Source organism: Apium graveolens, chromosome 6 (genome assembly GCF_009905375.1).
Source record: "Apium graveolens cultivar Ventura chromosome 6, ASM990537v1, whole genome shotgun sequence".
Lineage (NCBI taxonomy): Eukaryota > Viridiplantae > Streptophyta > Magnoliopsida > Apiales > Apiaceae > Apium > Apium graveolens.
In genome coordinates, this window is record NC_133652.1 from 298,724,602 (window position 1) to 298,791,593 (window position 66,992).

Below are 66,992 nucleotides of genomic sequence, written 5' to 3' on the forward strand. Positions count from 1 at the left end.
GACCAAGAATCATCCCTTTGAACTGATCATTGGTGATGCATCATCTAAAGTGCAAACAAGAAAAGCTACTCAAGATGAATGTCTGTATAGTAGTTTTCTGTCTCAGGAGGAACCTAAGTGTAACACCCCCTTCTTAAAATAGAAGGGAAATATTACTTAAAATCCAAAACCTGCAAACAGAGCACTAATATATTTCTAACAATAATTAAACAGTCTAAAATCTCAAAAAAAAATAATATTAAATCTTCAAAATATCTAAACCAAAAATATAAATGCTGAAATCTCTAATAAGAAATTAAGTCTAAATAATGATAGAAGTCTGAAATCCTAAAAACGAAATAAAGGGTAGCTCTCCATCACACAGCCCCAAAAGTCCCCCTAAGTACCTGCCAGAAGAAGAATACGGCATGAGCCAAATGCCCAGTACGGATTGGAATAAATTTATAAAACATAAAACAAGATGAACATTTGACAGTTTAATATAAAACAGCAAGTTTAAATAAAACAGGCTGAAACAACGAGGGCTAAGATATTTCATACCGAGAGCAAAACAAATAACAAATACACACATCATAGGGTACCTAATGTGTGCAACAAACCAGTTAACGAGTACGGCATATACAACGTCACTGTCGAATCAAATCACAAATCAAACTCTGGGTGCACCCACGTATCCTGAAACAAATATCACAATGGCCAAAGCTCTCCTCCTGAGCTATCAAAAGGATACGCCATGACCAATCACACTGCCATGGAAGTGTCATGCCAATGGTGCCGCAATGACATGGCTGTAGTACCCCTACAGCTGGTTAACTCGGTATACCCTATTTCACTCTAAGGGTTCAAATAAAATAATTTTCACAATTTTAAGAATCACTTGCAGCAGATATTTCAAATATTCTAAACAGATATTTAACAAACATAATTTTAAAGCTCGCAAGATTAAATATTTAAAACTTCCAGAACAGATTTAAAATAATTTTCAGAGATCAAACGAATAAGAACGGAATGAATAAAAATATGAAGGGAAAGAATCAGATATATTTAATAATAAAAGGAGTAGCACTGAAAGAAAGGGGACGAAATCCGTACCTCATCTGATGGACCATTAAATCGGATTGTTGAAATACGATTGAAAGTGAACAACTTATACTAATTCGAATTTTAACAGCAGATAAGTTAAGGATTTGAAATAATGGTCAACTGGAGAAATAAAGTAGATTTAACAAGGATTCCAAAATGATAAGATTCATCAAAAACGCACTGATAACGAATTAGTTATGAATTTTTGAAGTTCAGGTATCACAGCAGAAATTATTCAGGAACAGATTACAAAGAAGGCAAATTTAGACAATAAAGACAATCTGATCTCACTTCGACTATAACTAGACAATGAAAGAGAATTCTCAGAGGTTTCATAATTTATAAAGATCATAATTTTATGACGAATAATGAAGAAGATATGAATTTTTGAACATGAAACAACTATGCTGATAAGTATAAACAGACCAGAATATTTGTAAGGCAATTTAGGCAATTTAAAAGATTTAAATATATAATGGGTATACCATATAATGAAAGAGAATTTCATAAGCTTTCCAGATTGATATCATGAGTAATTTTCCGACATAAGATCGATTTATAACGAATTTTAGAAGGTATGAAAAACTGTTCACGTCATAAATCTGAAGGGTCACAAAGAATGGATATTTGCACATAGTTAGAGGCTGATTCCACAAAATATGTAAACATGGAAGTTGTAGGTATCGAAACAAGCTTTCCAGAAAATCAAGAATCAATGAATTCCGTGTACAAACGAATAAGTTATGGATTTTACAACAGATACGAGATGCTGATTTTATCACATACGAATTTCAGCACAAACAAATAAGAAGATGAACATGATATGATTATGAAGAAGAAAAGATCGATTCTCGTACCTTGATCAATCGAATAACACAAGAATAAACTTCTAAGATCTTCTTGTCTTCTCAAACCCTAGCCTCTAAGAGCGGCTCCAATTAAAAAGACATAGAATAGGACATAACTTGTATATATATATATTTATAGGCCCACACGCCCACAATTAATAGAATCCTATCCCTAATCTAATTAATAATATAATTACTAATTCTATTCCAAATCAAATTGTATTAAAAATTACTATTATTACTAATTCTAATCTATTTCTAACTAATACAAATATTAAATAGATAATAATTAAAATAAAAATACGGATATTACATATATACCCCCTTAAAAAGGATTCTGTCCCCGGAATCGAACGAAACTAAAACTCGTACCTGAATCGAACAAATGCGGATATTTCTCACGAATAGATTCTTCTAATTCCCAAGTAGCCTCTCTTTCCGAATGATTTTTCCACAAAACTTTCACAAACGGAATGGTGTTCTTCCTCAAAACTCGCTCCTCTCGAGCTAAGATAGCCTCAGCTTCCTCCTCACAAGAAAGATCCTCTTTAATCTTATGTAATGGATACTGAACTACATGTAATGGATGATATTTGTAGCCCCTCAAAACCGACACATGAAACACATTATGCACATGAGATAGTTGTGGTGGCAACGCAACTCTATAAGATACTTCCCCTACTTTCTCCATAACGTCAAAAGGGCCAACATATCTCGGACTAAGCTTTCCCTTCATACCAAAACGCTTCACACCCTTACAAGGCGACACCTTTAAGAACACATGATCACCTGGCTCAAATCCCCCAAACTTCCTATGTTGGTCCGCGTAACTCTTTTGACGAGATCGAGCTTCCTTCAGACTTTCTTTAACTTTCTCTACCTTCTCATTAGTAATTCTAACTAACTCCGGCCCTTCGATGACTCTCTCACCAACCTCATCCCAACAAGATGGTGCCCTACACCTCCTACCATACAAAGCCTCAAATGGTGGCATACCAATACTCGCGGGCCAACTATTATTGTACGCAAACTCAACAAGATACAAATATTTATCCCAATCACCTGTCCACTCTAACGCGCAAGCCCTCAACATATCCTCCAATGTCTGAATCGTCCTCTCTGACTGTCCATCGGTCTGCGGATGATAAGCTGTACTGAAATTAAGCCTCGTACCCCAAGCTTGCTGGAATCCCTTCCAAAAACGCGATGTAAATCTCGTATCCCTGTCAGAAACTATCGACACCGGCACACCATGAAGTCTAACAATATCTCGCTGCAAAATCTCTGCCAACTCATGAACAGGAGTAGTCTCTTTAATAGGCAAGAAGTGAGCGGACTTAGTGAGTCTATCAACCACCACCCATATAACATCATTCTTCTTGAAAGTCCTCGGCAAATGAGTTACAAAATCCATAGTAATGTTTTCCCACTTCCAAACTGGTATATCTAGCTGTTGCAACAATCCACTAGGCCTCTGATGGTCTATCTTCACTTGTTGACATGTAAGACATTTTTCCACAAATTCTGCTATATCTCCCTTCATTCCACTCCACCAAAAGTGCTTCTTCAAATCCCTATACATCTTGGTGGAACCTGGATGAATAAAAAATGAAGAACTATGAGCCTCCTTCAAAATTTCCTCACGAATCGTCGGGTCTGCGGGCACGCACAATTTACTACCCAACCACATCACACCCTCATCATCGAAATGAAATTGTGTTTGTTTTCCACCTGCCACCTCGGATCTAATAGCTTCCAAACCTGTATCACTCTTCTGAGCTTCCTTAACCCTTGAAACAAGATTCGGTTCCACTTTCAAATTTGCAATACTACCACTTGATCCTCTAACATACAACTCAACACCCAAGCGCTCCAAATCTGAAATAAGGTGCGGCTGAGTAATGAGAGATGCAACACTCCCCAAGTTCTTCCTACTAAGAGCGTCTGCCACTACATTCGCCTTCCCCGGATGGTACTGAATATTTGCATCATAATCCTTAAGAAGTTCAAGCCACCTCCGCTGCCTCATGTTAAGCTCCTTCTGAGTAAAGATGTATTTGAGACTCTTGTGATCAGTAAAGATGTCACAAGTCTCTCCATAAAGATAGTGTCTCCAGATCTTCAAAGCAAAGACCACTGCTGCTAACTCCAAGTCATGGGTAGGATAATTCACCTCATATGGTTTAAGCTGCCTAGAAGCGTAAGAAATCACTTTCCCATGTTGCATAAGAACACACCCCAATCCTCTCTTAGAAGCATCACTATACACCTGAAAACCTCCACTCCCTGATGGCAACACAAGTATTGGAGCTGACACCAACCTCTTCTTTAACTCTTGAAAGCTCTTCTCACGATCATCATTCCACTCGAACTTAATTCCCTTCCTCATTAGCTGAGTCAATGGTAAAGCTATGGAAGAGAAACCTTCCACAAAACGCCTATAGTAGCCTGCCAAACCCAAGAAACTCCTCACCTCCGTCACATTGCTAGGTCTGGGCCAATTAGTAATAGCCTCGACTTTCGCAGGATCCAACTCAATACCCCTACCAGATACAACATGCCCCAAGAATGCCACTTCCTCCAACCAGAATTCACACTTGGAAAATTTCGCAAACAACTTCCTCTTCCTCAAAATTTCAAGTACAGTACGTAAATGCTCCTCATGCTCCTCTCTGCTCCTAGAGTATATCAAGATATCATCGATGAAAACCACCACGAATTTATCCAGATAATCATGAAAGACCCGATTCATCAAATCCATAAATACCGCTGGTGCATTCGTCAACCCAAAGGACATCACGAGAAACTCATAATGACCATAACGAGTGCGAAATGCAGTCTTCAAAACGTCTTCCTCCCTAACTCGTAACTGATGGTAACCAGATCTCAAATCTATCTTCGAAAAGTACTTCGCCCCTTATAACTGATCAAACAAGTCATCAATGCGTGGCAAAGGATACCTGTTTCTAACAGTCACCTTATTCAACTCCCTATAGTCAATGCACAATCTCATAGAACCATCCTTCTTCTTCACAAACAACACAGGAGCGCCCCATGGAGACACACTTGGTCTGATAAATCCCCTATTCAACAACTCCTGCAACTGCTCCTTCAATTCTTGCAAAGCAAAATGAAACGATAAAGAGCATAATGAAACGAAATTAAATGGAACACCCATCCTATCATCTACCCAAACTCACAGGTCAACCTAAGTAGGTTTTCTACAAGAAAGAACCTAAGCTCTGATGCCATCTCTGTAACACCCCCTTCTTAAAATAGAAGGGAAATATTACTTAAAATCCAAAACCTGCAAACAGAGCACTAATATATTTCTAACAATAATTAAACAGTCTAAAATCTCAAAAAAAATAATATTAAATCTTCAAAATATCTAAACCAAAAATATAAATGCTGAAATCTCTAATAAGAAATTAAGTCTAAATAATGATAGAAGTCTGAAATCCTAAAAACGAAATAAAGGGTAGCTCTCCATCACACAGCCCCAAAAGTCCCCCTAAGTACCTGCCAGAAGAAGAATACGGCATGAGCCAAATGCCCAGTACGGATTGGAATAAATTTATAAAACATAAAACAAGATGAACATTTGACAGTTTAATATAAAACAGCAAGTTTAAATAAAACAGGCTGAAACAACGAGGGCTAAGATATTTCATACCGAGAGCAAAACAAATAACAAATACACACATCATAGGGTACCTAATGTGTGCAACAAACCAGTTAACGAGTACGGCATATACAACGTCACTGTCGAATCAAATCACAAATCAAACTCTGGGTGCACCCACGTATCCTGAAACAAATATCACAATGGCCAAAGCTCTCCTCCTGAGCTATCAAAAGGATACGCCATGACCAATCACACTGCCATGGAAGTGTCATGCCAATGGTGCCGCAATGACATGGCTGTAGTACCCCTACAGCTGGTTAACTCGGTATACCCTATTTCACTCTAAGGGTTCAAATAAAATAATTTTCACAATTTTAAGAATCACTTGCAGCAGATATTTCAAATATTCTAAACAGATATTTAACAAACATAATTTTAAAGCTCGCAAGATTAAATATTTAAAACTTCCAGAACAGATTTAAAATAATTTTCAGAGATCAAACGAATAAGAACGGAATGAATAAAAATATGAAGGGAAAGAATCAGATATATTTAATAATAAAAGGAGTAGCACTGAAAGAAAGGGGACGAAATCCGTACCTCATCTGATGGACCATTAAATCGGATTGTTGAAATACGATTGAAAGTGAACAACTTATACTAATTCGAATTTTAACAGCAGATAAGTTAAGGATTTGAAATAATGGTCAACTGGAGAAATAAAGTAGATTTAACAAGGATTCCAAAATGATAAGATTCATCAAAAACGCACTGATAACGAATTAGTTATGAATTTTTGAAGTTCAGGTATCACAGCAGAAATTATTCAGGAACAGATTACAAAGAAGGCAAATTTAGACAATAAAGACAATCTGATCTCACTTCGACTATAACTAGACAATGAAAGAGAATTCTCAGAGGTTTCATAATTTATAAAGATCATAATTTTATGACGAATAATGAAGAAGATATGAATTTTTGAACATGAAACAACTATGCTGATAAGTATAAACAGACCAGAATATTTGTAAGGCAATTTAGGCAATTTAAAAGATTTAAATATATAATGGGTATACCATATAATGAAAGAGAATTTCATAAGCTTTCCAGATTGATATCATGAGTAATTTTCCGACATAAGATCGATTTATAACGAATTTTAGAAGGTATGAAAAACTGTTCACGTCATAAATCTGAAGGGTCACAAAGAATGGATATTTGCACATAGTTAGAGGCTGATTCCACAAAATATGTAAACATGGAAGTTGTAGGTATAGAAACAAGCTTTCCAGAAAATCAAGAATCAATGAATTCCGTGTACAAACGAATAAGTTATGGATTTTACAACAGATACGAGATGCTGATTTTATCACATACGAATTTCAGCACAAACAAATAAGAAGATGAACATGATATGATTATGAAGAAGAAAAGATCGATTCTCGTACCTTGATCAATCGAATAACACAAGAATAAACTTCTAAGATCTTCTTGTCTTCTCAAACCCTAGCCTCTAAGAGCGGCTCCAATTAAAAAGACATAGAATAGGACATAACTTGTATATATATATATTTATAGGCCCACACGCCCACAATTAATAGAATCCTATCCCTAATCTAATTAATAATATAATTACTAATTCTATTCCAAATCAAATTGTATTAAAAATTACTATTATTACTAATTCTAATCTATTTCTAACTAATACAAATATTAAATAGATAATAATTAAAATAAAAATACGGATATTACATATATACCCCCTTAAAAAGGATTCTGTCCCCGGAATCGAACGAAACTAAAACTCGTACCTGAATCGAACAAATGCGGATATTTCTCACGAATAGATTCTTCTAATTCCCAAGTAGCCTCTCTTTCCGAATGATTTTTCCACAAAACTTTCACAAACGGAATGGTGTTCTTCCTCAAAACTCGCTCCTCTCGAGCTAAGATAGCCTCAGCTTCCTCCTCACAAGAAAGATCCTCTTTAATCTTATGTAATGGATACTGAACTACATGTAATGGATGATATTTGTAGCCCCTCAAAACCGACACATGAAACACATTATGCACATGAGATAGTTGTGGTGGCAACGCAACTCTATAAGATACTTCCCCTACTTTCTCCATAACGTCAAAAGGGCCAACATATCTCGGACTAAGCTTTCCCTTCATACCAAAACGCTTCACACCCTTACAAGGCGACACCTTTAAGAACACATGATCACCTGGCTCAAATCCCCCAAACTTCCTATGTTGGTCCGCGTAACTCTTTTGACGAGATCGAGCTTCCTTCAGACTTTCTTTAACTTTCTCTACCTTCTCATTAGTAATTCTAACTAACTCCGGCCCTTCGATGACTCTCTCACCAACCTCATCCCAACAAGATGGTGCCCTACACCTCCTACCATACAAAGCCTCAAATGGTGGCATACCAATACTCGCGGGCCAACTATTATTGTACGCAAACTCAACAAGATACAAATATTTATCCCAATCACCTGTCCACTCTAACGCGCAAGCCCTCAACATATCCTCCAATGTCTGAATCGTCCTCTCTGACTGTCCATCGGTCTGCGGATGATAAGCTGTACTGAAATTAAGCCTCGTACCCCAAGCTTGCTGGAATCCCTTCCAAAAACGCGATGTAAATCTCGTATCCCTGTCAGAAACTATCGACACCGGCACACCATGAAGTCTAACAATATCTCGCTGCAAAATCTCTGCCAACTCATGAACAGGAGTAGTCTCTTTAATAGGCAAGAAGTGAGCGGACTTAGTGAGTCTATCAACCACCACCCATATAACATCATTCTTCTTGAAAGTCCTCGGCAAATGAGTTACAAAATCCATAGTAATGTTTTCCCACTTCCAAACTGGTATATCTAGCTGTTGCAACAATCCACTAGGCCTCTGATGGTCTATCTTCACTTGTTGACATGTAAGACATTTTTCCACAAATTCTGCTATATCTCCCTTCATTCCACTCCACCAAAAGTGCTTCTTCAAATCCCTATACATCTTGGTGGAACCTGGATGAATAAAAAATGAAGAACTATGAGCCTCCTTCAAAATTTCCTCACGAATCGTCGGGTCTGCGGGCACGCACAATTTACTACCCAACCACATCACACCCTCATCATCGAAATGAAATTGTGTTTGTTTTCCACCTGCCACCTCGGATCTAATAGCTTCCAAACCTGTATCACTCTTCTGAGCTTCCTTAACCCTTGAAACAAGATTCGGTTCCACTTTCAAATTTGCAATACTACCACTTGATCCTCTAACATACAACTCAACACCCAAGCGCTCCAAATCTGAAATAAGGTGCGGCTGAGTAATGAGAGATGCAACACTCCCCAAGTTCTTCCTACTAAGAGCGTCTGCCACTACATTCGCCTTCCCCGGATGGTACTGAATATTTGCATCATAATCCTTAAGAAGTTCAAGCCACCTCCGCTGCCTCATGTTAAGCTCCTTCTGAGTAAAGATGTATTTGAGACTCTTGTGATCAGTAAAGATGTCACAAGTCTCTCCATAAAGATAGTGTCTCCAGATCTTCAAAGCAAAGACCACTGCTGCTAACTCCAAGTCATGGGTAGGATAATTCACCTCATATGGTTTAAGCTGCCTAGAAGCGTAAGAAATCACTTTCCCATGTTGCATAAGAACACACCCCAATCCTCTCTTAGAAGCATCACTATACACCTGAAAACCTCCACTCCCTGATGGCAACACAAGTATTGGAGCTGACACCAACCTCTTCTTTAACTCTTGAAAGCTCTTCTCACGATCATCATTCCACTCGAACTTAATTCCCTTCCTCATTAGCTGAGTCAATGGTAAAGCTATGGAAGAGAAACCTTCCACAAAACGCCTATAGTAGCCTGCCAAACCCAAGAAACTCCTCACCTCCGTCACATTGCTAGGTCTGGGCCAATTAGTAATAGCCTCGACTTTCGCAGGATCCAACTCAATACCCCTACCAGATACAACATGCCCCAAGAATGCCACTTCCTCCAACCAGAATTCACACTTGGAAAATTTCGCAAACAACTTCCTCTTCCTCAAAATTTCAAGTACAGTACGTAAATGCTCCTCATGCTCCTCTCTGCTCCTAGAGTATATCAAGATATCATCGATGAAAACCACCACGAATTTATCCAGATAATCATGAAAGACCCGATTCATCAAATCCATAAATACCGCTGGTGCATTCGTCAACCCAAAGGACATCACGAGAAACTCATAATGACCATAACGAGTGCGAAATGCAGTCTTCGAAACGTCTTCCTCCCTAACTCGTAACTGATGGTAACCAGATCTCAAATCTATCTTCGAAAAGTACTTCGCCCCTTATAACTGATCAAACAAGTCATCAATGCATGGCAAAGGATACCTGTTTCTAACAGTCACCTTATTCAACTCCCTATAGTCAATGCACAATCTCATAGAACCATCCTTCTTCTTCACAAACAACACAGGAGCGCCCCATGGAGACACACTTGGTCTGATAAATCCCCTATTCAACAACTCCTGCAACTGCTCCTTCAATTCTTGCAAAGCAAAATGAAACGATAAAGAGCATAATGAAACGAAATTAAATGGAACACCCATCCTATCATCTACCCAAACTCACAGGTCAACCTAAGTAGGTTTTCTACAAGAAAGAACCTAAGCTCTGATGCCATCTCTGTAACACCCCCTTCTTAAAATAGAAGGGAAATATTACTTAAAATCCAAAACCTGCAAACAGAGCACTAATATATTTCTAACAATAATTAAACAGTCTAAAATCTCAAAAAAAAATAATATTAAATCTTCAAAATATCTAAACCAAAAATATAAATGCTGAAATCTCTAATAAGAAATTAAGTCTAAATAATGATAGAAGTCTGAAATCCTAAAAACGAAATAAAGGGTAGCTCTCCATCACACAGCCCCAAAAGTCCCCCTAAGTACCTGCCAGAAGAAGAATACGGCATGAGCCAAATGCCCAGTACAGATTGGAATAAATTTATAAAACATAAAACAAGATGAACATTTGACAGTTTAATATAAAACAGCAAGTTTAAATAAAACAGGCTGAAACAACGAGGGCTAAGATATTTCATACCGAGAGCAAAACAAATAACAAATACACACATCATAGGGTACCTAATGTGTGCAACAAACCAGTTAACGAGTACGGCATATACAACGTCACTGTCGAATCAAATCACAAATCAAACTCTGGGTGCACCCACGTATCCTGAAACAAATATCACAATGGCCAAAGCTCTCCTCCTGAGCTATCAAAAGGATACGCCATGACCAATCACACTGCCATGGAAGTGTCATGCCAATGGTGCCGCAATGACATGGCTGTAGTACCCCTACAGCTGGTTAACTCGGTATACCCTATTTCACTCTAAGGGTTCAAATAAAATAATTTTCACAATTTTAAGAATCACTTGCAGCAGATATTTCAAATATTCTAAACAGATATTTAACAAACATAATTTTAAAGCTCGCAAGATTAAATATTTAAAACTTCCAGAACAGATTTAAAATAATTTTCAGAGATCAAACGAATAAGAACGGAATGAATAAAAATATGAAGGGAAAGAATCAGATATATTTAATAATAAAAGGAGTAGCACTGAAAGAAAGGGGACGAAATCCGTACCTCATCTGATGGACCATTAAATCGGATTGTTGAAATACGATTGAAAGTGAACAACTTATACTAATTCGAATTTTAACAGCAGATAAGTTAAGGATTTGAAATAATAGTCAACTGGAGAAATAAAGTAGATTTAACAAGGATTCCAAAATGATAAGATTCATCAAAAACGCACTGATAACGAATTAGTTATGAATTTTTGAAGTTCAGGTATCACAGCAGAAATTATTCAGGAACAGATTACAAAGAAGGCAAATTTAGACAATAAAGACAATCTGATCTCACTTCGACTATAACTAGACAATGAAAGAGAATTCTCAGAGGTTTCATAATTTATAAAGATCATAATTTTATGACGAATAATGAAGAAGATATGAATTTTTGAACATGAAACAACTATGCTGATAAGTATAAACAGACCAGAATATTTGTAAGGCAATTTAGGCAATTTAAAAGATTTAAATATATAATGGGTATACCATATAATGAAAGAGAATTTCATAAGCTTTCCAGATTGATATCATGAGTAATTTTCCGACATAAGATCGATTTATAACGAATTTTAGAAGGTATGAAAAACTGTTCACGTCATAAATCTGAAGGGTCACAAAGAATGGATATTTGCACATAGTTAGAGGCTGATTCCACAAAATATGTAAACATGGAAGTTGTAGGTATCGAAACAAGCTTTCCAGAAAATCAAGAATCAATGAATTCCGTGTACAAACGAATAAGTTATGGATTTTACAACAGATACGAGATGCTGATTTTATCACATACGAATTTCAGCACAAACAAATAAGAAGATGAACATGATATGATTATGAAGAAGAAAAGATCGATTCTCGTACCTTGATCAATCGAATAACACAAGAATAAACTTCTAAGATCTTCTTGTCTTCTCAAACCCTAGCCTCTAAGAGCGGCTCCAATTAAAAAGACATAGAATAGGACATAACTTGTATATATATATATTTATAGGCCCACACGCCCACAATTAATAGAATCCTATCCCTAATCTAATTAATAATATAATTACTAATTCTATTCCAAATCAAATTGTATTAAAAATTACTATTATTACTAATTCTAATCTATTTCTAACTAATACAAATATTAAATAGATAATAATTAAAATAAAAATACGGATATTACATTAAGAAAGTGGAAGAAGCTCTATTGGATCCAGATTGGATATTAGCTATGCAGGAAGAGCTGAACCAATTTGAGAGAAACCAAGTATGGAAGCTGGTACCCAAACCAAAGAACAAGAGTCCTATTGACACAAAGTGGGTATTCAGAAACAAGATGGATGAAAATGGCATTATCATAAGGAATAAAGCCAGATTGGTTGCTAAAGGCTATTCTCAGCAAGAGGGAATAGATTTTGATGAAACATATGCTCCTGTTGCAAGACTTGAAGCCATCAGAATCTTTCTAGCCCATGCAGCCCATGCCAATTTCAAAGTCTATCAAATGGATGTCAAGAGTGCATTTCTAAATGGGAAATTAGAGGAAGAAGTCTATGTAAGTCAACCTCCAGGATTTGAAGATTCAAATTTTCCAGACTATGTGTATTATCTGTTGAAAGCACTCTATGGACTAAAGCAAGCACCTAGAGCCTGGTATGAAACCTTATCAAAATTTCTTTTGGAGAATCACTTCACTAGAGGTACTGTTGATAAAACTCTCTTCTTTAGGGATGTTAATGGCTCTAGTATACTTGTTCAAATTTATGTAGATGACATAATATTTGGTTCTATAGATGATAAACTTTGCAAAAAGTTTGCTAAGCTAATGCAAAGTAATTATGAATGAGCCTAATGGGAGAACTAACCTATTTTCTTGGTTTACAAGTTAAACAAGTTAGTGATGGAATTTTCATTAGTCAAACTAAATATATTTATGATCTTTTAAAGAAGTTTGACTTAATGGAATGTTCATCTGCAAAAACTCCCATGGCCACTGCCACCAAACTTGAATTAAATAAGACTGAAAGGTCTGTGGATATTACAAGTTATAGAGGCATGGTTGGTTCACTTTTATATTTAACTGCTAGTAGACCAGATATAATGTTTGCTACATGTCTATGTGCTAGATTTCAAGCTGATCCTAGGGAGTCTCACTTAATTGCTATCAAAAGGATTTTCAGATATCTCAAGGGTACACCAAATTTAGGTATTTGGTATCCTAGAGAATCTGGCTTTGATCTAATTGGTTATTCAGATGCAGACTATGCAGGTTGCAAAATAGACAGGAAAAGTACAACAGGCTCCTGCCAATTCCTGGGAAACAAGCTTGTATCATGGTTTAGCAAAAAGCAAAATTCAGTCTCTACTTCTACAGTTGAGGCTGAATACATTGCTGCTGGAAGTTGCTGTTCTCAAGTGTTATGGATGAGGAATCAACTCCTTGACTATGGACTTCATGTTGATAGAATTCCTATCTTTTGTGACAACACAAGTGCCATAGCCATAACAGAGAATCCTGTGCAGCACTCAAGGACCAAGCACATTGATATCAAGTACCACTTCATTAGGGAACATGTCATGAATGGTACAGTGGAACTACATTTTGTTCCAAGTGAACAACAAATTGCTGACATATTTACCAAGCCACTTGATGAATCAACATTCACAAGATTGGTAAGTGAGCTAGGTATGCTTAATTACTCTTAAAATTCATGTCTTTATTGCAATTTGAATTGAAGCCTGAAATATATTAGTTGCTAGAACAAATTTGACTTTTAACATAGTTTATTCCATCAACGGATGTTCCCTATCCGTTGAAAGTCAAAATTGCTCTATCAACGGATAGTCATTATCCGTTGAAAGACAAATACATTTCTGGAATTTTTATCCGTCAACGGATAAAACTGAAGTACCTTTCAACGGATGACAATTTGCCTTATCCGTTGAAATGTCACATCAGTCGATTCAGGTGTTTAACAGCCGTTGATTCTATTCTCTTAACCGTTGATACTCATACATACATCTGTATGTATTGGTTTTAAAGGTAGTTTTTAGAATACTTACAGTTTATTCTTAAACGGCTGAAATTCACTAACGCATATTTATTGATAAATCTTTCATTTATATTTTTGTTTATTAATTTGAGAAAGCATATAAGTCCTTCTGATTGTTCATTTTTACTTTACGCTTTCTTAAAATTTCAAGCATTTACCATTTTCTCTCTGCAAAAACTTCAAGTTATTCTCTGCAATTTCTACTCACAACAATGGCACCAGTCGTGAAGATTATGTCTCAATCTGGGTTCATCTATGAAAAGAACAATTTCATAGCTTTGGTAGAAAAGAATGAAGCCCACTCAGACTATCACAAAATGATGGACTTCATCAAAAACTGTAAACTTAGCTATGCAATGCTGGAAGCCCCAACGATTTTCTGTGAAGTAGTTGAGGAGATTTGGACAACTGCTGAGTTCAACTCCATGGATATGACTATCTCCTTCACTCTCAAAGGTAAAAATCACTGTATTAACTGTGATGATTTACAAGCATGTTTTAAATTGCCTGAGAACAATGCCATGACACCACACACTGATAGTGATGTATCCAGCATGTTAGATTCCATAGGTTATTCTCTTAACTCTGCTAATTTAGGGAGTATTAGAAGAAAAGGCCTTAGGAAAGAATGGAGTTTCCTTGGGGATGCCTTTATAAAGGTTTTCTCTGGGAAAATTAGTAATTTTGATGCCATAACTTCATCTCTGGTTAATATGCTCTATATGCTTGTTTCTGATAGGTATTTTAACTTTAGCAACTACGTGATGCTAGAATTAGGTACTAGATTAGGTAACAAAGCTAATAGACCTAATAACATCTATTATGCTAGATTCTTTATGTTATTGGCTAACCATGTTGCTGAAGGTTTAGTCATAATCAATGAGAATAATAAACTCAAGTGCTGGGCACAAGAGAAAAGAGTTCTTGCAGACTTGATGAGAATGGATCTTAACAGCAGTGTGCCATTGGTATATTTACCAATCATGAATGCACCTCAGGTAGGTGAGGTAATTGCTTCTACAACTCCTACTTCTTCCAACCCCTCTATTTCTTTATCTTCTAGTGTGGCCATGAAATCTGTGATGCCCCAACAGATTTCTACCAAGGTCACCAAAACTAAACTTTCAAAATCAAAGACAAAGAAATCCACCTCTGTTGTTTCTCAAAAGACAACAGTTGTAACACCAACTATTAACCCTGAGGTGAGTGAACAGGGTGTGAGTGGTGAGGGGAGGGGTGAACATCAAAGAAACCCCCAGGATAAGGAAGGAAAGTTGAGTGATTCCCAAGCTAGCCAAGCCACAGTTTCTCAAAAAGCTGTGGTGGTTGAAAAGGTATCTAGCACATCCCTAGTAGCATCCTCCCAAAAGGATGTTACTATTGAAAATAGTTCCCAACCAGGAACACAGAACAAACGAGGGAGGGACACTAAAGCCAAACACTCACCAACAAAAGCCTTTATTAGAAGAAAGAAGGCTAGAACCCAATCTTATACACAGGGTGCACACACTGCACAGATACATCCATCTGTATCTATGCCTTCTCAAACTCAGTTTGATGTGACTCCAATAAATATGGAGTCACAGCCCCATTCTCTCACAATAATCACACATCAATCACCAAACACTTCATCACCATCTCTGGATGTGGATATGTTATTCCCATCAATTCCTGATTCTCCCTCTTTACAACTCAAGGAGAAGCCCCACTCAAATACAGGTGATCATCATCTCTTAGATGATTTGTTGGATCACCCGCAAATTCTTTCAGATATAATTGAAGGATCTGTGTCACCACATCTCAAATCAATCTACACAGATTCAACAGTTATATCACTTTCAATTTCAACTTCTTTTCCTTCTTCAACGGATATCACTCATCCGTTGACAAGTGGTTGTTCTTCAACGGATAAGCTTAACAGCAGTTATCCGTTGATAACATCAGTTTCACCTTCAACGGATATTCCACATCCGTTGACAGTCTCTACACAAATAACTGAATCAATTCCAAGTGTAGAAGACATGAATACTGTGCAATCACTCTTAGGATTGAGGGAAGGGAGTGACAATTTGAGTGAGAGGCTGGGTTGCTCCCAGGCAAAAGGAGAGATTGAGAGCTCAAAAATGCATGCTATTTCTTCCAGCATGGCAAAAGTAAGTGAGTGGAGTACCACCTTAGTAGGTGAAGGTGAGGGAGTGAGTTGTGTGAGCCAGGGGGAGCCCCTGATGCAAGAACATAGAGAAAAAGAGAGAAAAGCAGGTACAGTAGATACAAGGGTGGAACCAGCCATTGCTAATGAGTCAATGATTGTGGATGATGCTGAAAAGGAAAGACAATTTCAGCAACATTACAAAGCTGTAATTGATAACATTTCCTTGGATGCTGACACTTTTACTCATCCTGTGACAGCCTATCAAATGTTGGCTGCTCAGGGCAATGAGGAGGCAGAAAGGACACTACATCTAGTGCACACAACAGAATCTCTTCAAAGGGATAAAGCTGCCATTAACAAAATGCCTTCTACAGCTGGTGAGCCATCTGAGGAATTTGGAGTAAATTCTGATGATGATGACTCTATTTCTTTTGATGGAAGCATGAACTTAGGGGGAGATGAAGGCCCTAGTTCAATTCCAAATCTACCTGAATGGGCCTTGACTAAGGAGTATAGATCAGGGGAATTCAATGTCTCTTTAGTCAAACAAATCAACACTATTCAACAGGCCATTCAGAATACTTCACATGCAAGTATCAAGGCTATCCTTCAAGCTCACCTGGACTCACTGCATCTCATGAAGCTGCAGCAAGTGAAGCAGAATCTGAGTATGGATGATCTCAGGAAGGATATTGCTGACTTGAAAACCTACACTTCAGAAAAATTGGATTCAGTCATGCCCTATGGTACATTGCAGGACTTGGTTTTGAGATTGAAGAAAGAATCTGTTACTGAAAAACGGTTGGCCAAGTTAGAAGACAGAGTTCAAGTTATTGAAGATTCTGTGGCCACCATTCTTCACAATCAACAATCTCAAACCAGTCTCCTAATGCAGCTGGCAAAAGCACAAGGCTTGACCCCTCTCCTTGATGATAACAAAAAGGGGGAGAGTAAAAGGGAAGGGGAAGGAGAGCCATCTACAAAAGTCAACATATCTAAAGTGCTAGTTCCTTCCATCACTACTTCTCCAATCATTCAAATCAAGGGCAAGCCTGATGGAATTGATTTGATTCAGCTAGCAGCAGCTGAAATTCAAGTGAAAGAGCAAAGGAGGAGAATTGATGAAAGGTTGCAACTGTTGTTTGGTTCTACACAAGATAAATCAACATCTGTGAAATACAGCACAAAGATTGAACCAATCAACATGGAGCTCAAGCCAGTAGGGAGTCATAAGGATGGAGAAGCTTCTTCCAAAGAACTACAAGCTATAATTCTCAAGCCCAATGAAAGATCCAATAAGGACTCAACAAAGAATCCTTTAAAAGAAGTGGACTTTCCTCCTCCAAAAGCTGATGAGAACAAGATTTTAGGCAGGAGTATTGCTTATCTCAAAAAGACCATGGATGAGGCTGTAAGGAGAAATAGAGCTATTATCATTAGAGAGGGAAAGAGCATATGTGTGATGCAAGGACATCCCAAATTCTCAATAGCCAAGAAGGAAGAAGCCAAGCAATTAAAGGCTGACAAAAGAGCACAAGCAAAGCTTGAACAACAGCTAAAGTCAAGTCTAGTTGAAAAAGAAAAAGGGATTGAAGTCAGGGGTGAAGACAAGACTACAAACCTAGATGAGGTTTTAGGGAGTATATTTGGTGAGAGTATGGAAGAAAGAGAGGAATGGCAGAAGGGAAACAGAAGAAAGGCCAAGGCACATAGAAGGAGTGAAGATAACACTGAAGTAACCAAATCTATATCTAAACCACTACCTTCCATACCTGAACCCCTTGTTGCTGATCCCACAATAAACATCCATGGTGAACCAATCATTCCAAAAGAGGAACCTATTGATTGGGACACTATCAAATTGCCTACCTTTCTAACCACTCTTCCACTACCAAAGAAACAGAAAAGAAAACCAAAATCTACATCTCCCATAACCTCTAAGAAATTCACTCGAAAACAAAAACCTAAGCCTAAGTCACCCATTTCTAAAGATGATTATGTTCACATCTGTGACATAAAAGAAATTTCAGACATTGAACTCTATCTGGATGAGCTGGAGGATGTAAGGGGAATAGCTGCCTACAGACAGCTACCAGAGAGATTAGTGTTCAGATATAAAGGAGCTGGGGAAAGAACATGGCCTCTCCACAGGATTCTGGATGAAGGCTACTCTACCTTGATTAGAGTCTTTTCAGCTATACAAAAGGATTCTGGCTTTACCAGAACTGCCAAGACTGAAATTCTCAACAAGATAGCCAATATAAGGAAAACTTGGAGGGAGCCCAATGCTTTACCCAGGACTTTACTCATTCAAGAAAGGGAAATGAAAATTCACAAATCACCTCATTGGTTGATGGAATTTAGAGATGATAAAGGAGTCAGAAGATTTTTCAGACTTGAAGACCAACTCAAGATTGCCAGCAATGAAACTCTCAAAGAAATGCAATCTAAGTTGGATGTCAGTGTTGAAGATGAAGCTGAATTCTTCAGACAACTCCAACTCCAAATTGAGGAAAATGACAAAAGGCTAGGAAAGAAAACCAGGGAACAAAGAAGAAAAAGATGATTTGCTCAGACTAAAGGAGTGTCCTTGGAAACACTGTAAATCTTCAATTACCTCCTAGTACATACACTTTTGCAGCATTTCTAAATTTCTACTTAGTTTCAATTCATATATCTGTTAAGTGTTTTGTTATCATCAAGTTAACCCTGAATTTATGCCTACAATTCTTATAGACATAAATAGGGGGAGATTGTTAGGAATGTATGTGCATTAGTTTGATGATATGTTTAACAAAATACTTAAGTAGAAATTTAGTGTCTGTAGCCTCAACGGATAAGACCACTTTGGCTATCCGTTGATGGTGTAGCTTTACTTAGAAATAAGTCTAGTGTTGTAGCATATTTCAGTCTCTGTATTTAAAATGTAATTCTTAGAAGTTGAGAGAAACTATAAGCATGTTGACTACTAGATGATATGCAGATAGGAAGGCCAATTATAAATACTTCATGCCTTGTAATTTTGTATAAGTGAAGTGGTATCAACGGATGACTTAAAGACCTTCAACGGATGAGAAGCTAAGCTTCAACGGATGTCTCTAAAGCTTCAACGGATAAAGTCATCAACGGATAACATCCTTCAACGGATGAGTGCATCAATGGATGAAAGCTTCAACGGATAACATCCTTCAACGGATGAGTGCATCAACGGATGAAAGCTTCAACGGATGTTCTGATGATTAGCCGTTGATAAGTGGTAGTTGTACCTACAAACAGAGGCACATGGGTTGATAGAGACAACTGAGATGTGGAAGCCGAATTTCAGGAACAACAGAAAAAGCAGCCGTTCTTCTTTAGTACAAAGATGCAATAGTCAACAAAGTACTGGAGTGAACAGGAAAAGAAGCAAGTGAAGAACTTATTTTATTACTGTATTTTATATTGGTCCTCACTTGTACACTTGGTAATATATAAACCAAGTAGAAGCTAGTAATTAGACGTGAGATTTTCCAGAGCTGTTTAGAAAAATATTGAGAGAAAATTCATCTAGTTTGTACTAGGATGCAGCTGTGATCAACATTGTTGAATCACAGATTTTCTAAAACACCATCTCTGGTGGAACAACAAATCCACCAGAAAAGTTTTTAAGGTCTGTTGTGTTCTTTACATTTGTGCTTGAATATATATCTGTCTGTATTAGCTTAAAGCAATTCACACACTTGTTCATCTTGAACACACAACTTTCATAAACTGCTCAAAACTTGAAAAAGTTTTGAGATTTACATTCAACCCCCCTTCTGTAAATCTCATTGTTAGTCCACTAGGAATAACACATTGTGATCAAGGAAAAGTCAACTTCTGAGGCATCAAAACCCAAGACAAGATCACAAGTTGAGATTGATCCCAAAGCAAAAGGGAAAGAAAAAGTTGATGAACCAACAAAGATTCAGAAGAAGAAAATTTCTTCAGTTCTAATAGATCCTGTCTATCAAGCTTCAATGCATGATGATGATACTCTGATAGAAGAGGAAGTTGAATCTTTGAAGAGAAAGAAGAAACTGAAAGAAACAGAGTTAACTACTGATATTGCTCAATCTACTCAAACTCTGGAAGCTTGGAGTTTATCAAATTTTGAGAAGCTATTTGATCAAGTTGCAAATCCTGAACTAGTCATCAAGACATCAACCTCTGACAAAGCTCAAGTTGATTTGGACAAGATGACATTTGCTGATAAGAAGAAACTCATGTGGGAAAATGTTAAACCATCAGATCCTAAGAAAAGTCAACTGTTATCTGATTTCATGACTGTTGGATTGAAAGCCAGAGAAGCAAGAGACAGAGTTGGATTAGGTTTTGAAGAAGCCAAGATCAAAACAGCAGTTGAAGTCATTACCAGAGATCCATTCTTATTAATTGACAAACCACTTGAAGAAGTTACACAGAAACACCTTGACAAGGTTCTATCTGTTCAAGTGGTACTGGATGCTCATGACAAGAGTGATGTCAAAGAAAATCTGATTCTATTTCTTGAAGATGGAAGGACATACAGAATGTCAGAATCAGATGTGCTGAACAAATCTCTGAAAGAACTACAATTCTTTCATTAACTTTTGGAGACAAAGTATGAGATTACCAGAAGATGGTCAAATTTCATCATGAAGACAATAAGGGATAAAGCCAGAATTTTTGGATCAAGGGTAACAGAATTTGTTCCAAATATAATTGAAGATGATGGAAGTGAAATTCCAATGAAGAAAAATTCTGCTAAACTTGAAGTTATTCTGAAAGAGAAATGTCTGTGCTATAATGAAGACTCATCTCATCCAAGGGTAATCAGACTTGGTGATGGATTAGAAAGAAGCCACATCTCAGCACTTAGGACTGCAATCTACCAGATTGAAAGTCAAGATGAAGATATGAAGCAAGTCAAGGCTACATTAGCTCAAGTCCTGAGAAATGCAGAAGAGAAGTCGATATCAAACTTTGTCAAGAATCACTTTGGATTCAGATTGACTCAGTAAAATTGGTAAAAACTGCAAGGACTGTAAGTTGTAGTTAGTTGTCTAATTAAACTCTTATTGCATTTGTACTTAAATATTTTTGGCATCATCAAATCTATTAACTTGTATATTTTTCATAATTTACAAGTTGGGGGAGATTGTTAGATATATTTGTGATGTCATAACTAATCTGATGTGTTTAGTTTCAGATCTTAATATCAGGAGTTACTGGAAATCAGAACTTACTGAAGTCGAAACTTATATCAGAACTTAAGGCCGTCAGGATTTATATCAGGACTTAAGTGCGGGTACTTCAGATAAGGAATGCAGCTGATTTACAGGAGAGGATCATGACTAAAACACTGGAAGATATGCTTTAGAGTTGGACATCTAGAAGACTTGTAGATAATAATATCTGATTGATATATTTTAGGAGACAAAATTATATTCCATATAAATTAGAAGATATCTTGTAACTGAGTATAAACACAACTTAGGGTTTACACTAGATGTGTTATCATTCACGAGAGAAGATTATTCATTGTAACCCTAGCAGCTCTTAGTGATATTATTCATCACTGAGAGAGAACAATTGTTCTATTGTAACAGAGTTTATTATATTGAATATACTTGATTATTGTTACATACTTGTGTTGATAAATCGATTTAATTGTATAAACACTATATTCAACCCCCTTCTATAGTGTTGTTTGACCTAACAAGTGGTATCAGAGCCTCTCTGTTGATATACAAACAGTTAGATCCGGTTTACAATCATGTCTGAAGAAACACAAACTCCAACTAAGCCCACCAAAACTCAAGACACTCAAAACAATCAAACCCATAGTCAATATGAAACTATTAGGGTTCCCATACTGAGAGCATCTGAGTATCTTATATGGAAAGTAAAGATGGTTATGTTTCTGGAAGCCACAGATCCAGAATACCTTGATAGAATTAATGAAGGACCATATAAGCCTACCAAGCTCTCTGTTGCAGTTGCTGATCAATCAGCAAAGGTCATACCAAAGGATAAAGGTGATTACACACATGAAGACATCTCATCTATTGCCAAGGATGCAAGGGTAAGGCATTTGCTGCATAGTGCAATTGACAATGTCATGTCAAACAGGGTAATTGGATGCAAGACTGCAAAGGAGATATGGGATGATTTGGAGACAAGATGCCAGGGAACTGATGCCATCAAAAAGAATAGGAAGATAATACTCACTCAGGAGTATGAGCACTTTGACTCAAAAGCTGATGAGTCATTAACTGATTTATATGACAAATTTGCCAAACTCTTGAATGATCTGTCACTGGTGGACAAGGAATATATCTTGAAGATTCGAATCTAAAATTCCTTTTAGCTCTTCCTGAAAATTAGGATTTGAAGTCTACCACCATAAGAGACAATTATGACCTTGCTGAAACTACTCTTGATGAAATTTATGGTATGCTCAAGATTCATGAACTTAAGATGGATCAAAGGAGCAAAAAGCATGGAAGAAAGTCAAAGACAATTGCTCTTAAAGCTGAGGAGGAATCTCCTAAAGTGGTTGTCTCAAAGAGGGGCAAAGGAAAGGCTCTCATCATAAACTCAACTTTTTTATTTGTAAAAGATAAATCAGTAATCATGTTGTTAGTGGATGAATCTCGATAATTGAAAAAATAAAATTCTTTATTCAAGTAACTCATAAGTTGCTGAGTAACTGGTCGGTCTTGCATTTCTTCCTTCCTAATCTTCTGCCTGTAGTTGTACATCTGCTTCATTATTGTCAAATTGTCCTTATTTTTATTTTTTATGGAAATCAAAATCTGAGACGGAGGCACGTGAGCTCTTGTCATTTATTTTTCTTTAATTTTCTCATTCTTGGACAAAATTATGATTGTGATTTCTGTCAGTTACAAACAATCTCCACGTTCCTTTGGAAATTTTTTTCTTCAAAGACAAAAAGGACATTGACATCTTTTTGTTCCACTTGTACGCTTTTTAACTTGAGGTTCACTGTTTTTATTCTTGTTTTGACGATAACTTGACGATCTTTCACATCCAAAATAGACATAAACATCTCCCGATCCATTGCCTTTCCCTGCTTCGGAATTCATAATGACTATACCAATATTATTTTTTTTCCCAACTTCTCTGACAAATATTTTTAGTTCTTGGCGACTCTGAAATATTTGCTCTGTTTGAAATGGATGACCAACATGTTAACCATAATATGTGATTAATACATACAAAATATACGAATAATAGAAAGAATAATAAAAGGATATAAAAGGAGAAGTTCTCGAGTCCAGCATATAACTGTCTCCTTAAAGCTATTACGACCCTCACCGTTTGTGCGAGTCGTTAGCCTCCCAGGATAAAACGAGAAAAACGGCGTTACTGCACGAACAACGCCTTTATGACTCGTTCAGTTCTCATGAGTATGTCCGTTTTGGCCATGGAACATCGTCCTAGTTCTGCAGGAGTTTCTAAAGAATTGTGCCTCACAATTCTCCTTTGAAGCGGCCCCACTTCTCTCCCATATAGGTGATCTTTATCTTATAGAGTAACCCACATTTACTCAACTGAATTCCATGCATTCACTCCTGAACTCCATGTATTCCCCAAAAGATCATTGAAAGCTCAAAGGCTTAACCTCGTACCATACGAGTCTCACTGTTTCCTCATCATAGGAACATGCCAGGGGTTTCCTCCATAGTGATTTGGTCATCATGATTTAGTTGGCCCATTGAACCAAGTTCTTGGGATCTCCAATCAGTATTGGTTGGGTGTCCACCATGACGCCGTTAAGAAACAGGCTTAAGGCTCATCCCTCTCGATGAATTCTCAACTACTTCTCTTGATAACCCTTTGGTTAGCGGATCCGCGATATTAACCTTTGATGTTATATAGTCAATAGTGATAATTTTGGTTGAGATCAATTGTCTAATGGAACTATGTCGTCGTCGTATATGACGAGACTTTCCATTATACATCGTGTTTTGTGCTCTACCAATATCGGATTGACTGTCACAGTGTATCCCTATTGCAGTCACAGGCTTTGGCCATTTTGGAATATCCTCTAAAAATTGGCGTAGATATTCAGCCTCTTCGGTGCATTTATCTAGTTCCATGAACTCAGCTTCCATCATGGAATAAGTTATCACAGTTTGCTTTGAGGATTTCCATGAGATTGTCGCGTCAGCTAGTGTAAACACATAGCCACTCGTAGACTTTAGCGCCTTCTTACTGGATATCCAGGTTGCGTCAGTATATCCCTCTAATACTGCTGGATATCTTCCATAGTGTAGTCCATAGTCTCGAGTTCCTCTCAAGTAGCTCAGTACCCGTATGATCGCTTTCCAGTGATCAGTTCCCGGATTACTCGTAAACCCACTCAACTTGCTAATTGAGTATGCAATGTCTGGTCTTGTACAACTCATTAGGTACATCAGACTTCCAATTATCCTCGCGTATTCCAACTGGGAAACCGCTACACCTTTGTTCTTGGATAGATGTAAAGTCATATCCACAAGTGTCCTAGCTTTCTCAAAGTCATCCTTAAGAAACTTCTCAAGGATCTTGTCAACATAATGAGGTTGACTCAGTGCAAGTCCTTCTGATGTTCTAGAAATTTGGATTCCTAGAATCACATTTGCTAGTCCCATGTCTTCCAGGTCAAATCTTGCCTTTAGCATGTCTTTTATAGATTTGATCACTTTGTCATTGCTTCCGGCAATAAGTAGATCATCTACATATAATGTCATCATGATATAACCATTGTCATTGTCCTTGACATAACTGCTTTCATTATCTTTATAATAGGCACAACTATCACATTTATTGATCTTGAAGCCATTGGCCAGCACGATCTCATCAAATTTCTTATGCCATTTCATAGGCGCTTGTTTCAAGCCATACAGTGACTTGACTAATCTACAGACTTTCCTCTCTTGACCCGGGACAATGAATCCTTCAAGTTGTTCCATATAGATTTCCTCATCTATATCTTCATTTAGGAAAGCTGTTTTCACATCCATTTGATGTACTACTAAATTTCGTATTGCAGCGATAGCAAACATCATCCTTATAGACGTTATTCTCGTTACTGGAGAATATGTGTCAAAGTAGTCAAGACCTTTCTGTTTGCTTGTATCCTTTAGTTACAAGTCTTGCCTGGTACATGTTGATAGTACCATCAGTTTTCAACTTCTTCTTGAAAACCCACTTGCTGCCTAACGGTTTACAGCCGATTCGCAAATCAACTAATTCCCAAGTATGATTCTGCAGAATTGAATCAACTTCATTTTTAATGGCCTCTTTCCACATGGGTCCATCGGGTGAGTTAACCGCTTCCTTATAGGTTTTCGAGTCACCTTCATCGAGCAAATATATCATAAAGTCAAAGCCATAGGATTTCTCCGTAAGTTGTCTTTTGCTCCTTCTCACTACCCCCACATTTTCGTCCTCACTTTTTTCACTCTCATTATTTTCCTTTATAGACTCATGAGCTCGTTTAGACGTTGTAGGGGGTTCGTTTCCTGGATTTTCATCTTGGGCATGCCATCTTGGGCATTTTCAAAGAAGTGTGATGGACATCATTTCAAGGCCACTCTCCTTCAACTCATTAATCAGACACAAACTGCCCTTCAATCCATAACAAATGCAAGCACCAAGCAGCTACTGCAAGCACACCTCAATTCTCTATAGTTACATCAAATACATGCTCTTCAACACAATCAAGATGTCACTTCAATCAAAACAGAGATTACTCAAGTCAAGAAGGATGTCTCTGATAGATTGGATGCTAAATTTCCAGACTCAGCAGTGCTTGACATCAACAGACAACTAAGGAAGAATGCTAATCTTGCAACCAAAATTGATTCCCTAGATACAAGACTCAAAGTTGTAGAGACTTCTCTCACAACTATCCAGTTATATCAAGCACAACAAACAAACTTGCTTCAAAAGCTGGTGGCAGCACAGACTTCTACCTCCACTATACTTGATGATAATAAAAAGGGGGGGAAAGAAGACTCTCTTGTCCCAGTTAGTCAAGAGGGGTCAAGAAGTGAGGGGGAGTAGAAAGTGCTAAATATTCAATTCAGTAAAGCAATTGTACCGGCAATTGCTTTCACTAAGCCATCAGCTATTGATAGCATTGATCTCATCAATCTAGCAGCAGCAAAACTGAGATCAAATGACAAATTGACAGAGATTGATGTAGCAGCAGCTGAAAAGGAGCCGGTAAGCATAATAGATTGGAAGAAGATTGATGAAGAAATCCAAAAGAAATTTGGTTAAGTACAGAAACAAGACAAGTCTTTTCGTCACCACTCTCAAGTCACACAAATTTCAGTAAATGAAATGAGTCTTGGTAGCTTGAAAAAAGGCCAAATATCATGCATCAAATCTCTAAAATCCAATCTAATTCTGAAGCCTAAAAGAAACTACTCAAAGTTCTCAGACAAAAACCATGTGGATCTTATGTTTGAGACACCTAGGCCAGATGAAAAGAAGTTGTTGGCAAGGTCAATTGCATTTTACAAGGATCCAGTTGATTCAGCACTTAAAAGAAGAATTGCCAAGATCTATAGGAATAGTAAAGAGATATGTGTGGTGGCTGGGCACCCTCAGTTTGTAGCAGCCAAGAAAGAAGAAAAAGAAAGAATCAAGCAAGAAAAGAAGCAGGCTGCTTTGGATGCTAAAAAGCTTAAACAGAAAAAGAAGCAAGATGCTATCTTGGCCAAACTTCAAGCTGTGAAAGTTGCAACTGAAATTTATTAAAAACCACATATGAATACTGAAGCTAAGGATCAGAAAATGCAACAGGAACCACAACAGAAAAGAACATGCAGATACAAGCTTTATTCTAAAAGAAAATTGGACTTCAGTGATAAGGAGATGGAAGACTACATTCCCAAACAGTCTACTACTACAACTCAGACATCCATGCCCTCAGTGGTACATGAGGAATTCAAGGTGGATCCATTAAAGAACTTTCATGGTGAGCCTATTATTCCAAAGGATGAGCCAATAGACTGGGATAGTCTACCAATTCCTGAACTAAACTACCTATCTTCAAAAAGCCAAAGAAAACAAAGATTAGAGCAATCTTCTTTATAACCTCCATTATCATTGATAAATGTGGAGTCACAGCCAAAATCATTGATAAATGAAGCACCTAAAACACCAAATTCATCCACACACTCACTGGATGTAGACATGATTCATACATCACCTCCAAATTCTCCATCTTTTACTCTATTGGAGAAGCCAAAAATCCAAGCAAGTAAGCATCGTCTTTTAGATGATTTGTTGGCTCACTTGCCAATTCTTTCTGAGTCTATTGAGATATCTGTGCCTAAATTTTCATCAATCTGCACAGAGTCTACAATAGTCTCCACTCCAAACTCATTCATTTCTTCTAATCTGGTGGATATTGTTTATCCGTCGAGTAGTGATTGTATCCCGACGGATGTGCCTAACAACAGTCATCTGTCGGCTAGCCAAACTACTATCCCGATGGATTTTTCTCATCCGTCGGTACTATCTGCACAACTTCAAATCCCAACAATTGTCACAAGTGCAGATGATCTAGTAGTAGTACAATCACTCTTAGGTCTGAGGGCAGGGAGTAAATTGAGTGAGAGGCTGAGTTGCTCCCAGAAAAAAGGAGAGGAAATGAGTGATCCAATGCAGACCAGTTTTTCAGGTCTGGCAAAAGTGAGTGAGGGGAGTTCCACCTTAGTAGGTGAAGGTGAGGGTGTGAGGGTGGTGAGCTAAGGGGAGCCCTTGATGCAAGAACAGAGAGAAAATGAGAGAAATGCAGGTACAGGAGAAATAAGGGTGGACATCATTGTTAGTGAGTCAATGATGTAGACAGAGAGAAACTATCTCAGCATAGTCAAGTTGTCATGGATTCCACCTCTTTGGATGCTGAGACATTTACTCATCCTGTACCAGCATATCAACTTTTGGCTGGACATGGCAATGGAAATGCAGAAAGGATGTTGAACTTGGTGCATACTACTCAATCAATGCAAAGAGCAAAGGATCCCATCACAGCCATGCCTTCTACAACTGGTGATGACATTGACTATGAAGCTGGTGGGTCAGAAGATTTCTTCAGAGATGATGGTGATGATAGTGAAGAGGAGCCAATGGACCTAGGGGAGAAGTAGGCCCTAGTTCCAGATCTGGTATGCCATATTGGGCATTTTCAAAGAAGTGTGATGGACATCATTTCAAGGCCACTCTCCTTCAACTCATTAATCAGACACAAACTGCCCTTCAATCCACAACAAATGCAAGCACCAAGCAGCTACTGCAAGCACACCTCAATTCTCTATAGTTACATCAAATACATGTTCTTCAACACAATCAAGATGTCACTTCAATCAAAACAGAGATTACTCAAGTCAAGAAGGATGTCTCTGATAGATTGGATGCTAAATTTCCAGACTCAGCAGTGCTTGACATCAACAGACAACTAAGGAAGAATGCTAATCTTGTAACCAAAATTGATTCCCTAGATACAAGACTCAAAGTTGTAGAGACTTCTCTCACAACTATCCAGTTATATCAAGCACAACAAACAAACTTGCTTCAAAAGCTGGTGGCAGCACAGACTTCTACCTCCACTATACTTGATGATAACAAAAAGGGGGAGAAAGAAGACTCTCTTGTCCCAGTTAGTCAAGAGGGGTCAAGAAGTGAGGGGGAGCAGAAGGTGCTAAATATTCAATTCAGCAAAGCAATTGTACCAGCAATTGCTTTCACTAAGCCATCAGCTATTGATAGCATTGATCTCATCAATCTAGCAGCAGCAAAACTGAGATCAAATGACAAATTGACAGAGATTGATGTAGCAACAGCTGAAAAGGAGCCAATAAGCACAATAAATTGGAAGAAGATTGATAAAGACATCCAAAAGAAATTTGGTCAAGTACAAAAACAAGACAAGTCTTTTCATCACCACTCTCAAGTCACACAAATTTCAGTAAATGAAATGAGTCTTGGTAGCTTGGAAAAAGGCCAAATATCATGCATCAAATCTCCAAAAGCCAATCTAATTCTGAAGCCTAAAAGAAACTACTCAAAGTTCTCAGACAAAAACCCCGTGGATCTTATGTTTGAGACACCTAGGCCAGATGAAAAGAAGTTGTTGGCAAGGTCAATTGCATTTTACAAGGATCCAGCTGATTCAGCACTTAAAAGAAGAATTTCCAAGATCTATAGGAATGGTAAAGAGATATGTGTGGTGGCTGGGCACCCTCAGTTTGCAGCAGCCAAGAAAGAAGAAAAAGAAAGAATCAAGCAAGAAAAGAAGCAGGCTGCTTTGGATGCTAAAAAGTTTAAACAGAAAAAGAAGCAAGATGTTATCTTGGCCAAACTTCAAGCTGTGAAAGTTGCAACTGAAATATCTGAAAAACCACATGTGAATACTGAAGCTAAGGATCAGAAAATGCAACAGAAACCACAACAGAAAAGAACATGCAGATACAAGCTTCATTCTAAAAGAAGATTGGACTTTAGTGATGAGGAAATGGAAGACTACATTCCCAAACAGTCTACTACTACAACTCAGACATTTATGCCCTCAGTGGTACATGAGGAATTCAAGGTGGATCCATTGAAGAACTTTCATGGTGAGCCTATTATTCCAAAGGATGAGCCAATAGACTGGGATAGTCTACCAATTCCTGAACTAAACTACCTATCTTCAAAAAGCCAAAGAAAACAAAGATTAGAGCAATCAAGAAAGTGAAGCCTGTGAATCTCAGAACCAAGACCCCGACCAAAGCTCAACCCAAAGTCAACAAGGGAGATCTCTTGTATATCTGTGATATCAAGGAGTTTTTTGATATAAACCTCTACTTGGATGAACTGGAAGAAGTAAGAGGAATTGATGCTCACAGACATCTTCCTGAAAGGCTGGTGTTTAAATACAAAGCAGGGAGAGAAATCACATGGCCTCTTCACAGGATTCTTGAAGAAAGTTGTTCTGTATTGATTAAGATCTACTCATCTTTCAAAAAGAACTTTAGATTCAATGTGACTGCAAGAAGACTAGTTCTAAAGAAGATTGAAGAACTAAGGAGTAATAAAGCCAAAGATGCACTCTCAAAGACTCTAACAATTCCCTACACGGGAAGTAGAGTGCATTTGAGGCCTTATTGGCTGATGGAATTCATGGATGACAAAGGTGTACGAAGATTCTTCAGACTGGATGACCAATTGAGTATCTCTAGCAATGAGACTCTTTTGAAAATGCAAGAAAAACTGGATCTATCTGAAGCTGATGAACTTGAATTTCACAGACAACTCCAGAATCAAATAGAAGAAAATGACAGAAAGCTTGGAAATAAATCCAGAAAGTCAAGGAAATAGAAATCATCTGCTCAGACTAGAGGAGCATTTTGAAAATGATTGTGAGAACTATTTGTACACTTTACTTTGTTCAATTTTCAAATAAATATTGTAGCACTTGTCAATTTTATCTACTATATTTCATACTGTACATTTAGGGTGTTTTGTTATTATCAAATTTCTCTTAATTTATGGCTACAATTCTAGTAGACATAAATTGGGGGAGATTGTTAGGAATATGTTGTGTACTTGATGATTAGATTAACAAAACACCTTAGTAGATTTGACTTAGTGTATTTGTAGCTCTCGACGGATGCTTCATTACTATCCCGACGGATGATCTTTATAGTCCCGACGGATGGTAACTGAGCATCCATCGAGAGTGTAGCTTATGTAACAATAAGAGTGTAACACATTCCTGCAAGCAACAATGTGTAGATCCTGTAGGAATACATAAGTCATGTTGACTACTAGTTGATATACAAAATAGGGTGACTAATTGTAAATATAAGATGTCTTGTAATTCTATATAAATGAAATGGAGTCAAGTGACATAAAAGGCTCCCGACGGATGGTTCACAAAAGCACCCGACAGATGGTTCATAAAGGTTCCCGACGGATGGTCAACAAAAGCACCCGACGGATGATCAACAATATCCCGATGGATGTTCTAATTCAAATAGTTGTTGACAGTGACAACACAGTCACTTGCGTTGGGTGTTTGCAAATGGAATGTGGAAGCCTAATTGCAGGTGTTAGAGAACAAAGAAGCATTACCATTTCCATGCAATTGTGAAGACAATCAAAGATGCTGGAAAGAGTAATGAAGCAGCATGATTTTAGACTAGATAAATTTTATTTTATTGTCTTGTCTTATTGGTCATGTAACCTGGTGATATATAAACCAAGTGTAGCAATTAGAACAATTATGAATTAACTAAGCAAGCTTATTTTCAAAGAAACATATCAAGCTATATTCTGTAAGCATTTCTCTGTAGTTTTGTTTGTTCAACTTGTAAAGCAGCTGTGAGCAATTCAAATCTTCACATAGTTCTCATTTGATATATATATATATATATATATATATATATATCTTTGGTGGATACTTTCAAATCCACCGAAAAGTTTTAAAAGCTTGTGTTTTTATTACTGTCATATTTTATCAAGTTAGAACATTTTTAGATTTGAAAAAGTAGCCAGAATTACATTCAACCCCCTTCTGTAATTCTTGTTGTATTGTTAGGGACTAACAGTAGAAGTCGCTGAATTCCCCATGTAAAGCTTCTCACCAGCATCGGAAGCCTTAAGGCTAGAGAAAATCGCCTTGTCTGAGCAAACATGCCTAGTAGCATCGGTATCAATCCACCACTCACGTGGATTAGAGCCGACCAGGTTCACTTCAGAGACCGTAACACAAAGGTCTATGTCACCCATCTCCTTGGACATGTGATCGACCATGTTTGCTTCTTTCTTCTTGTTGGCCTTTTTGGGCTTCTTGCAATCAGAGGACCTATGACCCACTTTATCACAGTTGTAGCACTTCCCTTGGAATTTCGATTTCGAAATCCCTCCCCTGGGTGCCAGTTTTGCCCCTTTACCAGAAGTGGCCTTCTTTGGCTTGGAGCTTTCAACGTGCTCCACCATGTTTGCCTTCTCAGTAGCAACATTCGTCTTTTTCTCAGATCATCTGTTGTCTTCTTCAATACGAAGTCTGAGGATCAGATCCTCCATGGTCATCTCCTTTCGCTTGTACTTAAGGTAGTTCTTGAACATTTTCCATGCAGGTAGCGGCTTTTCAATCACAGCAGCAACTTGAAAAGATTCACTAATGATCATTCCTTCAGCATGAATTTCATGAATGATCACCTGCAGTTCTTGCATCTGACTAACCTTAGTCTTAGAATCCTTCGTTTAACTGTATATAACATAAACAAATAACAGAAAGAACAATAAAAGGATATAAAAGGAGAAGTTCTCGAGTCCAGCGTATAACTGTCGCCTTAAAGCTATTACGGCCCTCACCGTTTGTGCGAGTCGTTAGCATCCCTGTATAAAACGAGAAAAACGGCGTTGCTGCACGAACAACGCCTTTGGCGAATAAGAACGGAGCAAGAAACTATCACTGGAAGAGAAGGGGGTTTTTTGTTTAGGTAGCGGCTGTGTAATATATTTCGAATGAATAATCAACCCTAAACCTGATAATGATAATATATAGGCTCGAGGGAAACGTGTGTGATACTTTACGCGCAATTAAATAAAACGCGTTAATTAGTAATCAAATCCGTAGTTGAATCAGAATTATTATTACGCCAAATCAATTATAATAATTCGTAATAAAAAACGAATTAAGAATTTAAGAGCCCAAGCCCAGTGGAAATTAAATTTAGCAAAACTAGTCCGTAAATATTCGGCTACATTCATGTCCGCACGTCGCACACGTGGGCAAGCTCGAAGGCTTCGCAAGCCTCGGATTGCCCCTCGAAAGCCCAAGATTTGCACCCCCTTGCGGGCACATAGGTGTGAGCAATACATAAGTAACACATTTGAACAGTAAGTGTTTTACTATATAAAGTTATGCATTATCCTTTAAAAATTCAATGTGGTACTTTCATTATTCTACACAAATTTCCACAACTAAGGGACTAACTTTGGATGATCATATTCCATCCATCTCTTAGTCATTTTGAGTGATTCAAAGTCCCTCAGAAAGCTCTCCCGGAGGAGAACACGTTCCAATTGTCACTTGTCGCGTGCACGCGACATTCGTCCACTCAAACTATGGCTCAAATTGACTCGACAATGTGGAACTACTACCCACATTTTCCAACACAACATCCTCCAACTTGCTTGAATTAAAATCAGAATATATTATCCTGCAATTTTAAAGAATAATATAAATAGTAGAATTAATATATATATATAATAAAATTGAGTTTAACATATGTTGACATATTTAAATACTTACGTCAAATTCTTCTCCTCCCTCCATTGTCAAGCTGAAAATAATTATAATCAAATGTCAATAAAGTATGCAAATGCAAGAAAAAATAACATGCATTATTATTGTATATTTTATAATTATTGTTTACAACTAATGTACATAATTATTGAAAAAAAAATTCATTAAAATTTTATTATCTTATAAAATTATTTCACATAATTTTTCTATATTTAGTTATTCCTTGTCAAATAAATATTTAAAGATGAAACATGATTTGTTCATTTTATGAAATGCATTATAAATCTTTTAACTAGTGTCAATCTAAAGTAAACAAATTAACATTACAAAAAAGGTTAACACAAAATAACTTTGAAAAAAGATAAAAAATTTTATTAACAACTTTTAAAAAAGAGAAGATAAAACAAAAAATTATGTTTGAAACTTCATACCACTAGAGCTAACCCTAGCAGTACTAAGTTAACAAAACAAAGATAACTTACAAACTATTCTTAAAAAAATATTCATAAACAAAGATAAATTGCAAACTATTTTTAAAAGAATATTCATACTTAATTTAAAAATGCTCATTTTATAAAGTGTATTATAAATCTTTTAACTAGTGTCAACCTAAAGTAAACAAATTAACATTACAAAAATAGGTTAACACAAAATCTTTGAAGAATGATAAAGAATTTTATTAAAAACTTTTAGAAAAGAGAAGATAAAACAAAATTATGTTTTAAACTTCATACCACTGCAATTAACCCTAACCCTGGCAGTACTAACACATGTTAACAAAACAAAGATAAATTATAAACTATTCTTTAAAAAAAAATCATACTTAATTAAAAATAATAACTATTCTTCAAAATATTATTTATAGTTAATTCATAACAAAATATTAATTAGTGGAATAAATTTTTTTCAAAAAAATTGAATGAAATATAATTCATATAAAATTTAGTTTTAAAAATTTATAACTACACATATTACATACCAACATTATATACCAACATGTTATTCTTTTTATTTTAACCTAGATGTGCCTTCACTAAATTTTTTATTTTTCAAGACTAATTATATTACACGATACATGTATGCATAATATAAATGATATATAGCTCGATGCACACGTGAAATAAATTTTTTATTTTTCAAGACTAATTATATTACACAGTACATGTATGCATAATATAAATGATATATAGCTCGATGCACACGTGAAAGAGGGATTTAAAAAGATTGATGCATACCTTTTAGCTAATTAAAGATGTAAAAAGGGTAGACACCTTTAATCATTCTAATCCATAGCCGCCTCCCTACTTTCCTCCCCTCTCCTAGGATTTGTCCATTTTCAAGTAAATCGAGGGGTTTCCAGTGGTTTTCTTCGGTTAAAAACCCCAACCCCTTCATTTTCTTTTATTCTCGTTAATTTTCTTCCAATAAAACCCGATTTTTTGGGTGTTTGTGTGTTTCTCCTCTTGGAGTGTGTGTTTTATATCTACTTTTGGAGTGTTTGTTATGTTTTTGTTTAGTCATGTTTGGGTTTATTTAGTGTTGGTTCTGTTGAGAACGAATTTATTGATATTTTTGGTGATCTACAAAGCCTGTATCGAATCTGGGGCGGTGGTGATTATTGCAAGAGCTCACCTTTCACAACCAAAAATTGTTCATTTTTCATGGGTTTACACTTTCGGCATTCCTATAGCTGCTATCCGACATGTAGATAGCTGGGGTGTCTTCGGCATGTCTATAGCTGGTGTCCGGCATGTAAATAACTGTGGTGTCGCTTCTCCAATCTCATTTTATGTGATTGATGTTTCTGAACATTGGGTTAATCATAGTTTTTATGTGATATGTGATCGGTGTTTCTGAACATTGGGCTAACCATAGTTTTTATGTGATATGGTCAATTGCGATGTTGTTATTTTCAGAGATGCTGGTGCAATTTGGATCGCTTGGGATGTCTTTGATTTCGTTTTTAGTTTCAAGAATTTTTAAATTTTATGTGTTAAACGATCAGGAAACAAATCATCTAATTGTTTTCAGTATATTATTTGTTTTACCACCTGTAATATATTCAATTTAATAAAAAAATTCTGCATTTGTCAAAAAAAAATGTAAAAAGGGTGGGTAAACAACCTGTAAATAGAAAAAAATATTTAAATACATACTACTCACATATGATGTTAAAAAAGGTTAGATTATATAAACTAATGAAGATATGATAGGGAAAATTAAAAAAAATTATTCTCACCTCAGATTTATATACTGAATAACCGAGGGATATTATAATAATTTCAAATTACTGCATAAAATAAATTTTTACTACATTTAGAAACACGAAAATGAAAATAAAACGTGAAAACTTGAATAATTCCCATCACTTCACCAAGACACCAACTATATATATAACTGTCAAAAACCCTCTCCAGCGCCGTTGCCTAGGGTTTCTCTCTCGCTCTCTCTCTCTCTCTCTCCACACAAAACCTGTGTGTATCTCTCTCCACACAACACAATGGCACAATCACTAGAACTTCTCTTAATTCAATTCCTAATGCCTGATAACGACGCTCGTAGACAAGCTGAAGATCAAATTAAGCGTCTCTCCAAAGATCCACAAGTGGTTCCAGCTCTAATTCATCATTTACGAACCGCGAAAACTCCGAATGTTCGACAACTCTCTGCCGTGCTTTTACGGAAGAAGATCACCGGGCATTGGGCGAAGCTTACGCCGCAGCTGAGACAGCTTGTTAAGCAGTCGTTGATTGATAGCATTACGCTTGAACATAGGTGTGGATTGAAAATTGTGGTGTTTTTGTTTATCGTTTTCGTAATGTTCGTGTTTTTATGCTCAATTTGATTATCGGTTATTGTTGATTGTTGTTTTGATTATTGTATTAGGTTGATGTGGATAGAATTTAGACTCATTTTGTTTATTTTGTTTATCGGTTTTTAGTAGTCCTGCTGTGTTGGTGTTGATTGTTGTTTCAATTTGAGCTGGATATAATGTATACTCATTTTGTTTATCGGTTTTTAGGAGTCATGCTGTGTTGGTGTTGATTGTTGTTTCAATTTTAATCAATTCTTAAGTTAGGTTGAGGTGGATAGAATTTGTGCTCATTATGTTTAAAGTTTATCGGTTTTTAGTATTTTGTATTTTTGAGCTGGGGTAGTGTCGATTGTTGTGATAGGTTTAGGTAATTTATGCTCATTTTGTTTATTGTTTATTAGTTTTTAGGAGTCCGTAATTTTTGAGCTGTGGCGGTGTTGATTGTTGTTTTGATTGTTAATTTAGGTTGAGGTGGATGGAATTTTTTCTCCTTTTGTTTATTGTTTATCATTTTTGAGTAGTTTGTAATTTTTGTGCTGTTGTGATGTCAATTGATGTTTTGGTTATTAAGTTAGGATTAGGTTTTCCTTAATAGTTGTAATTTGTGACAATTTTCATTGTTCTTTAGGCGATTGTAGGTAACTTGTTTGATGTTAAATGTTGTATAAATTAATAGTTGAGCTGGATAGAATTTGTGCTCATTTTGTTTATTATTTATCGGTTTTTAGTGCTCTGTACTATTCAAATTGTGGTGGTGCTGAATGTTGTTTCAATTATTAAGATAGGATCCGTTTATTTGCTTTAGTAAGCTGGACTTAATTTTCTTTATTGATAGTTGCATCTAGGTTTAATTTAGGTCTTCTCGATTAATTATAATTTACAATTGGTTTGATTGATTTTTATTTGATTGTTGGTAATCTATTTGATGTTGAATGTTGTTTGGATTAATAGGTTCAGTTGTGAAATGCGGAATCATTGAATAAAAAGGCTTAGCATTCCGAGAGCTGCTAAAGATATTTGTTTTTCTTTTAAGTCGTAATGAATACTTTGGGGTAGGAGAAAACTTAAGTTTTGAACTTTCAAATTGACTCGAGTGTATAGAGGAGTTGTTGTGAGTAAAGATTGCCTGATGATTGTAATCATTATTGAGGAAAAATTGGTATACTTTATCAAAATTTTCTCCGGGTGTAAATTAGTGAACAAAAAATCAAATGCAAATGGATCTCTGTTCTCTTGATTTACATGGTGTTAATGTCTGTGAAAGCCTCAAGGCAAGTTAAAAATTACATAGATAATTTCTTTATTACATCAATGACATTATTTGTTCGCTGTTTATGACTCTGAATTTAAACCACGCAGCTATTTAGGAATCTGTCAATATTCTGTCATCCAGTGTTGTTAAAGGCACGATTAATGGCGCTTCACGCTCAGGCGCAAGGTGTGCGATTTACAGCGATTCTGAAATCGTCTATAAGGCGCTCGGAAGCGCTAAAAGGCGCTCGTAACAGTATAATACAATAATAGTCTAAAATAGAAGGGTAAACAGAAAAGAACCCTAAAGTGTTCACACCACAAACAGCCTGCATCATAGGTCTCTCAGCGGTCACTTAATCTCAGCCTCCATCTAAAAGTAAGCCGGAGATTGAGTTTGATGATACTAAAACTTTTGAATTAGAGAACCTTATCTATTAAGGCTTCATTATTGACATTATTATCTTTTTATTTAGGCTCTTTGTTATGTTTAATTGTTAAGTTTATGTTAAGTACTTCTTGTTAAATTTGTGATTATTTTTTTTTGGGTAAAAGGCGCGCGATTATGGCGCTTCGTGATTCGCGCTTCAAATTTTGGGTCTTGCGCCTTTTTTGTAATCTGTGTATTAAACAGCACTGCTATCTATGTATGTAATTGTTGGTCGATAGGATGTGCCCAGATTTGTTTGAAGAATTACGATGCTGTGACTCCTTGGTCCAACTAAAAGACCAATTAGTGTTCATTGCATAACATTCATCATTTCAATCCTACATGTTTTGGTATTGTTTTCTTTTGGTAGTGTTTTTTATTTTCTAACATGATCTTTTTGACAATCGTTGTCCTCATTATTTATATTAATCATTTCTTGTTGTGCTATTCTTATTAAGTATTTTTGGAACATATTATGCCTTCTTGTGAATCATGGAAAGTATTGATGTTCCTGGCTTACTTTTTAATGAAGGAAGATGGATATTGTGTTCTGGTGTTCTAATTACTGATAATATTTTTTTACTTGTTTTGCAGTCCACCTGTGAGGCGAGCAAGTGCAAATGTAGTCAGTATTATCGCAAAGTATGCTGTACCAACTGGGGAGTGGCCTGATTTACTCCCTTTCTTATTTCAATGCAGTCAAAGTGTGCAAGAAGATCACAGGGAAGTAAGTAATTTTCTGTTATACAATCAAATCTGGTAATATGTATGATTTCATGATACAAAAAAATATTGAGACTCGCAATCAGATTCATGTATCCCATAGACCTTAAAAATTTGTTTAGTTGAACATGTTTAACAGTTCCCTAAAGTTGATATAAGATATTTCATTGTCCTTTTATCTTTTGCTATTCTTATCTATGTCCATTCATTAGAACATGATTTTGGAACATATGTTCATTTCTGGAGTCGACAATGTTGTAAGAATCTTTTGCTATCTTTCCAATCTATTAGATGAAGTTGCCGGTGATAACTCAGCATCGTAACTCAACCATTTTCCAAATAATGATGAATACTTCTGTTACAACCTACATGATTATAATCATTGGGTATTTTTTTAATGGATTGTAATTCCAGCACCACCATCTATAGACTATCTAATATCCTATAATAGTAAATTGTGTTTGTTTAGAAAATGGATTATTTGAGAAATGTTATTTTCCCACATTACCCTCTTTGGCTTTACAATAAATAAATAAATTATTGAGCAATTATTGAGTTATATGTAAGCTTAGTTTATATGCTGATTATAAGTCAAAAAGGGAAAGTACCTATTTCCTACTTCTCAAAATTTAAATCACAAGTCCATAATAAGTCTTAGTTTCTTTTTACACGAGTGGATCAACTAAAGTTGATTAGCACTTGCAAGTTGACTCCGACATAATGTGGTGAAACCAGCCCAAATTCTATACTCTCTGAAACTTTATCATAATTCTCTTGAACTCCCGTATTTTTATTAAACTCTTAGCAGTCCAGTTGACTTAAATTTTGCATATCTTATATTTCATTATTTTGAAAGACTAAGATGTAATGTGTGGAGGGGTTACAATAACCATTTAAATATGCGTCATGGTTTGTGTTCCAAATAAATTTCATCCCAACCGATGGATATTAATAAATTTTGAGAGGGGTTAACCATGTTCACGTTTTGTATAATTGCAAATCCCTTTTAAACTTTGGTTATAAATATTAGATGTGTTTCATCAAAGACTATGAAAGCAATCTTAAAATAATCTTTCAAGGCAAACCAAGACAGGGAATCGCAGTAAAAGCTCTACCTTGTATATTTTGATATTTCCCGATCTCACTTAATGAACTTCTTGTTAGATGGTCTAGTTTCATGTCTACCTTTTTTTCCCTTGTATCGTTCTTCTCTAAGCTATTGGCTAATGCTAAAAAAAATTGTTTGTGAATTTCATATTTTTCCTCTATGCTAAAATGTACGTAATGTTTAATGATCTAGCACATCAACTTCTTGTTTTTATGATGCAGGTTGCTCTAATACTTTTCAGCTCTCTCACTGAAACAATTGGTAATTCATTTCGGCCACATTTTGCGGATCTGCAATCCCTGCTGCTCAAAAGCCTACAGGATGAGACTAGTACCCGTGTCAGAGTTGCTGCTCTTAAGTAGTTTATCATAACTTATCTTCTATTAATTTGGTAGAATAATGTTGTAGAGTTCTTACAAAATTTTTATGTGCTGCAACTTTATACTTGATACAGGGCAGTTGGGTCTTTTCTGGAGTTCACTCATGATGAAGCCGAAGTGGTAAGTAATATTGCACCATGCTGCTTGTAATTTGTTATAACAGTGGATGAAGTTATTATTGGCACATATTGCAATGTGTCTGCATGTATGTGCTTAATTTTCAGGTAATTTTTTAGGCAATTGGAGCAAACACATCTTCTTTGTAGCTTCATCCTTGTATTTCTTGTTAAATTTTCACTTACGACCTATATGTATAAATAAATGTCAGAACGACCACATAAAGCTCTAGGCTGCTGTATTTATGGCCGTGTGTTCCCATTAATTATAGGAAGTAGAATAATATAACTTTATCACTACTCTACACTTGCAGATCAAGTTTCGAGAGTTCATACCCAGCATATTGAATGTGTCAAGGCAATGCCTTGCCTCCGGTGATGAGGATGTTGCTGTAATTGCTTTTGAAATATTTGATGAGCTGATTGAATCTCCTGCACCTCTTCTTGGTGAATCAGTTAGATCTATTGTGCAGTTCTCACTTGAAGTGTGCTCGAGTCCAAATTTGGAATCAAGCACACGCCATCAGGTACACAAATCACATTGGCTTAATTGTCTATGTTACCTTATAGTTGGATTGCTCTACTTCACTGTACTTGACATCCTAAAACAATTTCAACGTCCTTTTCTCTTTCATGCCAGGCTGTTCAAATAATTTCCTGGCTTGCAAAGTATAAATTCAATTCTCTAAAAAAGCACAAGCTGATCATTCCCATCCTTCAAGTTATGTGCCCATTGCTTGCAGAATCAACAAATAGAGATGAAGATGATGATCTAGCACCTGATCGGGCTGCTGCAGAAGTTATCGACACCATGGCGTTAAACTTGTCGAAGCATGTATTTCCTCCTGTATTTGAGTTTGCGTCTTTAAGTAGTAAGAATGTGAATCCAAAATTTCGGGAGGCATCAGTTACATCTTTGGGAATTGTTTCAGAGGGTTGTTCGGACTTGATGAAAAGTAAGTTGGAACCAATTCTCCTTATTGTCTTGGGAGCTTTGGGAGATTCCGAACAAATGGTAAGGGGGGCTGCTTCTTTTGCTATGGGTCAATTTGCTGAGTATCTGCAACCTGAGATCTGTGATCATTATGAGAGTGTTATTCCTTGCCTTTTAAGTGCTTTGGAGGACACATCGGATGAAGTTAAGGTACATGCAAATTTTGAAAAGAATAAGAGGTACATTCTAATTTACTCTTATTTACTTGTGTAATATAAGTTTATGCGTGAATCTTTCAGGAAAAGTCATATTATGCACTAGCGGCATTCTGTGAGAACATGGGTGAGGAAATCCTTCCTTTCCTTGATCCATTGATGGGAAAACTACTTGCTGCCCTTCAAAGCAGTCCTCGAAATTTGCAGGAAACATGCATGGTACAAATTCTTTATGCTCCCAGAACTTGGTATATTACACAATGTGTTTTTATTTCTATACTTTTGAACTAATTTTCTTTGCTGGTATTTCAGTCAGCAATTGGTTCTGTCGCATCTGCTGCGGAGAAAGCATTCATTCCATATGCTGAAAAGGTTTTAGAGTTGATGAAACACTTCATGGTACTTACTAATGATGAGGACCTCCGTTCACGAGCAAGGGCTACTGAATTGGTCGGAATTGTTGCGATGTCTGTTGGAAGGACAAGAATGGAGCCAATCCTACCACCTTTCATTGAAGCTGCAATCAATGTAATTAATTTCATCTGTGTTTTCCTAACTTGCCATGACAGTCTGTGAACAGTTGATTTAGGATAATTAACAATTCAGGGATATGGATTAGAGTTCAGTGAGCTTCGAGAGTATACACATGGATTTTTAAGCAATGTTGCAGAAATTCTGGATGATGGATTTACTCAGGTATGCTTGTCACTTGTGGTGATCATTTTTTAAGAAACCCATATAGTTTAGTTAATTATGTTTGGCACCATGATTTTCTAAACAGTACCTCCCGCACGTTGTACCTCTGGCTTTCTCCTCATGCAATCTTGATGACGGTTCTGCTGTGGATGTTGACGATTCTGATGAGGATGACAATATCCATGGATTTGGTGGAGTATCTTCTGATGATGAAGCTCACGATGAACCTAGGGTGCGTAATATCAGCATCAGAACTGGAGTTTTGGACGAAAAAGCAGCTGCAACACAAGCCCTTGGACTATTTTCTTTGCATACAAAAAATGCTTTTGCGCCGTATCCTTGTGGCTGTACTTTTTCTGTCAAGTAAATAATTTCTGTTTTATGATTTAACTTCTTTGACTTTTTAAAGATATTTGGAGGAGTCACTGAAAATACTGATTAGACACTCAACCTATTTCCACGAGGATGTTCGTCTTCAGGCCATCACATCATTGAAGCGTGAGTAGCTATGACATCTAATCTGCTTAAGTAATAGACTTGTTCATCAAACTTACCAAGCATTTGTTCAATAGTCTGAACTTTCTGAAATTTGGAAGAAACTCCTTTGATTGTTTTATGTTACCAAGCCTTTTTAAAAGAACACTATTGAAGGATAAAGGTTAGACTATCAAATTGAAGTTAGGGATGAATTTGAAGTTCTTTTGAATGTTCTCTCATGCAAGTATGTATAAAATAAATGTGCGGCATTACTTAAGCATTCCATTTTCCGGCCCTTATCTTTATTACAAAGTTTCGACTTAGTTTTATGCACTTCTATAATCATTGAAAATTTTATTTCTTAAGTGGTTTGGTTGTATAATATTTTTGAGGTCCTTGTGCATATTAGTTATTTACATTTAAGCTGTCCATGTTTGTAATAATCAAGGACGGGTAAGCTAATCTTCGTATTCCCTTTTCTCTTCTCGATCTCTAGCTATAATATGTTTCAATCAACTAAAATATGTTACATGTATAAACTCATAGTGAACTTTTATTTGGTGGCAGATATTCTGACAGCTGCACAAGAAGTCTATCAAGCGAATTATGTGAGTGTGCATCGACTCGTGTTGTCCTTGTTATCTTCTATTTAACTTGGTGGTAGTTTAAATTATGCATTCCCTGTTATATGAATATGTATAATTGGAATAATTCAACTGACTGGTACTGTTTTTTATGTGAACCCATCTTAGACTGTTTGAATTAAGGTACAGGGAACATAGTGCTGCACATGTTTTCATGTTTTGTACGTCCGTACATAACACACGTAACGATTGTACCTTCAGTTAACACGGTGCAAGCAATAATCTTGCACAGTATAGTTAGGCCAGCTTGTCCTTTGTTTTAGTTACACCCTTACAGGTATACTGGAGAGAGTTCCGTTTAACTCAAGAACTAAATTCATATAGTATTGAGTCAACAGTTATCAAAAGAGGCTTTCAAATTGCAATTATGGGAGAGGCACCATTGTAAGATCAAAATGATGTTGAACTGTCATTTTCACTTATTTTCCTATGTGGTGCAGTAACGAACTTGCCTAAGCAGTATACTGTTGCATATGCGTACGATGAGTGCAGTTATTTATTGGATTCTGTTTGGCTGTAAGCACTACTGGATGTTCCGTCAAGAATCATGCATCATTATGTATTTATGTTGCAGAATAATATTCACATCCATTGTTCATGCTCATTGCACCCTTTATAGCCATTCTTGACGTGACTCCATTCCACATCTATATATGAAGGATGTTGCAAGTACTAGAAATATTTATGAAACTTCCTACGAATGGTAATGTTAATTAGTAAAATGTTGCTTCTTTAAATCAATGAACATGGCATATCCTCTGGAGGGATTACTACATAATGTTTCCAACCATCCATTACATTGATACGGTTCTCAGGTCAAATTAAGTCAAATCTTTGTTGACAATATGATCTCATCGAGGACCTAACCTTTAAAGCTGCCTGTATGCATATTATTGAAAAGTTGCTTGCAACTCTGCTAGCTAGAAATGCTACTAACTATTTCCATTCAAAATTTTCTCATTCTTAGCTGGAAGGAGCAGCAAAGACGAAAGAAGTTTTGGGTAAAATCATGATCCTGTAGTATTTTTTTATATCATATGGCTGTCAGATGCTGGAGGAATCAGTAACATTTGTTGTTTCTTAAATTATTCCTCAGACTCCGTTATGAACATTTATATCAAGACAATGACTGAAGATGACGATAAGGAGGTTGTTGCTCAAGCTTGTATGAGTGTAGCTGACATTATAAAAGAACTTCCATACATTACAATTGAACCTTGTAAGTATAATTTAAAGGCCTTTATATTTTTTTAGATTATTACTATAGTTTTTTTAGTACAATGCTATTGCATTTAAAGGTGCCATAGTACAGTAAATTAGTGTCTTCCCCTAACATATGTATATGTATTCTTTATTATGATAGACATGCCTAGACTCGTAGATGCTACTCTGCTATTGCTCCAAGAGAACGCAGGCTGTCAACTAGTAGAATCTGATAGTGAAATTGATGATGATGACACCGAGCATGATGAAGTTCTCATGGATGCAGTTTCTGACCTCCTTCCTGCGTTTGCAAAAGCGATGGGCTCTAATTTTGCACCTATATTCTCAAAGTTGTTTGATCCTTTAATGAGATTCGCGGTGGGTGGCATTGTGGCCTTTTATATGCAGTTTCCATGCAGGTCTTTTAGCTTTGAGATCTCACTTGTTTCATGTTTTGAATTACAGAAAGCTTCACGACCATCACAAGATCGAACCATGGTAGTTGCATGTCTTGCAGAAGTTGCTCAGGATATGGGTGCTCCAATCAGTGGTTATGTTGACGTAAATACTTGAAAATATGGAACCTTTTAAATGTCAAGTCATGTAAATTCTAACCTTCACACTGCATGTGTCTATAACTGATTTAGATGTTGCATCATATTTCAGGCTCTAATGCCGTTGGTACTTAAAGAATTAGCCTCGCCAGAAGCGACTAATAGGCGGAATGCTGCTTTTTGCGCTGGAGAATTATGCAAAAATGGCAGCGATTCAGCTTTGAAGTAAATCTCAAATTGGACAAACTCTAATCTATTTTATCTTCCGTTTCCATCGACTTCTGGAAGATCTTTTTCATAGCTCGTATAGTTTTCTTTTCAAATTCCACAGTTCTAACTTCTGTTTGTTTATACGTTGCTTCATTTACCCCAAATTGCCAGATACTATGCTGATGTATTACGTTGTCTTTACCCATTGTTTGGGGAATCTGAGCCTGATGATGCAGTAAGGGACAATGCTGCTGGAGCAGTGGCAAGAATGATTATGGTTCGACCGGATGTTGTCCCTCTGAATCAGGTTAATATGCTACCAGTTATGATATGATTAATTTTAGGATAAACTCTGTTAATTGTTTTTTCCTATCTTTAGGTCCTTCCTGTTTTCTTGAAAGTTCTTCCTCTTAAAGAGGATCACGAAGAATCGATGATTGTCTACAGCTGTGTCTGTAATCTTGTTTTGACATCTAATTCCCAGGTTTGAATTATTTGCTATCTGATCTCTGCTCTGCAATTTTCTTCTTGTAGGCAAGTAACTGTATCTTACCTTTTGTTTTCGTCACCTTTTTGTTGTAAATGCAATTCAGGTGCTGTCTCTAGTTCCGGAATTAGTTAATCTGTTTGCTCAAGTTGCCATCTCACCTGTGGAAACTCCTGAAGTCAAAGCTCAAATTGGCAGAGGTTTTTCACATTTGATATCTCTTTATGGTAACCAGATGCAAGCTCTATTAGAAAATCTATCATCTGCGCATGCTAATGCGCTTGCTGCTATTGTGCCGAAGAGTTGACACCAAATCAAGTTCATCGGCTTGACCAAGTCATTGCCACAATATCTTTCTCTAGGACCTCCTTTTTTCCCTTTTAAAAGATGAGTTTGTTATCAAGTATTTTTGTTTGCTATGCGAGGTGGGAGTGGTTTCCGGAAATGAAGATTATTCTCACCCAGGTATGTTATAGATTAATTGACGCCTAATTATCCATGTAAACAGAATTCATAATAAAACATAGGGTTCTTAATGTTAAGTTGTTGACAGTGTGCAGTCACTTCTTTTTCTCATTCATGATTATTGTTGGAAGTTTACATTCTACTTTGAATGGGCTGAGGTGCTAGATACTTTGAATCTGTTAGAAGCTAACAAGGTCATGTTAATCATATTCTAGTTTTCGTCAGCGGTGATCGAAGTCTAACTTTCGAATGTAAAAATAGTATTTCAGACATTTTCTAACATAATTTTTGCTTTCAGTTGCTATTCATTTTAGCTAATTATTACCATGCCATATGCCTATATTTATTTTGAACTTTTTTTTTAGTGTGAATTTGTTTTTGTTTTTGTTTCTAATATTAGCACCGTCTACTTTTGTGCAGGTTTTGGTCTGCGTATTGCAGCTTGTCTATTTTTTATAGTTTAAGTGGGTTTCATATTTTTTGATTCTAAAAGGTATTTATTTACTATATGTTTGATTTCATAGTAATAGTAGTAGCTTTTGGTGCTGTTCATTTTTTAAATTTGTGAAGGCAGTCTGTATATTTATATACAGTATATAGCATGGTGTGGAATTCTATGTAATTTTAGATATGGCTAGAAGCCGTATTGTTTACTGTAACATTTTTAATAGATCTTGGCTGAAATGGTATTCATTTATCATTTATTTAATCTTTTTATTGAATATTGCTTAACAGCTAATTAAGTAAATATATAATTTATTAGCATATGGTTATTTATAAGAATTTTATCTAAGTTAATGATCAAAATTTTAAAAATTACTTATAAAAACAAATTTGTTTATCTTCTAGACTTGTTCGTTAGGTACAAATACTCCCTGGTATACTTGGTCTTGTTACTAGGGACGTCCTCGATTAAATTTGGTGCACAAACCGTATATAATGGTTTTATAGAATTATCAACGAGCCGTCGCATTTGCGTGTGTGGGTAATCGCAATATTTTTAACTGCGAATTTGTGATTTGGGCGGATATATTTACGGTTCAGTCACCTATTATAACTTTTATAAAATTTATTATACCACAAAAATAAACTTGGAACAATATAAAAATTAAAAATTCAAATACTAAATTGGAAGTACTTTTTTGTGACAAAAGTAAAAAAATCCTACAATTTATAGCAATGATCGAATTCAGAAATTGGGACGATAGAGAAATAGAGAATAAATTCAGCTGCCAAAATTGTCTCGTTAAAAGCACCTACCTATATGTTTGAAGGCTGCAATTGAGTCATTATTTTCTTCACTTGGATTAAGCATATCCAAATTAAGCGAGAATACGACGATTATTTGCTTCACTTGAATTAAGCATATCCAGATTAAGTGAGAATACGACGAAGCAAATAATATGTAAGGCCAGTTCAATGGATTGAAAAGTATAATACTGGCAGAAAATGCATCAGCTCATTTCATGCACTGCTTCGCTCATCAACTTCAGTTGACACTTGTAAGTGTTGCTAGAACTCATAAGAAAATTGCTCCACTTTTTCTAAATATTGCTACTTTGACTAATGTTGTTGGAGGCTCGTGCAAGCGCAAAGTTATGTTGCGAGAGAAATGGTTTAAAAAGGTCATTGAACAGATTCAAAATAATGAAGTTGCTACTGGACGAGAGCTGAATCAGGAAATAACATTGCAAAGAGCCGACGACATACGCTGGAGCTCGCATTACGGGATTATATTAAATCTACTTGCCTTATTTACTTCAGTGGTTGAAGTACTAGAAATTATTAAAAATGAAGGTAAATTATCGGATCAAAGTGCTGAAACGACCTTTTCAGCATTTTTAATTTGTCTTCTTATTACATCTCATGAGAAATGTATTAGGAACTACTGACGAGTTATCGCAAGCATTGCAGAGAAAAGATCAAGATATGGTTGAAAGGTATTAGTGATCTTACTCAAAGAATGGTTGAGACGAAAAGATGTTTTATACCCCTTGATATATTGTTTGTTAAAACTATCATTGGTTCTTCCAGTTGCAACCGTCACAGTAGAAAGAGTATTTTCTGCCATGAAGATAATCAAAAGTACACTTTATAACCATATGGGAGATGAATGGATGAATGATTGTCTAATGAACTATGTTGAAAAGGAATTGTTTGAGACTATAGCAATAGAAGATATAGTCAAACAGTTCCAAAAAATAAAACCCAGGAGCTGTAGATGGTTCAGTTTTTGACTCTGTATCTTTTGTTAAAGGTTATTAACATAGCCTCTGCACTTGTAATCTTGCGATGCTAAGGCTATATATATTGGATCTATTTTGTTGAATTTCTACTTCTTTTTTATTATTTCTTGTCATTACAATAAATTTTGGAGCTAATTTTTTTTTACACTAATATTCGTGTCCCATCAAAAATTAAATTTTAGATCCACCCCTGTACCTAACTATAATTGTAGTAATAAGATTTATAGAAAGCATTGACTACCTAATTGGAAATTAGGTAGTTTATGTGAAGATCCAAATCCTAACAATAAATAGCTTGTTATTTAGTCTAACATCCATTTTTACCTGTACTAATTTATCCTTTTACCTGTACTAATTTATCCTTCCCGTCTTTTTCATGTAGTTGTAAAGACTAAAGTAACACAAATTTCTTTAAAATTCGTACAAGGTTGACGGGCTCACGTGAAGTTGTATTAATTTTTCTAACTCCCATTCACCTGAAAAAATTCATGTACAATTTCAATTTTTTAAATAAAATTAAGGGTCATTTTGAAAAATTATGGATTAATATACAAAAGCATAGGATACCTTTACAAAATGTATATAGTATTTATCAATTAAGTTATATTTTCTTTTTCATAACAAGGTGTCTGGATAACATAGCACATCAATTTATAGTCATGACACCCTCTGTTATAGAAATCCACCGATTTTTCAAAAATCGCCGATAAATTGCTCAAAAATATTTGTCCGATTTGATCGATTTTCGATAAATCGCCGATAAATTCTCTGATTTTTTAAAAATCGTCCGATAAATCGTAAATCGGTATTGTTATAGCCAAAATTTGGTACTGGATCATCTCGGGTCAAATACGGGTCAATTGGAATGAAATTGGGGCAAAAGATGAATAATTAGGTTTTGGTCTTCATTGTATGAAGCGAAGACGCATCCGATATATGTAGGATGCGTCCATGATTGTGTAGCCTATACCTTGAGTTGTAATGTTAAGAGATGGGGAAGAAGATATTGAAAGGAGGAGGACGCGCCCAAGGCGCAGGACGCACCCTGATAAGTAAAAATAACGGGATGAGCTGTACAGATAATAAGGTTTCCATGCAAGGAGAATATGTGTATTTTACAAGGGGAGGACGCGTCCTACCTCCTGGAGATGCACACTTTGGGACGGTTGAGCTTGTTCTCATTCAGGACAAAGCAAATAGAGACACTTGGAAGATATAGCAATATATGGAGTTCGTAAGGTCAGGACGCGCCCAATCGTTCAGGACGCGTCCTATTTGTGAAGAATGCATGATCAAGAGTAAGTTTAAAGCAAGGTAAGTGTGGAAGGAGCAATGGAGAATTATTTCCACTAACGTATTTGTTGCAGGTACTCTTTGAAGAATTCCCTCCTTGAGACGGTCAAGGAGGGGGATGTCCGTGAAAAGCTTGAAGGCCTCCAGGAGTATGCCTGATGATTGAAGGTCTCCTCCTGTATTCAACGGGTGTCCTCGTTGGGGATGCGGGGTTAACTTTGGTGTGTGCTTTGTGAACTCTGTTCTTGTATTCAACGGGTGTCCTCGTTGGAGAACTTTGGAGTCATCCTCCACTTTGCACCCAAGAGCTTGGGATCACCTGTCCTGTTATCTGGTGGGTTATCCTCATTCGGGGGACAGGGACGCGTCCGGAATTTGGGGTGAACCGTGGCTATACCTGCGTCTGTAAATCAAGGGAGATAGCTGTAGCGGAGTGGTATCCTTGCGCAGGGAGATGCACTATCCGTGAAGTCCTGCGATTACGGATGAGTCTTGGGCCTTCGCGGTTGGGCCTCATAGTTGGACATTCCTAAAGCTAGCGGAAGATGGATTCTGGACCGGGCCTAGGAATAAGAAGTCTAAGCCCATTAGATTTCTTGTTCCCCAAGAACTACTTGGGCTTGATTCCCTATAAATAGGGATACGTAGGCAAATTGCAAGGGTTGGGAAGCGAGAGCCTTAAGGAGCCATCATCAACCCTAAGCAATCTCAACCCCCAATTCATCACAACCACCACACTCCGCCCACTTTTCAGGCAAAGAACCACCATCGTAGATCTTGATTCCGGCGACGAACCTCAAACTTTGTTGAAACCAAATTCCTCCGTCAACAAATTGGCGCTAGAAGGAAGGGTGCTGATCAAGATCATAATCTCAGGAGAAAGAGATGTCTCATCACGATGAAGGTTCTTTACGCAAGAATTGAAGGAAAGCCACGGAGGAGTTTGTAAATAACGGCCACGAAAGAGATTGAATAACTATTTTCGGCTAGGGGGTCGAAGGAGATTTGAATGTAGTATCCGCGACTACGACGGAAATTCATGGATGATAATTTCCATCCATGGGGGTTGAAGTTTTCAGCCATGGCCACGAAGGAGCGAAGTTGGATGCAAAATTCGGATTTGACGGGTTAAGCGATTTACTTACACTTTTTGGGCCTTATCTTGAATTTCGTAAGTCAGATTTGGACGATCTTACAACCAACGCGAAGCTTATTGAATTCTCTTTAATTCAGAGATGATATGGCCACGAGAATCCAAGTTGAACAGTCTGGAAACAGAGGAAAACAACAGCTGCGAATTTGTACCAAAAAATCCTATTTGGTTTAGAAGATTGCAAGAAACCCCTTCCAATAAGAAGATTGGGAGAAACCTATTTGGTATAGAAGATTGGAGAATCTTATTCTAATTAGAAGATTGAAGAATTATATTCGATCTAGAAGATGGGAGAATCCTGTTTTAATTAGAAGATTGGAGAATCCTATTCCAACAAGAAGACTGAACAATCCTATTTGATTTAGAAGATTTGAGAACACTATTCAGATCAGAAGATTTAATCAGGTGCAAATCTGAGGACGATCGGGAGGAGAACACTCCAAGAAGAAGGCATTACTATCATGAGCTAGTCATCGCCTTTAAGACGATCCCTCAAGGTAACACTCAACTAGTTTCGTTGTATTTTTCGTTACTCATTTTTTGTACTTGTACAGGAAGAGGATTGGGAAAGAGACCTGGCATGGAGAAAATCCCCACAAACTCTTAGGACACGCCTTTATTAAGAAATTTGGGGCCCGGACGACTTCCAGCAAATTCCAGGAGAATTCACCGACTGGACACGTCCGTCCCTCTAGGACGCGTCCTCCAGGTAACATTCTAAGTTCCATATTAATTATGTTTATTGCAGGTAGGAAATTTTATCAGGAAAAAATCTCATAAATTACCAAGCACTGCGTCACAATATATTAAGGCGCGCCATCTGCATGTGAAACATTCAGTGGAGAATTGCCCTTCCAGGGCGCGCCCACACAAGAGAAAGCCTATGGAAGTTTTCAATAAATATGTCTTGGTGATCATATGAGTTATAGTCACTGCTTCAAGAATGGCTCGGGTGGAACCATTTTCTCATCTTTCAAGATGCGCCCTTTCCTTAAGGCGCGCCCTCAAAATAATATTAATGGTGAGGTGAACTTTATTGACTATAAGGAGAATTATAATATTGGAACTTCAGGAGAAAAGAATTTATCAGAGTAGAGGTACCATGAATCCTAGGACGCGCCCCTTGATTATCATGGTAAGGCCCCGGGACATGAATGAGCTCCTCCATCTAAGGATGTAATGTTATATCCTCAACAGTTATAAGTAAACTCTCCAAGGCTATCTCTCTTAAGGCGCGTCTTCATTGAAATACCCATGTCATCTTCCTCAACATTACATACATGATTTATAAAGAAGTAAATGAAGTACAATGATCTTCCTAGTATGTCGAGAGTTTAGTTTCAGCGAACACGCCCTCACATCCTCAATAATCTGAGTGAGTTTTCAGGACGCGCCCTGAGCATATCTGGCTCATATGTTAAGGCTTTTTCTTTCGATACGATTATCAAGGTCATCTGGTTGTCTGTAGCAAAAAGAAAATATGGGAGTGATAAGTGGCATTTTATACCACTTAGAACGTCTTAAAATAGCTTAAATTGGTTCCTTGAAATCAAGTATTTTGTGTATTTGATGCGTTTTTCCAGTGTTTATGCATTTCAGGGTATTAGTTGCATTTCGGAGGAGAAATCATCAAGAATAAGCCTTGGCATGTGTTAAGCATTGTGAGAGGAAAGAAAGGGACAGATTGCAGCGAGGAAACGGAGCAAACTCAGGAATTTTCCAGTAGGGTCCTGAGCGCCCGCTCAGCTATGCTGAGCGGCCGCGCAGAAGGCTGAGCGTCCGCTCAGCTAGGCTGAGCGTCCGCTCAGCTATGCTGAGCGGCCGCGCAGGGTCGGGAAAAATAATAATCTGTTTTAGACTTCTACTTCTGTTTGGCTTCCAACTTCTATGTAATCTGAGTTTTATGAGACTATTATATAAGTAGATTTGGAGACGTTTTCACGAGGTTGGATCGTTGCATTAAGTAAGGAGCGAAGGAGATAAGGAAGAAGACCGTTTTAGCACACCGCAACGAAGAGGAAGCATATTTTCTTGTGATTCTTATTTCGTTGTAACGTTGGATGCTAGTTTTCTTGCTTTTGAACCTAATTATTCTTGTGACGTACTCTGGTTTAATATAATTAGTTTAGTTATTATTTTCTTGTGTTTATTTATCATGTTTTCATATGAACCCATGATGACGATAAGTGCTATCATGGGCTAATCGTGATCATGGGGTCGTAACGGATTTGCTATGGAATTCTTTAGTTAATTGTTTAATACCTTAGTGTGTGATGATTGTATGATATCTAGTATTGGTTGTGCGTATTCGTCTTATGTGTGTCGCGAACATATAAGATAGGGTGTTAATCTCTTGTGAAGCGACGGTGGATCTTGAGATTTAGAACTTGCCATGCTAGCATAGGTTCATGTATGATGTGCATGATTAGTGGGTAACTCTAACAGTTTTATTCGCCCTGTATAATCAAAAGGAATAACTTGTGCTTAAATCGTTATGTTGTCAATTTCTGTAGATATATAGGAACTCAACATAATTGATGCCTATTCAACTTCTATCTTAATTGTGGATGTTTGGTAGAATGGTATTAGTACAATGAGAGTTGGCTTTTATCAGTTTCGTGTTATTCGATTAATATCATCGCTGTTGCATGCTAATGGTAATAACAATAACTATTGAAGGAAGTAGTAATGAAGTTGTGATCTCATGAGTGTTTTAATATTGTTAATTCGAAGTGTTAATTAAGTAATTAATTGTAGTTAATATTTAGTCAACAATTCTAAGTGTTAGTGTCTTAACATTGAGAAATAATCATACGTTGGTGCGTGAGTTTAATTGAACAATAATTAGTCCGAGTCTCTGTGGGAACGAACTAGAAAGTATTCTATATTACTTGCGAACGCGTATACTTGCGTGTATTATTAGCGCGTGTTTTCGCCCTAACAAGTTTTTGGTGCCGCTACCGGGGACTCGGCGTATTTGTTTAGTTTATGTACTTACCATCATTGGTCGTTAGGACTCAGTGATTAGGACGTAGTTGTTACTTATTATTTCTGGTTGTGTTTCAGGTACTTTAGCGAGTGTTTATGCAAACTCGTTCTCGTACTCGCAAGAGGACTTTAGATACAGCTTAGGAGACAGACGAAGTTCTTGATATTCCGGAGAATATAGATTTTGAAGATTCGGATTCAGGAACTGAGCAGAAAGAACCAGTAATCATGGGTGATCGTATTGTTCAGGCTTATCCAGCTCTTATGGACTTTTCTCGGCCTAAAATTGATGACATTCAGTCAAGCATTCTTCATCCGGCTATTCAAGCTAACACCTTTGAAATCAAGCCGGGCACTATTCAGATGGTGCAGAATTCTGTTTCTTTTGGAGGTGCTGCGACTGAAGACCCCAACATGCACATAAGGAATTTTGTCGAGATCTGCAACACTTTCAAGTATAATGGCGTGACTGATGAGGCTATCAAGCTGAGGCTTTTCCCATTCTCACTGAGGGACAAAGCTAAGGACTGGTTACATTCTGAACCAGCTGGGTCCATCACTACTTGGCAAGATCTTGCGTAAAAGTTTCTGGTGAAGTTTTATCCGATGGCAAAGACTGCTGCTATGAGGAGTGCTCTTACACAGTTTGCGCAGCAACCTACAGAATCTATGTGCGAAGCTTGGGAACGCTACAAGGAAATGTTGAGAAAGTGTCCACATCATGGAATGCCCGATTGGATGGTGATCACTGGTTTCTATAATGGTTTGGGGGCCCAATCTCGGCCCATGCTCGATGCAGCAGCTGGAGGCGCCTTATGGGCCAAAAGCTATACTGAGGCGTATAATCTTATCGAGACTATGGCTGCAAATGAGCATCAAAACCCAACTCAGAGGATGATGCCTGGGAAGGTAGCAGGTATTCTGGAAGTCGATGCAGCCACCGCTATTGCAGCGCAGCTCCAAGCGCTGTCGATGAAGGTTAATTCTCTAGCTACATATGGAGTTAATTAAATAGCTATGGTCTGTGAGCTTTGTGCAGGTTCTCATGCTACGGATCAGTGTTCTCTCGTCAATGAATCTGTTCAGTATGTGAATAATTATCAGCGACAACAGCAGCCTGTACCAGCTACTTATCATCCTAACAACAGAAATCATCCAAATTTCAGTTGGGGTAATAATCAGAATGCTTTTCAGCCACCATATCAGCAAGGTGTGAGTAAACAGTTTAATCCACCTGGATTCCAACAACCACAATATTATGCTCAAAGGCAATCATATCCTCAACAGGGAAGTACAGCTGCACCTACTAGTGCTGATTTTGAGGAACTTAAGCTGTTATGCAAGAGTCAGGCGGTTTCTATCAAGACCTTGGAAAATCAAATCGGTCAATTAGCCAATGCAGTGATCAATCATCAACCTGGCACACTTCCCAGTGACACGGAAGTGCCAGGCAGGAAGGAAGCTAAAGAGCAAGTCAAGGCTATTACCTTAAGGTCTGGGAAAGTTGCTGACGCTGAAAAGGTAAAAGAAGGAGAAGCTGAAGTTAGAGATGAAGAAGCTAAGCAAAAGGAGAAAGCGGCGGAACCAAGGAAGACTACTGTTGAACACACTCTGCCTGAGGGTAATACAGGGGAGAAACAGCTCTATCCTCCACCACCTTTCCCTAAGAGATTGCAGCAACAAAAGCTGGATAAACAGTTCGGTAAGACTCTGGAGGTGTTCAAGAAACTTCACATCAATATACCTTTCGCTGAGGCTCTGGAGCAAATGCCTAGTTATACGAAGTTTATGAAGAGTATTCTTTCAAGGAAGGTGAAACTGGATGACCTTGAGACCGTTGCTCTAACGGAAGAATGCAGCGCTGTTCTGCAACAAAAGTTACCTCCAAAGCTTAAAGATCCAGGTAGCTTCACCATTCCTTGCACCATTGGCAAGTTATCGTTTGACAAGTGCCTTTGTGATTTGGGAGCTAGCATCAATCTGATGCCGTTGTCGATCTTTAAAAAGTTGGATTTTCCTGATCCAAAACCCACCTTCATGTCTCTACAATTGGCTGATCGTTCTATTACTTACCCAAGGGGCATAGTGGAGGATGTGCTAGTCAAGGTGGATAAGCTCTTCTTTTCTGCAGACTTTGTTATTCTGGATTTCGAGGAAGATAAGAAGATTCCCATAATCTTGGGAAGACCTTTCTTGGCTACTGGTCGTACCTTGATAGATGTGCAGAAAGGTGAACTTACTATGCGGGTACAAGATCAAGATGTGACCTTCAACGTGTTCAAGGCAATGAAATTCCCTACAGAAGATGAGGAATGCTTAAAAGTGGATGTGATTGATTCTGCGGTTACTTCAGAACTCGATCACATGCTAATGTCTGATGCATTGGAAAAGGCCTTAGTGGGGGATTTTGACAGTGATGATGAAGATGGCAACGAGCAATTACAATATCTGAATGCTTCTCCCTGGAAGCGAAAGCTGGACATGCCGTTTGAATCTCTTGGTACTCCTGACATCAAGAATGCCGAAGGAAAGCTCAAACCATCAATAGAGGAAGCACCTACCTTGGAGCTCAAGCCATTACCTGAACACTTAAGGTATGCTTTTTTAGGTGATGCATCTACTTTACCTGTTATTATTGCATCTGACCTTTCAGGTAGTGAGGAAGACAAGCTCTTAAGGATTTTAAGAGAATTCAAATCAGCTATTGGATGGACCATAGCAGACATCAAAGGGATCAGCCCTTCATATTGTATGCATAAAATTCTGCTAGAGGAAGGTAGTAAGCCAACTGTTGAGTAGCAACGAAGACTTAATCCTATCATGAAGGAGGTGGTGAAGAAAGAAATTCTGAAATGGCTAGATGCAGGTATCATTTATCCTATTTCTGACAGTTCTTGGGTGAGCCCCGTACAATGTGTGCCTAAAAAAGGAGGTATTACTGTGGTAGCAAATGAGAAGAACGAGCTCATCCCCACTCGAACAATTACAGGATGGAGAGTATGCATGGATTATCGGAAGTTGAACAAAGCTACGAGGAAGGATCACTTCCCTCTTCCGTTCATTGATCAGATGCTTGACAGGTTGGCTGGTCATGAGTATTATTGTCTTCTGGATGGATATTCAGGGTATAATCAGATTTGTATTGCACCAGAGGATCTGGAAAAGACTACCTTCACGTGTCCATTTGGCACGTTTGCTTTTCGCAGAGTGTCGTTTGGGTTATGTGGCGCACCGACCACTTTTCAGAGATGTATGATGACGATATTCTCTGACATGATTGGAAATAATGTCGAGGTGTTCATGGATGACTTCTCCGTCTTTGGATATTCGTATGATGAATGTTTGAATAATCTTCGTGCCGTACTCAAAAGGTGCGTGGAAACTAATTTGGTGCTCAATTGGGAGAAATGTCATTTTATGGTGCGTGAAGGCATTATTCTCGGGCATAAGGTCTCTAGCAAGGGTCTGGAGGTGGACAAGGCCAAGGTGGGAGTCATTGAAAATCTTCCACCACCTATTTCTGTGAAAGGAATCCGTAGTTTTCTTGGTCATGCGGGTTTTTATCGGCGGTTCATCAAGGACTTTTCAAAGATATCTAAGCCGTTGTGCAACTTGCTTGAGAAAGATGTGCCTTTCAAATTTGATGATGAATGTTTAATTGCATTCGAGACTCTCAAAAAGAGTTTGATCACTGCACCAGTTATTACAGCACCAGATTGGATAGAGCCGTTTGAGATGATGTGTTATGCGAGTGATTATGCGGTAGGTGCAGTTCTTGGGCAGCGCAAGAATAATCTCTTTAATGTGGTCTACTATGCGAGTAAGACCTTAAATGGGGCCCAAATGAACTACACCACTACTGAGAAGGAGCTCTTGGCTATAGTCTTTGGTTTCGAGAAATTTCGATCTTATCTGCTTGGGACAAAAGTGACAGTATTCACGGATCATGCGGCCATTCGCTATTTGGTTTCCAAGAAGGATTCGAAGCCGAGACTCATTCGTTGGGTGCCCTTATTACTGGAATATGAGTTAGAGATCAAGGATCGAAAAGGTACTGAGAATCAAGTAGCTGACCATCTCTCTAGATTGGAGAATCCCGAGTCTACTTCACAGGATAAGACATTGATCAACGAATCTTTTCCGGATGAGCAGTTGTTCGCAGTTCAGGAGGAAGAGCCATGGTTTGCAGAGATTATAAACTATCTTGTCAGCAATATAATGCCTCCTAATTTGACCTCAGCTCAAAAGAAGAAGTTTCTGCATGAGGTGAAGTGGTATATGTGGGATGAACCATATTTGTTTAGACAGGGAGCTGACCAGATCATCAGGAGATGTATCCCGTTCTGTGAGACGGAGGGGATATTACGAGACTGCCACTCCACAGTTTATGGTGGACACTATGGTGGTGAGAAGACGGCAGCTCGTATTCTGCAAGCAGGTTTTTTCTGGCCTACTTTGTTTAAGGATGCTCATCAGTTTATTTTAAGGTGTGATCGTTGCCAAAGAGTGGGAAATTTGACGAGAAAGGATGAGATGCCGTTAAATGTGATGCTTGAAGTCGAGGTCTTTGATGTTTGGGGAATCGATTTCATGGGGCCTTTTGTCTCGTCCTGCAATAATTAGTACATCTTGCTGGCAGTCGATTATGTCTCAAAATGGGTAGAAGTCAAAGCTCTACCGACAAATGATGTAAAGGCAGTGCTGAATTTTCTTCATAAGCAGATTTTCACAAGGTTTGGAACACATCGGGTAATCATAAGTGATGAAGGGTCGCATTTCTGCAGCCGTAAGTTCACTTCTATGATGTAGCGTTATAATGTGAATCATCGAGTTGCTACTGCCTATCATCCGCAAACAAATGGTCAAGCGGAAGTGTCTAACATAGAGATCAAGCGCATTCTAGAGAAGGTTGTTTGTCCGTCAAGGAAGGATTGGTCTTTAAAGCTCGATAAAGCTGTTTGGGCTTACAGAACAGCATACAAAACTCCACTTGGTATGTCCCCGTTTCAGCTGGTGTATGGTAAGAGATGTCATTTACCTGCGGAGCTTGAGCATAAGGCCTACTGGGCGTTAAAAAAGTTGAACCTGGATTTAGATGCAGCTGGTAAGAAGAGAATGCTTCAGCTTAATGAACTTGATGAATTCTAACTTCAAGCGTACGAGAATAACAAAATATACAAGGAAAAGGTGAATAGGTGGCACGATAGAAAGCTACATCCTAAGTTATTCGTGCAGGGGCAACAAGTTCTCTTATTCAACTATCGTCTCCGACTTTTTCCTGGAAAGTTGAAATCAAGGTGGTCTGGACCTTTTATTGTTAAAACTGTGTTTCCACATGGAGCGGTGAAAATTTTTGAGAATGATCCGGACCAAGCATTCAAGGTTAATGGTCAGCGTTTGAAGCACTACTATGGGGACATGGTAAACCGAGAAGTGGTTAGTGCCATTTTATTGTCAACTTGAGGAAGGTACGCAACGTCAAGCTAATGACGAAAAAGAAGCGCTGCGTGGGAGGCAACCCATGATTTGTTGTTACAGGAACCCTTAGAAGTTAATAACCTATCCAAAACCAAAAAAAATCAGAAAAACGAGACTGAATTTTTTTTTCCAGTGACCCCCTGAGCGCCCGCTCAGCTCTGCTGAGCGACCGCTCAGGGGTCGGCTGCCAGATTTTTTTTTTAAGTCATAAAAAATCAAAAAACAATCAGAAAATAAAAAAAAAAAAAAATCATAGCCCATAAACCCACGAATTCTTTTCCTATTACCCCATGATTTTATCCCTCAACCCCACTCCTAATCTAATTTTAACCTAATTCACACCCTATATATACATACACCTATCCTACATATCTCCCACAAAACTTCTACACTCAAACTCTCTCCCAAGCACAAAAACACAGTTCTTAAACACTTTTATTCAGATTCAATGGCACCCAAGAGAGCAAGAACTATTGATAGCAGCAACACAGTCCCTACTGCTGATTCATCGAGGGGTACTGCTGCAAGGCCTCGGTTGAATGACAGAGCTGCGGAGGAGGAGTACACTAGGCTTTTGGGGAAGCCGATTCTGAAGGAGAGAGGGTTTTTACCATCGGGGAGGGATGGTGAGTTGCTACCTATGATTGCAGAGAAGGGGTGGATAACTTTTTGTGAGTCGCCCGAAGCAGTGCCGATGAGCGTGGTTCGCGAGTTCTATGCGAACGCGAAGGCCGAGAAGAATGGATTTTCTGTGGTCCGAGGGCTGACGGTTGATTATCACCCAGCGGCGATTCGCCGTGTGATTGGGCAGCGAGAGAGGAAGCCCGAGGAGGAGAACTGGAATGAGAAGACTGCTGAGGATTTCGACTTGGATTTGATTTGTGCTACTCTCTGTAGGCCAGGCACATATTGGACCTTTAAGACCGGCACTAATGAGTATCGTCACTTCCCGGCGATCGCTATGAACAGGTATGCCCGTGCATGTAATGCGTTTATTTGTGCTAATATTCTGCCTTCTTCACATGCACATGAGGTTACAGTTGAGAGAGCACAGTTATTGTGGGGAATTCTTAATGAGGATTACTATGTGGACCTTGGTGAGTTTATCTACCAAGGAATTCTGAAGTTTTTGAGGGGAGCTAAGCACATGAACATCCCTTATGCATCCACGGTCACGAAGCTTTGCCGAGCAGTGGGAGTGAACTGGCCGTCTCATGAGCAGTTGCAGATGCCGGCCGCTCCGATTGATTCCGGGACTCTGAATGGGATGCAGGAGTGAACCGGTGGTGAGCCCGAGGAGCATGGGCTGGGTTATCATCTTCCAAGAGGGCGTCCAGCACGAGGTGCTACCATGGCTAGGCCTAGGCGTGATGAGGCTGGTTCTTCGAGAGCTCAGGAGGGTGCTGGGATGGCAGATACCCAGTATAGCAGGCTGTCACGGCGGATGGATGCCATGTACGAGACGCAGAGCAGGTTTGCTCAGGAGCTCACCCTTGCGTTAGGGACTGCTTTTCGGGGCCTTGGAGCTGATATCCAGTGGCCAGTTTTTGGTGAGGACTCTGCATACCCGCCGCCTGATACTCCACCCACTGCGATGATGATGACTCCGAGTAGGTATACCCTGTGTTCCTTTCTACTACCTTCACTGGGGACAGTGAAGATTTTAAGTTTGGGTGCGGTAGTTAAGGAATATTTTGTGTGTGTGTCATATAGCTGCATATTCATGATAGTTAGTTCATATAGTTGCATAATTTTGCCATATAGTTTTTTTATATAGCTTTATTTGTTTGTCATATCATATAGCTCATGCATATGCCATGATCCCTTTTGCGATGATTTATCGACTAATTTATGATGTTGATACGAGTGTAGTGATGGCATTAAAGTAATGATTGAGTCGTGTAAGTTGATATGCATGCTAGAAGCACTTGTATTTTCACTAAGTCTTAGAGAATGCTTAAGGACTGGATTGTTGTTGTGATCTGATGGTTTTTAAGGTTAATCTATTTATTATGCTTAGAATTTGATAATAGGTTCTTAGTGATAAAGGCATGAAAAAGAAAAAAATGGAGTAAAAATGGAATTTTTGCTAGTTGTGGCTAGGCGTCAATTGGCTAGTAGCCGGCTCGCATGTTATGCGAGTAGTCTAGGGTTGAGCAAGATGGAGCGAAACTCACTTGCTCAGAAATTTTGAAAAAAAAACAGAAAAAAAAGAAGAAGTATGTGTTTATGCATAATTGATCACGAGTGGGCTCTTTGGTATTCGAGTTATTAAGTTCTTAGGGGACTTTGTGCCTAGTGACCTAAGGCTTTTAGAGTCCGGGATCCGCTAACCTAACGCTCGCTACATGGATATCATTGTATAAGTCTTTTGTGGACCTCACTCATTGCACGGTCAAATAAGCATTATTGTTGTGAATAAAAAGCATGATTCCGTAATAAGCTCCGTGATTCTTGTAGTGTTATATGTCACTTTGTGCCTATAATTTTTTATTCTCTGTATAATCATGTGATTTCCTTGATGATAGTTGAGTCATAATAATTGGTCTAGTTCCGAAGCATATCTGTTAAGCATCTGCACACACCACGTTTCTGGCTGTATGTTCATTTTCATGAGTTTATTGATCTTTAGTCGCCTAACTGCATTTGTTGAGATGTTGTAAATTGGTTGGTTTGTTCGTAGTAAGAGGGATCGCTGCATTTCATATAGATTGCATTCATGCATGTTTTTATTTATTTTTAGTCTGTGACGCTTGAGGACAAGCATCGATTTAAGTTTGGGGGTGTGATAAGTGGCATTTTATACCACTTAGAACGTTTTAAAATAGCTTAAATTGGTGCCTTGAAATCAAGTATTTTGTGTATTTGATGCGTTTTTCTAGTGTTTTGTCATTTCAGGGTATTAGTTGCATTTCGGAGGAGTAATCATCAAGAATAAGCCTTGGCATGTATTAAGCATTGCGAGAGGAAAGAAAGGGGCAGATTGCAGCGAAGAAACGGAGCAAACTCAGGAATTTTCCAGTAGGGTCCTGAGCGCCCGCTCAGCTATGCTGAGCGGCCGCGCAGAAGGCTGAGCGCCCGCTCAGCTATGCAAAGCGGCCGCGCAGGGTCGGGAAAAATAATAATCTGTTTTAGACTTCTACTTCTGTTTGGCTTCCAACTTCTATGTAATCTGAGTTTTATGGGACTATTATATAAGTAGATTTGGAGACGTTTTCACGAGGTTGGATCGTTGTATTAAGCAAGGAGCGAAGGAGATAAGGAAGAAGACCGTTTTAGCACACCGCAACGAAGAGGAAGCATATTTTCTTGTGATTCTTATTTCGTTGTAACGTTGGATGCTAGTTTTCTTGCTTTTGAACCTAATTACTCTTGCGTCGTACTCTGGTTTAATATAATTAGTTTAGTTATTATTTTCTTGTGTTTATTTATCATGTTTTCATATGAACCCATGATGACGATAAGTGCTATCATGGGCTAATCGTGATCATGGGGTCGTAACAGATTTGCTATGGAATTCTTTAGTTAATTGTTTAATACCTGAGTGTGTGATGATTGTATGATATCTAGTATTGGTTGTGCGTATTCGTCTTATGTGCATCGCGAACATATAAGATAGGGTGTTAATCTCTTGTGAAGCGACGGTGGATCTTGAGATTTAGAACTTGCCATGCTAGCATAGGTTCATGTATGATGTGCATGATTAGTGGGTAACTCTAACAGTTTTATTCGCCCTGTGTAATCAAAAGGAATAACTTGTGCTTAAATTGTTATGTTGTCAATTTCTGTAGATATATAGGAACTCAACATAATTGATGCCTATTCAACTTCTATCTTAATTGTGGATGTTTGGTAGAATGGTATTAGTACAATAAGAGTTGGCTTTTATCAGTTTCGTGTTATTCGATTAATATCATCACTGTTGCATGCTAAGGGTAATAACAATAACTATTGAAGGAAGTAGTAATGAAGTTGTGATCTCATGAGTGTTTTAATATTGTTAATTCGAAGTGTTAATTAAGTAATTAATTGTTGTTAATATTTAGTCAACAATTCTAAGTGTTAGTGTCTTAACATTGAGAAATAATCATACGTTGGTGCGTGAGTTTAATTGAACAATAATTAGTCCGAGTCTCTGTGGGAACGAACAAGAAAGTATTATATATTACTTGCGAACGCGTATACTTGCGTGTATTATTAGTGCGTGTTTTCGCCCTAACAGGGAGTTGCATTAGAAACAAATGAGGAATATGAGGCTATAAAGTATTTTTGACAGGGTGCACGCTCGGGGGGTAGGTCACCTCTCATTAGTTTTGTGGTGTTACGTATTTCCACATGAGTAAGATATATGCCTTTCCTAAAAATCAGAGAGATGCTCAAGGTCAGGTGAACATCCATGTTTAAGAAAACGCTCAACTTCAAGAAAATGTCTCTGACAGTGAGATGCCCTTTATCAGATACCACTTCGTGAGATGCCTCGCTGAGAGATGTTTCAACAAGAGATAGTTTCTGCATCCCTTGAGCTTTGTTGATGATAAAAGCCTTCTCAGAATATTGATCTTTAATTTAGTTTTGTTACATGAAGATTCTGTAGAAGACCCTTGTCGAGGTAGATGCTCCTCTTACAGAGGACGCGCCCTCCAAGGATGATTCCCCTTGTCAAGGTAGATGCTCCTCTGACAGAGGACGCGCCCTCCAAGGATGATTTCCCTTGTCAAGGTGGATGCGTCTCTGACAGAGGACGCGCCCTCCAAGGATGATACCCTTGTCGAGGTGGATGTGTCTCTGACAGAGGACGCGCCCTCTAAGGATGATTTTCCTTATCGAGGTGGATGCGCCTCTTACAGAGAACACGCCCTCCAAGGATAAATACGCTTGTGGAGGTAGATGCTCCTCTTACAGAGGACGCGCCCTCCAAGGATAATTCCCCTTGTCGAGGTAGATGCTCCTCTTACAGAGGACGCGCCCTCCAAGGATGATACCCTTGTCGAGCTATGATTTGGCAAGAAGCAAGAAATCAAATATGGAAGACCCTTGTCAAGCTATGATTTAGTTTTGTTACATGAAGATTCTGTAGAAGACCCTTGTCGAGGTAGATGCTCCTCTTACAGAGGACGCGCCCTCCAATGATGATTTCCCTTGTCAAGGTCGATGTCCTCTGACAGAGGACGCGCCTCCAAGGATGATTTCCCTTGTCGAGGTGGATGCGTCTCTGACAGAGGACGCGCCCTCCAAGGATGATTTCCCTTGTCAAGGTGAATGCGCCTCTTACAGAGGACGCGCCCTCCAAGGATAAATACCCTTGTGGAGGTAGATACTCCTCTTACAGAGGACGCGCCCTCCTAGGATAATTCCCCTTGTCGAGATAGATGCTACTCTTACAGAGGACGCGCCCTCCCAGGATGATTTCCCTTGTCGAGGTGGATGCGTCTCTGACAGAGGACGCGCCCTCCAAGGATGATACCCTTGTCGAGCTATGATTTGGCAAGAAGCAAGAAATTAAATATGGAATGGTATTGTGTCATCGGTGAAAGGATCTTTCTCACTAACAAGACACGTCCTCCTTACATCAAAGGTTGTTTATTAGTTGAAGATGAGAGAGCTAGTCTTTTATTCTAATCGTGCCTCTCCTTCGAGCATGCCTTCCTACGATGACCCTTTCAGTTTAAGGCGCGCTCATATGAGACAAATATTGGGATGAAAAAGTTAAAGAAAACCCTCAAACCCTTGTTAATAAATTATTCTTTTCCAAGGTATGTGAGGTGCACACTTTTGTACAATATCTCTTGTTTCTTACACCGAGTTAGCTCATGTAAGCTTAGAGATGTGGTGCATAAGCGGTAATATTCTCTCAGAAAATAAAAGTTAGAATTATCAAGAAGAGAATGGGTATCCATAGGTGAAGGTGAGAAGAAATGTGGATGATAATTGTTAACGCGCCAAAGAGTGAGAGCGCGCCGTCATGGTCAATAAGGAGGATAAGATTTCGAAGATGATAAGTGGCATTTTATACCACTTAGAACGTCTTAAAATGGCTTAAATTGGTGTCTTGAAATCAAGTATTTTGTGTATTTGATGCGTTTTTCTAGTGTTTATGCATTTCAGGGTATTAGTTGCATTTCGGGGGAGGAATCATCAAGAATAAGCCTTGGCATGTGTTCACGATTGCGAGAGGAAAGGAATGGGCAGATTACGGCGAAGAAACGGAGCAAACCTGGATTTTTTCCAGTAGAGGCCTGCGCGCCCGCGCAGCAATGCTGAGCGGCCGTGCAGCAACCTGCGCCGCCCGCGCAGCTATGCTGAGCGGCCGCGCAGGGTCGGGGGAAAACGATAAATTATTTTAGACTTCTACTTCTGTTTGGCTTCCAACTTCCTATGTAATCTGAGTTTTATGGGACTATTATATAGGTAGATTTGAGACGTTTTCACAGAGAGTATTAAGGGGATTATGTTTTAGATTGTGTTTTACGCAAGAAGCGAAGGAGATAAGGAAGAAGACCGATTTAGCACACCGCAACGAAGAGGAAACATATTTTCTTGTGATTCTTGTTTCGTTGTACGTTGGATGCTAGTTTTCTTGCTTTGACTTAATTTACTCTTGTGACGTACTATGTTTTAATATAATTAGTTTAGTTATTATTTTCTTGTGTTGTTTATCATGATTTCATATGAACCCATGATGGCGATAAGTTCTATTATGGGCTAATCGTGATCATGGGGTTGTAACGGATTTATTATGGAATTCTTTAGTTAATTGTTTAATACTTTAGTGTGTGATGATTGCATGATATCTAGTATTGGTTGTGCGTATTCATCTTATGTGCGTCGGAACATATAAGATAGGGTGTTAATCTATTGTGAAGCGACGGTGGATCTTGAGGTTTAGAACTTGCCATGCTAGCATAGGTTCATGTACGTCTGTAGCATGATTAGTGGGTAACCTAACAGTTTGTATTTGCCCTATGTAATCAAAAAGGAATAACTTGATGCTTAAAATCGTTGTGTTTGTCACTTTCTGTAGACATATAGGAACTCAACAGTAATTGATGACAATATTCAACTTCTATCTAATTGGGTCATGCTTGGTAGAATGGTATTAGTACAATGAAAGTTGGCTTTTATCAGGTTTCGTGTTATTCGATTAATATCATCACTGTCACATGCTAAAGGTAATAACAATGGCTATAGAAGGAAGTAATAATGAAGTTGTGATCTCATGAGTGTTTTATATTGATAATTGAAGTGTTAGTTAAGTGGTTAATTAAGTAGTTAATTATAGTTAATATTTAATCAACAATTTTAAGTGTTATTATCTTAACATGAGAAGTAATCATACATTGGTGAGTGAGTTTAATTAGGACAATAATTAGTCTGAGTCTCTGAGGAACGAACTAGAAAGTAT

At 37.7% G+C, this 66,992-nt stretch overlaps 1 protein-coding gene and 1 non-coding gene across 2 annotated transcripts; one reads left to right on the forward strand and one right to left on the reverse strand.

Annotated features, from left to right (window-relative positions):
• Positions 1-36,105: 36,105 nt before the first annotated feature.
• On the forward strand, positions 36,106-47,149 carry LOC141668439 (uncharacterized). Its single transcript, XM_074475330.1, has 21 exons — positions 36,106-36,499; positions 38,815-38,947; positions 40,273-40,409; positions 40,506-40,551; positions 40,862-41,074; positions 41,188-41,691; positions 41,781-41,915; positions 42,009-42,224; positions 42,303-42,392; positions 42,478-42,725; positions 42,802-42,890; positions 43,437-43,477; positions 44,481-44,514; positions 44,610-44,732; positions 44,877-45,094; positions 45,182-45,277; positions 45,383-45,495; positions 45,652-45,787; positions 45,860-45,964; positions 46,074-46,432; positions 46,853-47,149. The coding sequence occupies exons 1-20, from the start codon at positions 36,225-36,227 to the stop codon at positions 46,272-46,274; spliced, it is 3,153 nt and encodes a 1,050-aa protein (XP_074331431.1). The 5' UTR covers positions 36,106-36,224; the 3' UTR covers positions 46,275-46,432; positions 46,853-47,149.
• Positions 47,150-54,733: 7,584 nt separating this feature from the next.
• Positions 54,734-54,840, reverse strand: LOC141669604 (small nucleolar RNA R71). Its single transcript, XR_012553874.1, has one exon. It is a non-coding gene; the product is annotated as a small nucleolar RNA R71 (small nucleolar RNA).
• Positions 54,841-66,992: the final 12,152 nt, after the last annotated feature.

Excerpts from the sequence above, each read along its gene's own strand:
- LOC141668439 (XM_074475330.1), top strand. The coding sequence starts at position 36,225 with ATGGCACAATCACTAGAACTTCTCTTAATTCAATTCCTAATGCCTGAT. Across the intron at positions 40,410-40,505 it reads GTCAGAGTTGCTGCTCTTAA|GGCAGTTGGGTCTTTTCTGG; the intron begins GTAGTTTATCAT and ends TACTTGATACAG. Across the intron at positions 41,075-41,187 it reads AATCAAGCACACGCCATCAG|GCTGTTCAAATAATTTCCTG; the intron begins GTACACAAATCA and ends CTTTCATGCCAG.